We start from the raw sequence: 72,089 nt of genomic DNA, 5'->3' as shown, positions 1-72,089 counted from the left end.
ACAGTGGAACATAAAAAAATTTGGGTACCAAGATCACTTGATCTTTGAGCAAGGAGTGCATTCTCTGTGCCAAGCTACATACTAAATGAAAATCACTTCCTTTTTTGAAGAATTTGCTTAAGTCAAGAAGAATGGAGTTGATGGTGAACTTTCATTCTTCCTTGGACTTTAGGCATTTCAAGGTTAAAATAAAATCTTCATGAATTAGTCAAGCATACAAAGGACTCTTTGAAGAAATACAATTTGAAATCACACAAATGAATGCATATTTAAATGTTAACTAAGATGACTCTTGTAGACCCATAAATTCAGAAACCATACAAAAATATATTAGCATCTCTACCTATCTTGGCAGCTGGTGCATTATGCTTGAAGTTTTGTCGTTGCGCTAGATTCAATTCCGATCCTAGAGAATCACACCTGATGACTATAAAAAATTTAATTTCGGTACTAAGCATTTGGTACTCAAATTGTTATACCTATCTGATATAACAATTTGAGTGTTATTAGCTTATGAAAGAACCCAACTACCAATCTTGGTCAAAACACATTAAAATTGGACAATACTTTACTTGAGAATTAGTTCAAATTAAGCCGATCAAAATTGAATCCGTTCTTACCAAAAAACAATGAGCAAATATTTCCACAAATCATTAGGTATTTATTGATTTTCTAATCTAGGAGGAGAATTAGGCATCAAGAATCTTCCTTAGACTAGCTAGCTCAAAATTTTTGGCTCAAATTCGTCTAAATGCCTCTCCCTCTTTTCCTCTTCCTTCTCTCCCTTGGTTTTTCTCTCCTATCTCCCAAGATTTAGAATTCTTCTACTCTCTCCTTCCCTTGAGATCTCTTACGTTTATGTCTTGTCGTAGAAATCAACATGGTATCAGAGTAGGTTCTATGAGTTGATTTAGACAATCCACAGATATAATGTGATCATTTTCTAATCTATCATCTCTAGTAGTTTACATTCGTATTTTACCTATTTTTTCTCTTTTTTGTCCCAATACCCGTTGTTTTCTTGTCATTCACACCTCCATAATCAGCTTTTAATTTTTTAAAGTATATATAGGTGAAAAGATATTCAAGTCTAATTTCCAAAGCAAAATGAATTTTGGCAATTTTATTTTTCTAAAAAGAGAAATCGATATTTGAAGCAGCAAAGGTCAGATTGCAAGAGAGCTTCCACCAATAGCAAAAAACTTCTACTTGTGAGTCATCTTATGCCATCAAGAATGGAACTTTACAGGGAGAATTATATATCCAAAGAAATATCTATAATTAAATTTTCTTACTTATTCAGCCAATTCTCAATTTGAGTTTTCTATAGGGAGATATCAATCTTGGAAGAGTCAATGGTCATGCTGGCCATAGAAGAAAAAGTACTTAGTTCGATCAGATTACAAATTCCAAAAATATATTAGCTCATTTTTCTCAAAATAAGTATATTTTATGAATTAAATTTATACTTTGATGAAATATATTGAAGTCTATTTTGACAAGGAGAAAATTTCATGTCAATATGATCTATATTTAAGAAGATATTCACATTGCAGTCAGCAAGGGTCAAGATACAAAATGAAAAGAATCAAGATGTCATAAAAGATTCAAAAACGAATATTTTTATGCCAATATAGATATTAAATTTAAGATATTTGAATCTAGTTTCTTGATCAACAATTTTTTTTATAATTTTGAGCTATATTTTTTGAAATATTGATATCAGAAGTATCAAAGGCTGGTTCTACCTAAAATAATGCTTCAAGAGATAATAGGAGAGAAAATAGGGAAAAAAAATGATTTTTGGCAAAACTGACCTATGATACTTCTGATATCAATATTTCTAAAAATATAGCTCAAAATCACAAACGGTTTATTTATCAAGATACTTCACTCTAATATATTTAATTTTATATCTAAATTGACGTATAATTTTTCGTTCTTGAATCTCTTACAACCTCTTGATTCTCTTCATTTTGTATGTTTACCCTTGGTGATTGCAATGTGAATATCTCCTTAAATATAGATCAGATTGACATGAAATTTTCTCCTTACGAAACTAGACTTCAATATATTTCATCCAAGTATAACTTAACTTCATAAAATATACATATTTTGAAATAAAAAAAGATGATATATTTGGGGAATTTATAATCTAGCCGAATTGAGTACTTTTACTTCTATGGCCAACATGACCATTGACTCTTCCAAGATTGATATCTCCCTATAGAAAACTCAGATTGATAATTGGTTGAATATTAAAGAAAATAGACTAAAAATATTTCTCTGGATATAAGACGGTTGGAAAGTAGAAGTTTTCTCGTGTTGCTCGAACTTCTCTTGCAGTCTGACCTTTGCTGTTTCAAATATTATTTTTTTGGTATAAAACTCTGATTGCCAAAAATAATTCTACGTTGGAAAGTAGACTCAATTGTATTTCCTTTAATATATATTTTTCTATATGAAAATCTCTATATGGAGGTACGAACACTAAGAAAACAACGAGTATTGGAACTGAAAAGAAAAAAAAAGATCAATACAAACCTAAACTATTACATATAATAGATAAAAAAAGGATCACATCATCTCAGTGGGTTGACCAAGTCAACTCATAGAACCTACTTCGATACCATGCTGAATTTCTGGAAAAGAGAAAAACTTCATTGACTTGTTATAATTTTGAGTACATGAGCCCCTATTTACAGTAGAGGAAAGTAATAGAGTCCAATTACAATTAAAATACCCTAGTTTCAATTGCACCCAAGTCTAACACTTAAAGATATGTCCTAGCATAATTAAACAACTCAACATAAATAGAAGACTAACATAACTAAAACACCTTTAAATTGAGACTCTTCTATGATACCTCCTTCAATGAGACTTCTTATTGTGAGGGTCATGTAAGTGCCTTCCATATCTTCTCTTCAACAGACAAAGCAAATTTTTTGTAGTAGTCAGATAAGGAACCAAAAGAGACAATAGAGGCAAATGAGATAAAGGATAATGTGTACCTTTTCTGATGACCTTTCTGAGTGCAATAGAAAGGTGTAAATCACTAACCTCGGGATCCTTAGATGATTCAGAGTCATGGTCCAGTGTGGGAGAGGAATTTGGAACATGAGATGAAGTCTCCTTCTTGTGTCGATATACCTTTAAAGGTTTCTCAACAATGACACCCTATGAAGGTCGAATGGACTCATCAACTAGTATATGAATAATCAATCTAGGGTCTAGAGATATAGTAGAAACCAACTCTGGAAAGGGGGATTCAAAGAAGGAAACATTCTTGTAAAAGGTAACATTTACAGATACAAATATTTTCTTGGTGGATGGACAAAAACATATATATCCTTTATGTGTTCGAGAATACCTAAAAAGATACACTTAACAACTTGAGGAGAAAATTTATCCCTAGAAGGTCTAAAAATATGTGCAAAGCAAATACAACCAAACACTCGAGGGGATACAGGAAATAGAGGAACAATTTGTAAAAGGACTTGTATAGAATTTTTACCTTCGAGAACAAAAGAAGGCATCCTACTAATAAAAAAACACCACAGTGGGACTTAGGAACATTCATATGAATCATCATAGTCCAATAAACGTCGAGTAGATGCCAATTCTTACGCTCAACCACTCCATTTTGTTAAGGAGTAAATACACATGATGTTTGATGATTGATCCCTCGGCTTTGAGAAAAGATATGAAATTTTTTATTCATGAACTCTAGGCCATTATCAATATGCAAAACATGAATGGAAACAACAATGATTTTTTATTTCATTATTAAAAATTTTGAATACATCATGAATCTCAAATTTCTTCCTAAGGAAATAAATCCAAGTGCATCGACTAAAATCTTAAATAAACGAAATAAGGTGCCTATGACCAAACTAACTAGTCACAAGACAAAAGACCCCCAATGTTTGAAAGTAAAATCTCAAAAAGTTGATTGTACTTGTTGTATGAGACTGGAAACAAATTTTTATGATGTTTGCCCAATTGACACAACTCGCACTAAAAAGAAAGGGTGGAAGAAAATTCCAGGAAAACTTGAATCAGTTTTGCTGCAGATGGATGACCTAATCTCAGATGCCACTATAGAGGTTGGTCTGTTGATTGTAGTGTATGGATATTATCTAGTAGGTTGCTCTTATATAATATAATACATCTCTCTCCTGAACAAAATTAATCGTCTTCCTCACCACGAGATCTTGAAAGACACAATGAGTAGGGTAAAAAGTTAAAAAGAAATTCATAGACTTTGCTAGTTGACTTATAAACAACAAATTCAAGGGGAATTTAGGAACATGTAGTGTAAATTGAGGAGGCAGGAAGGATGCTAGAGTGATAGTACCCATTCCTTGAACTAAAGAAGTAGACCTATAAGAAAAATTGACATGCTTTTTATACAAAGACTCCTTTAAATCATAAAACAATGATGTTAAGCACCTAGCCAATACTACCCAAAAGACCGGTCTGCTAGGAGCGGTAGGCATAGGTACTTAACCCAGGACCATAACAGTACACCCTGCCTGCCCGAGTCGACAACCACGGCGGCCTTAACACAGCAACGAGAGCTGAGTTAGGATCCCATAATCCCTTATGGCCCAACGCCAGAGGCGTTCGGTCCTCCTACGCGGGCGGGGACTCGAACGTGGGATGTAGTACTTGCTCTGATACCAAATGTTAAGTACCTAGCCAATAATATCCAAAAGACCGGCCTGCTAGGAGCGGAAGACATAGGTACTTAACCCAGGACCATAACAAATGATGATATACGTGACTTATGTTTTATTTCCCTTGAATCAAGAACCTAAGATGGTGATGAACTGGCCCCAGTGGGAGTAAGAACATGAATAGAAGCCTGAGCCATAGATGCATAGGATGAAGCAATTGAAATCAGAGTCATACACTGTGCAATCTGCTGATGTTGTATTATTAATTGTTGCATTTCATCTGGGGCCCCCAATGTAAGAGAATTGACAACATTAGATGTACCACTACTACTATCATGGATAGAGTTAGCCCATGCATGTTTCTCGAATTTAATCCAATGTCAATTAGAATAATGGTTATTTCATCTAGAGTGAACAGTAGGAGTAGGAACTTCGAGAGGAATTCTAATAAGGGCAATGGTAGAGGGGAGTCAAGGAATGGTAGATGCAAGTGCAAATTCAGAAGGAATGTGGAATGCTAGAATTGTGGCAAGTCCGATCACATAAAGAAGAACTGCAGAGCACCGAAGAAGGATGAAAAAAAAAGTGATGCTGCAAATGCGGTGACTGAAGAAGTACAAGATACTTTACTCTTGTCGGTTGATAGCCCTATTGACTCTTGGGTGTTAGATTCAGGAGTTTCTTTTCACACAATTGTGAATCATGATATCATGGAGAATTATGTTGCTAGAGATCGCGGGAAAGTTGTTGATGGAGAACCTTTGGATATTGTTGGCATTGGTAATGTCAGTTTGAGGATGTCAAATGGGTCAGTGTGAAAAATTCACAAGGTGAAACATGTACCAAAACTTATGCGTAACCTGATCTCAGTAGGGCAGCTTGATGATGAAGGTCATAATATGACTTTAAATGGTGCTGCCCGAAAAGTCATCAAGGGAGCCATGGTTGTTGCCCAAGGAGTTTGTTAAGGAATAGTCCCACATGGATTAATGAGCACAAATATGTTGAGTTTATTAGTTGGAAAAGAAGTTTCGTAAGTTGACTAGTTATTTTGGGATGGGCCTTGGACCCAATTTCACATGGTATCATAGCTAAGGATTTAGGACTCCCACATTGAAATGATGCTTATGTTAAGTTGTAGAGCTTAATCCATGCCCTACATTGATTCAGTATGCGGATCGACCTTCGCGATAAGGTCGCAATGGGCATTGGAAGGGAGGCGAGAAGCCCCCTTCTCGGGGTTGTGGGGGCGGAGCCCTTGCTCGGTCCATGATACATTAACTACTATTTCATTAAGGGTAGTTTGGAAATTTTACTCTTGTATCGCAGTTGCCCTTGTTTCCTCTTTATATTTGGGGTACCGCTATTAGGGTTTTATCATCCGATGAGCATCAGTTGTGTTCAAGAGAGGTTAGAGAAAAAATCACTTGTAAGTGTGTGTGATTTCTCTTGTAAACTATTTCATCTTTATAGTGGATTACTGTAGCGGTGGAAGACAAGATGTAGTCTCACAAGATGTAGTCTCACCTTAACGCGAACCTGTATAAATCTTGTTTGTTCTCGTGCTTGCTTTTCCTTTCTTCCGCTATTATTATTATTATTATCGCTCTCATTAGTTTGGAATTAGGGTGTCTAATTCCTAACAACTTAAGTACCTTTGAAGGCTTCATGCAAGGTGCTTTTGAATGAAGAGATTCAACCATGGAAAGGTAAGTGATTTCTGGTTATATTTTTCCTTACATTCATACTATGTACCAAGCCCTTAATCTCTATATTACATCAAGAAACAAATGGCTTTCATATGAGAAGTTGTGAAAGCTAATACTTGGTGTTTAAAGGATATTACGACCTTGATCTTCTTGCACTCAAATATTGCAAGTTTGATAAAGATCGGTTGCCTACAAGGTTATGAAGACCTATTGATTATGAAGTTGATGGTTATATGATAGAAGAATGATTTATGCTACTCATATTCTCCAAACGTGTAGAAATTGTTTGAGGAATTTTGCCGAGCTCAAAGAGCAGTTGGTTTTTGGTGATTTATGATTTTTTGGAATTTCTAATTTCTTCTCCAACCCTTTAAGACTTATGAGAAAATTCACTGCCTAAAGGATTTCTGGAAATGAGTAAGGAATATGTGTCTTTTTAAGTGATAAATATGACACCTATCATATGGAAAAGTTAAGCCATGCTTGGGTTAAGAACCAGTCATGAGTTCTTGAGTTTTGAAGACCAAAAGGAAGATTTGAATTGGTATTGAATGAGTAATTGATCTACTTCAGTTAAGATACTTTTTTTGGTTTATTTGGAGCTTGATTTAGTGGCTAATGTAGTGGATAAGAACTTATCTTTATTTGAAAGTGGCTAGTATTTGAAAGAAGGTTGTTCAAATTTGATTAAGTGGATTATTTTTCAAATTTGAACAATAGATATTTTTGGCAAACATGAGCCTCCCAAGATTGGGGTTTAATTTTGAATACAAGTTCGAATTTTTTGGACTCTTAAGGTCTTTCTTGAGTTTAAAATTCAGATTGGGAGGAAGGTAGCCACCTTACTCAGGTTACCTCTTTTTTTTGGACAACATATTATTGCTTTTATTGCTTCTCAACCTTGATTATTGGATTATATCAATTCTACTTCAGTCCATATCAGGTCTTCAATATTGGATTATAGCAATGGAGTCATCTTAATTGGATTTTTAGTTTGATTGGATCTTCATCATATCCTCCTCTTGTTTGTGCTTTACTAAGCATTGGTTGACTTAAGATGACTGAAAGAAATACAAGTAGTAAGAGTAACATACTCAAAATTACTACTATTCCCTTAAGGGGATTATCCAATTATCTTAGTTGGTCTCAATCGGTAAGAAGGTTTCTTATTACTTGAGACCTCCTCGGTCACTTAACCAAGCCTTCTCCACCAATTGATGAAGAAAACCAATCCTATCTAAAGTGGGTTAAGGATGACAATTTGGTAATTAGTTGGCTTATTAATAGTATGGAAGTGCTTGTAGCTAATAATGTTGTCCAATTAGAATCGGCCAAACAGATTTGGGACACTTGTACTAAGTTATACTCTAGTACGGTTTCTTTATAAAAGTTATTTGATGTATTGCAAAACATGCTCAATACTAAGCAACGAGACAATATTTATGAAATTTTGGCTCGGTTTTGGGGTCTACTTCAAGAGTGGAAGATCACTCAACCATACTCCAAGATATTTTAGATCAAGAGAGGCAAAGGGAAGCTTTAGCGGCAACAATTTGTTTGAAAAATATCAAGCCATACCTTGAAGTTGCTAAGACACAACCTTCTAGCTCCTCCACAGTACCGTCCTTTGATGAAATAAGTGCCACATTGATGTGAAGCCCTGATCCATCTATTAACTCAAAAAGGATGCTTCATATGCTATGTATTCAGGTAATAGAGGTACATTATCCTCCAACCGAGGTTGCGACAGAAATTCTAGAGGAGGCTGAACAAGAGGTGGTAGAACCAGTCCTAGCTACTCTCGCACAGAGCCTCGAATATGCACTTATTATGGTGGTCAAAACCACCTTATGGAAAATTATTGGAAGCTTCATGGAAAACCGAAATGGGCCACGGCTACTCCAGCCTCTGTTACTAATGATAAACGGGAAGAAAAGGTTGAATCACAAACCTAAGATGACTAGTCATTTTGGGATAGGCATAAAACCAACCTTTACATGGTATAAGACCAGGTACTCATATGTGGGTCTCCACCCAAATTATCCACATGTAAGTGTCAGAGGTGGTTCCGGTCCACCTCTCTTGATTAGGTTGGCTTTCTGTACTTAAACGACTAGTCTTTTAGGTTGTATTGGCCAGCCTTTTGACATGGTATTAGAGCCGGTCCGGCACATCCCGCCTTCGAATCCCACGGGGAGCGGTAAGGGATGGGGTGGGTGTCAGAGGTGGTTCCGGTCCACCTCTTGAGTAGGTTGGTTTTTCGCACTTAAACAACTAGTCGTTTAGGTTGTATTGGCCAGCCTCTTGACATGGTATCAGAGTTGGGCACCATGTTCCGCGTTCGAATCCCGGGTGAAGCGGGAGGGAACGAGAATGGTGGGTGTCAGAACTTGGTGGTTCCGGTCCACCTGGGTTAGGTTCCGTCTGCCCTTGGTCCACCTGGGTTAGGTACTTGGCTTTCTGCACTTAACAGACCAGTCTTTTGGGTTGTATTGGCTAGGCGTTTGATATGGTATCTGAGTTGGGCACTACGTTCCGTGTTCGAATCCCGGCGGAAGCGGTAGGGAACGGGAACGAGAATGGGTACAGGAACGGTGGGTGTCAGTGCTAGGTGGTTTGGTCCACCTGGGTTAGTCCCACATGGATTAGTGAGAACAAATATCTTGAGTTTATTAGTTGGAAAAGAGGTTTTCTAAGTTGACTAGTCATTTTGGGATGGGTCATGGACCCAACTTCACAAAGTTAAAACTAGAACTTTGTACATCACTTCCAATTGCAGAGACACAGTTTCAGTTGTTGATGTTGTTACTTATTTTTATTTGTGGCATTATAGGCTCGGTCACATGAGTGAGAAGGGAATGAAAGTGCTTCAATCCAAAGGGAGACTACCATGGTTAAAAACTGTAAATAACAGTTTGTGTGAATGTTGTATTTTCGGCAAGCATAAAAGGGTTAGCTTTTCTAAGGCTGGAAAGAAGCAAAAGACAGAAAAATTGAAGTTGGTTCACACAGATGTGTGGGGGCCTTTAACTGTTACCTTCCTTGGTGGTTCTAACTACTATTTGATATTTATTGATGATGCAAGTAGAAAGGTATGGCTTTATTTCCTGAAAATAAAATTTGATGTCTTTCATACCTTCAAGAGATGGAGAGCAATGGTAGGGAATGAGACAGATTTGAAGGTAAAGTGTCTGCAGTCAGATAATAGGGGAGAATACATAGATGATGATTTTAAGCGGTATTGTGTTGATAATGGAATCAAGATGAAGAAGACCATTCCTAAAAGACCTCAACAGAATGGTGTGACTGAGACAATGAACAAAACTTTGAACGAACATGAGATTATATGCGGGATTGCCAAAGATGTTATAGTTTGAGGCTATTAGCATTGCTGTTTATTTGATTAACAGAGGTCCCTCAATACTATTGGATTATAAAATACCAGAAGAGGTCTAGGGAGGCAAAGAAGTAAACCTTTCTTTCTTGAAAGTGTTTGGTTGTGTTTCTTATATTCACATTGATTTTGCTATTAGAAGTAAACTCTGTGGTAAATCTAACACATGTTTCTTTATTGGCTATGGTGGTACCGAGTTTGGTTATCGCTTCTAGGATGACCAAAGTCGTAAGGTTATCAGGAGCAAGGATTTGATCTTCAATGAAGGTGCCTTGTATAAAGACAGGTTGAGAACAAAGTCTAGGAGCACAAGTAATGAGGCCAAGAAGTCTGAAGTAATTCAGTTGAGAGATCTTCTAGTTATTGAGATGGATAATATTGCTGAGAAAGACCAAGAAAACATACCCCAAGAATTAAATCAGAACATTCTTATGACTAAACTCAGGAGATCTGCTAGAACTAGCAAACCACCAAAGAGGTACTCTCTTGCCCTGAATTATATTATGTTGACTGATAAAGGTGAACCAGAGAGTTATGAGGAAGCTGTGCAAACTGATGAATCAACCAAGTGGAGTTGGCCATGCGGGGTGAGATGGATTCACTATTATCCAATCAGACATGGCAGTTGACCGAGTTACCAAAAGGGAAGAAGGCCTTGCATAATAAATGGGTGTACCGAATAAAAGATGAACATGATGGCAACAATTGGTACAAGGCAATCTGTACAAGGTAGGATTGGTTGTAAAGCTCTTTCATAAAAAAAAAAGGCATTGACTAAACTAAGATTTTTTTTCCAGTAGTGAAATTGACTACTATTAGAACAATGTTTGGACTAGTGGCAAATGAAGACTTGCACGTAGAGAAGTTGGATGTAAAGACAACCTTTCTTTATGGTGATTTGGAGGAAAAAATTTACATGATGCAACAACACAAAGCACAAGGAAAGGAGAAAATGGTGTGCAAACTTCAAAAGAGCCTGTATGGTCTTAAATGGGGTTTATGACAATGGTATAAGAAGTTTGACATCTTTATGAGTAATAATGGTTTCTTGCGGTGTCACGTGAATCATTGTTGTTATGTGAAGAAGCTTGATGACTCCTACTTCATTCTACTGCTATATGTAGATGATATGTTGATGACATGTTGAAAGTAGGTGCTTGAAAACAAAAAATAGATAAGTTGAAAAGGGAGTTGTCCAAGAAGTTTGCAATGAAGGATTTGGGTGCTGCAAAACAAATCATTGAGTTGAGGATTACTAGGGACATTGATGTCTTGAAACAGTCACAAGAAGAATATGTGAAGAAAGTGTTGAGCATATTCAGCATGAATGATGCAAAACCAGTGAGTACTCCTTTGGCCAGTCATTTTAAGGTATCTAAGGAGCAGTCACCTTCTACAGAGCAGGAGCGAGCCTACATGGCCAATGTGCCTTATACTTCTACTATTAGCAGTCTCATGTATGTGATGGTATACATTAGACCGGACATAGCTCATGCAATGGGACTTGTGAGTAGATATATGAGTAATCCAAGTAAACAATATTGGGAAGTAGCGAAGTAGATTTTCAGATATTTGAGAGGCACTGCGAACTCAACCTTATGTTTCAGAAAGTCGGACTTAGGATTACAGGGTTATGAAGAGGTTGACGTGGCTGGAGACATTGATAGCAGGAAGAGTGCCACTGGATATGTATACACATTGGGAGGTACAACAGTTAGTTGGGTCTCTAAGTTGCTGAAGATAATTGCTCTTTCCACTACTGAGGCAGAATATGTCGCCATGACTACAGCCAAACAAAGAGATGGTATAGTTGTAGTCATTCTTGGAAGAATTTGGTCTCAAGCATGGGAAGAATGTGTTGTATTGTCACAATTTGAGTGTTATTCATTTAGCAAAGAACCCTGTTTATCATGCCAGAATAAAGCACATACAGGTGCGTTATCATTGCATTAGATCGGCTCTGAGGATAGAGTATTAGTACTTGAGAAGATTCATGGGAGTCAGAATCCAGCTGATATGTTGACAAAGACTGTTACGATTGAGAAACTGAAGTTGTGTACAACTTCAGTTGGACTTCTCTCTGAGGATTAAGAAGTTGTTGCCGCTGTAGAGGAAATATTGATGATAGATTAGTCTCCAAGGGTGAGATTGTTAAGTAGTGGAGCCTAATCAATGCCTTATGCTGAGTCGATATGCGGATCGACCTTGACGGTAAGGTCGTCGTGGGGGTTAGAAGGGGGGAAGAGAGTTTGGGTGACGAACTTGTATAAATCTTATGTTTTTCGTGTTTGATTATTTTTTCTTCTACGATTATTGTTGTTGTCGTTATTATTGAATTAGGGCATCTAATTCCTAACAAGTACTTGAATTTTCTTGCCAAACTGGGTTAATACAAAGCATGAAAGGCCAAATCCACGATATATTGACTACTATCTCATTAAGGATAATTTGGGGATTTCACACTTGTAATCTGGTTTCCTTAATTTTCTCTTTATATTTGGGGGCATCGTTGTTAGGGTTTTATCACAGAGAAGGATCTTGAGTTGCGACCTGAGAGAGGTTAGAGAAAAACACCTGTGAGTGTGTGCGATTTCTCTTGTAAACTATTTTTATCTTCATAGTGGATTACTGCAGCGACGAAAGATATGACATAGTCTCACCTTGAGGCAAACCTGTATAAATTTAATTTGTTCTTGTGCTTATTTTTTTCCTTCTTCCAAGATTATTATTATTGCTCTCATTAGTTTGGAATTAGGGTATCTAATTTCTAACAATAAATGTATTTAGATGATAATATTTTTAAAACTACTTCTGTTATTCTATATTAGAATCAATCTATTGTACTTTTGCCACGCCTATATACCAATACAAGAAATTTTCACTTCTACTTGTTTTAGATTTAGATGGTTTGAAAATTGCTTGCCTTCAAGGGTTTATCCTTTCCGAATAAAGTAAGTAACGTATATACTGGAAATTTTTGGTTAAAAAGGAAACAGTTTCCCCCTTGATTCTAACTGCCACTGACAACAACAGGATCAGATAAGAAGCAACAGTTTTGACCTTCTCTGTGTGGATATTCTGTTTATGTTTTTCAATTGGCCCAAACGGTCTCTGCAATCTGGTTTGGCAGTGAAGTCAAAAATTTTACCCACAAACGCTCTGTGCCTGTTTGCAAGGACAATCCATATAATAAAACTACTGATCAGGGTACCGAAGACAAGATTCCCAAATTAATCCAGTAACAAATGAATTTACAAAGAAGATATTAACAATGCAAGTCTGCGTTGATTCTAGGGCAGCTTCTGCATGCCAAACCCAAAGAAATGTTCTAACTCTGATAAATAAAACCAACTATATTCGTAAGGTTGAAGGGAGAGAGATGCCATCAAAGATACAATCCCCCTTTTGTTTCTATTCCTCTTTTCTAATCGATTTCATTGAATACGTCTGCATATAAAGTAACACAGTTCTGTGTGTGTAGGATGATTAGGGGTGTCACCCATCTTCGGCCCACCCTTTCTCAAAAAAAGAAAAAACTGATTTTCTGAACTAGAACCTTTATACCACTCATTTTCAGACCTTGACTTTAGAAGTCCTCCTTTTTGAGGTTACAAGAAGAAAGATGGATGTGACCATTAAAGGAATCGCCATTGCCACTCCAACGACCTTCCAAGGAGAGTTACCTAGCTCAGTCATGTAGCTTTTCTGCCTTCTTTCCCTCGATTCCCCCTGCAACAAAATGCATCTAAGAAGTGTATCTAAACCATGTTGGATCAAAAAAATCTCGTTTGCACTGTCCAAACACTGGCAGAGGCAATAATAATTTTTATAATAACGTGTAAAGCAAACATACTTTCCAAATCATGGTCCTTTTCACAACAAGCAGAACTTGTCATGCATCATCAATACTAAAAACAAAAAACAGCGTATCTTGGCTCACCAAGTTGATACATGATAATAACAATCATGATACAACTATCAGAGCCCTGCCACAGCTATGTTAGTTTCAGTTGTTTGAATGTTTGACTAGCTCAGCTAAAAACAGAGACAGCCCCTATTTTACCAGGTTTAGACCTCCAAGTAGTACATACTAGAAAATTTAGTATTGACTGGTGAGTCTTGTTGATACATCAAATTGGATTTGTAATCTCTGAAGTGTGCGACCAGATAAATCACAAGTTATTAAAAAAATTGCTTTAGAAGAAACAAAATCTAACTGTTAAGAAACAAGCAAAAGAGTATTTTGGTAATTTTATACTGCTGGAGTTCTTATATTTTTACATCATCTTTGTTCAGCACAATGAACCCGTGCTTGGAAAATTCCACTAATTAAGCTCTATTAGTTGAAATTTACTTAAAAGAAATTCCGACTCTCTTTACACAACATGTAGCTCAAATACACGATTTATAACACAATCTCCCCAAGAGATTGGCTAGATTCTAGCTCTAGTTAGGTTCTTTCTATCTAGATTCAATCAGGTTCTAGATGAACCTATCTCAAAACAAAAATACAAAAGAAAGTTAAAACTTACACCCCTTTTCAATTGGAGAGAAACCTTTTCCTTTGAGAGATCTAAGCCTCTAGCCTTTGTAGCACAGATATTGGAGCTTGTCTAATGTGTATGCAATGGAGAGAATATGAGAAAAAAGAATAGGATTTTTCCAAAGTTTGGCTCACTCTAAAAAAATGTGCTTTAGGAAGATTTACAAAGGATAAATGCTTGTGAATATACCAATAAAGGCTCATTAACTTCTCAATAGGAGGTTTGGTGGGGTATTTATAAGTTCCCTAAGCTAAACTAGCTTTTTTTGCCCTTTTGCAAAAAGTTGAGTTTACATTGATTGACCGGTATGAAGTGGATGATTGACCAATCGAGTGTAACGGCTATTTTTCTATCAAAATATGACTTATTAATCAATGGTATGATCGATCAATATCTTCCCGTTGGGTCTGACATTTTAAGTTGATTGATCAATGTACATGGTATAATCGATAAATCAGAATTCCCCCTGGCAGTGCATTGCAAGTATGATCGATCAATGATTTTCCTATAATCAATCATACTTTATGTCCCTAACTAGCAAAGTTTTGTATGATTGATCAGTCTCAGGTTGATTGATCAATCAACAAAAATTTATTTTACCTGGATAGTATTGATCAATCAATCCAAATCGGTTGATCGATCATGCTTTATAGCACAAAATGGCCACGTTCTAGATGATCGATCAATCGACCTAGGTAGATCGATCATGCTTTATTTTTTTGGCATGTGACTTCTAGTTGATCGATCATTGGCAAATGTTGATCAATCCTTCCATTGTCAGTTCATCTTATAGACTTTTAAAACATGAGAACGAATAATCCTAAGTATGAAATGTCTGTATGTATTTATGAAAACATGTTTGAATGCAGAATGTCCTGGAACTCTAAGTTTGCATTGTACCTCAAGTTTTGGAAGGAGTTGACAACAGTACATAGACCGAGTTTTTAACATTTCTTAGTGATTCCTAAAACTCAAGTTTTCAATTTTTCTTAATCTTCTAAGGGTGCTTCTTCAAGAGTTCTTGACTTTCCATGATGCTTGAGATATTTGAGAAGCTTGTATCGATTTAATGCTTTAAACCTTGAAATTGATGTTTCTTGAAGGAAAAGTATTTGAAATACTAGATTTGCAATTGTCAGCTCTATGAAGTTTTGTTATCATCAAAATAAAAAAGGGAGGCAACACTTGGTCAACACTTGGAAGTAAAATACCAATTCATGTATTAGAGCCTTCTACACCACTAATTTCACTATCTCCTCGTGTCTTTGGTTGTCTGTTTTTCTCATGTCTTTGGCCCTTCTAGAAACAAGTCACCACCAAAGGTTAAACGTTTTTTTTTGGGGTATTCTTGTACATAGAAAGAATATAAATGCTTTTGTCCATCCACTAAAAAGACATTTGTATCAGCAGATGTGACATTTTTTTAAGAATACTCCATTCTTTACCTCATTCTCAATTGAGTATGTTCTCCTTGCCACAAGTCCTGCATTAGATGCTCCTACTCCTGTCGAGGATGTTCCTGGTCCTTTTGGTGCTTCTCTTGAGAAACCACTGCAAGTATATCAAAGTAGACAAGGGACTCCAACAAAATCAGCTCCTTCACTCACATCAGACCATGACCCTCCTTCGTTTTGTGATCCTGAGGTAAGTGATCTTCATCTTCCTATTGCTCTTCAAGGGTGTTCGTAAAGGTACTTGATATCCTCTATCAAACTTTGTGTCCTTTGACTCTCTATCTGACAAATACAAACAGTTTGCTTTGTCACAATCTTCTTGCACTATTCCTTCCTCTGTGCATGATGCCCTTTTGTCCCCTCTATGGAAGTAAGCTATGGATGTTGAGATGGAAGCACTGTTGGATAGAGGCACATGGCAGTTATGTTAGATACCCCCCCGATACTATAGTTGTTGGGTGTAGATGGGTTTACATGGTGAAACATAAGGAAGATGGGTCAGTTGAGCGTTACAAAGCCTGACTCGTAGCCAAGGGCTACACATAGACTTATGGTATTGATGTCTTCGAGACTTTCTCTCCTATAGCTCGAATGTCATCTATCCAAATTTTGATTTCTATAGTAGTTAATCAAGGGTAGAAGCTATGTCAACTGGACATTAAGAACACTTTCTTGTTTGTCGATCTCGACAAAGAGGTGTATATAGAGCAACCTCCTAGGTATGTTGCTCAGGGGGAGATTGGCAAGGTGTTTACACTCAACAAAGCCCTCGAGTGTGGTTTGAGAAGTTTAGCTAGGTAATTATGACTATCGGTTTTTCTAGAAGTCACTATAACCACTCTCTTTTTGTCTTGAAAAAGTCTTCTGGAATTGTGGTGTTACGTGTCTATGTAGATGACTTCATCTTATCTGGTTGTTGCCGGTATTGAGGAGGTGAAGACATATTTGGGAAAACATTTTCAAATTAAAGACCTGTGTTCTTTAAGATAATTTTTGGGCATTGAAGTGGCTTATATTGACACAGAAAATATGTCAAAGATATGTTGAAAGAATATGGGTTGTTGGGTGCCAAACCTATTGATACTCCTATGGAGACGGGACATGATCTCCATGATGGCCAAAGTGATGAAGTTAATGATAAGACTGTTTATAGTAGGTTAGTGGGTAAACTTATTTATGCTACTATGACTCATCCGTACATATCATTTACTATCAGTTTTGTAAGCCAGTTTATGGTTTGTCCTCAGAAGAATCATTTGGAGGCAATACAGAATTCTCAAATAATCACCTGGAAAGGGTTTGTTCTTCAAACCTTATGATCATTTGAAGATTAAAGCATTTTTTTATGAAGAGTATATAGGCTCCAAGCTTAACAGGAAAGCTACCATAGGCTATTATGTCTTTTTGGGAGGAAACTTGATAAGCTAGAAGAGCAAGAAGCAGAATGTTGTAGTTAGATCAAGTGTTGAAGCTAAGTTTCGAACCATGGCTCATATTGTCAATAAGCTAATGTGGATAAAGTTTGTAGTTAGAGAACTGAGGTTGCACAAGGATGAGCCCATGACTATGTACTACAATAATCAGACAACTATCTTCATTGCTGTGAATCCTGTATTCCATGAGAGCATTAAACATATTGAAGTGGACTATCACTTCATTCAAGATGTTGTCATGAAGAAAGAAGTTGTTAATCTATATGTTCGGTGTAGAGAGCAAATTGGAGATGTCTTTACCAAAGCACTTGGTAAAAGAGAATTTGGAGTTCTGCAACAAGCTGGATATTATGGATATATATACTCCAGCTTGAGAGGGAGTGTTAAGAAATGAGTACAAGGGTATTTTGGTAATTTTAACAGCTGGAGTTCTTATATTTTTACATCATCTTGTTCAGCACAATGAATTGTATTTATGGTTTAATTTTCATGTATTTTGAGTATGTATTGTAGGAGATATAAGGTGTTAACTGAGTTTTAAGTGTAGAGGGGCATTCTTGTAAATTGGACCATTTTCACTTAATAAAAAGACTAGAGGTCAAGAACAGCCCCCAAGGTGACTGAAATTGATGTCTCTCACAAATTCCTTCTCTCCTTGCCTTTCTCTCTTCTCAATTTCTCTGTTCCTCCTATTCAATTTCAATATTTTCACTAACTTAACAAGAAAAATAATAACAGCAATCAATCACATCATTCTCTTTCCGAACATAGTAATTTCTAAAAATGAAAAGTAAATTTTAAATAAGTTATCTGGGAAGAATAAAAACAAATTACTTTTTTTCCTGAGAATTATAGGTAAAGAAAAGGTGTTCACGTTTGAAGATGCAGTATTTTTGCTTGAGTGACCATGTCCCAGTCTTGTGAATTGGTCCATTTATAGGCGGCTTTAACATATTTGAAGATCTATCAATTTGCAGTCCATTAAAGGTATAATTCCAAATTTTCATCTTGTCAGTAAATTTCTGCGCTCCACCTCAGTCAAAATCACATTAAATTTTATATACTGCATTTAAGGAAAACAAAGCCTAGAGGTTAGACAAGGACTAACTTGAACCAACTTTCGCTGAAGATGTTTCTGCTGCTGTACAAAAATATCTTGGGCATGCTTGTAAAGCTCCACATCAAGGCTGTTTAGGGAGAGAATTTTCTCAAGAACAGTCTCAGTAATTGCACGTCGTACCTGTCAAAGTATCCAAGGTACAACACTTATCAAGTATGGTAACATTATCCAGAAGGACAGAACTCTTCACTCCAAGTAAAAGTTTTACCTCTTTTGAAAAATTTGCAGGAGAGATTCTCTTCAAAGAAGTAGTACGACGGTTTGCTTGAGCTTTTCTCAGACTTGATATACAAACTTCATAAGCTTCCATCAACTTCACTACTGTCATCTGTCAAGGACGACACTGAAAATGTAACAAAAAATGTGGGGGATTCTTGAAAGATAAGAAATTCCAGTTAAAAACAACAATGATCTTACATTTTCATCTGTGGATGATGCATTTTTTGGTGAAGGAATGTCATTTGCCTCTTGATTGTTGATGCTACTCTATCATCAAGCATGGAAGTAAGCAAAATGTCAACTGTGTTTTTTTGTTTTTTTTTCTTTTTGAGAAAAATGAGAATACATACTGCTGAACTTACCTGCCTAAAGTTTCCAGTGTCAGGCTCAGGAACTGGAAAGGATGAGTTTGCTTCTGCAGCGAAACTAATTGATGTAAGAAATATAATATATCTTCAAGAAGATGCAACGTTGTGCTTTCATTCCTAACCATGAGCCATCACACACCATGGATGCATTAGACTAGAGAAGGCGTTACCTGATTTGTTACTAGAAGCTATCTCAGTAAAAGAGATTATGGTCTCCTGCAAGGAAAGAACTTGGGTTGCAACCATATTTGCAAACATGGAAGCAGATTCCTCATGGTCCTCAGTGAGTCCAACATATAACATATCATCCAGTCGCTTCTACAAGAATTTACATTCTTTGAGGTGTGTAGACAACATGTCACTAATTTTCTGAAGGTTATATAGAGTCTTTGAATCATTGATTCCTTAAAAAAGATAAAGGACGTACCTTTGCAACAAGAAGTACATGCTTCCCAAGCTTAGGGTATTTCCTTACACAATAACGAACTTCGTGAGATTCATTTAGGCAAGAGTTGTTAGTCAAGCCTGCTACCTGTTAAAGTCAACCAATGAGTGCAGGCAATTGTCAAAAAAAAATTATAAGGAGATTCAAAAACTAAACTGTTTCACATTTCTGGAATCATTCCAGAGAAGAGTTGTCAAGTCAAAACTAAGAAAGAGCAAGAGGCAAATCAGAATCAGAAGAAGTTTTTAAATGGACTTAAAAAGGAACATATAGATTCAAAAAAATACATAATATTCCAGAAAAAGCTGATAATGATCTTTCATCCTACTACAATCACCAAACAAAGAGTTCTTACAATTACAAAAAGGAGATCTATTTACCTGAAAAGTAGCTCCATTGTGAATGATATCATGAGCAATAGGATCGTTGATGAATACATGTAATGGCATAACAATGTCCTCCATGTTGTATGAATCATTTAGGTTGCTTATGTCTCTAATACTTTTATGCTTCCTAGCATCCCTCTGTCCAACAAATAAAACAATCCCATAGGAGACTATAAGTGGAGGACAATATTCCTCACTAACAGAGAATGAAATAAAAAAAGATCAAGAAGAAACCGTGACAACATATTTATATTTCAAACAATAAAAAAATAAAAATACTACCTAATATGCAAACAGGAATAGGCATAAGAAGGCAGTCAAGAGAAGAATAAGTAACATAAAGCACTCTACAGTAATATAAAAAGATGCATACCCGAGAAAAAAGGTCCTCTCTCATCCAAGGAACCAAATACTTCCAGGGCCAAATATCCAAAGTACTTACTCCCCGAGATTTAGAGCGGAAATGTTTGGTCATTTGAGTACCTGATGTTAAGTTTGGGCGGACTAAAAACCTGGCTGCAACCTCTACAGAAAATTCGTATGTGCTAAAAACACGATCAACAGGGTTTCTTAATATTGTGACAGCTGAAGTTTTCTGCTTGGGCAGTTTAGTCATCATGCTGTAGTCATCGTGAGTAACCATTAACCGGCAGTTGGGCTTGCTGCAAAGGATCCAATACAACCACTTAAAGGTTTATTTGGCACAGTTTAGACTGGCAACAATAAGTAATGTAAGAAATTGCAGAGGTAGATTCTCCTAAGGTATCTTTTAAGATTGAGTTGGACTTCATCCCAAAATGACCAGCCACTTAGAAGGCCTACTGCTCAACCTTATAAACCAACAATCTTTTCTTAACATTTATCTATGAGAGACTATTCCCACTAACACTCACCATCATGTCCAAGTGTAAAGGAATAATTAGCTTGAGACTGGACAACACAAACAAGGTGCAAATTCAACATGGCACAAACTGGCCCTAGGTCCAGACAGATATCCTGCCTAATACTATGTTAAGATTGAGCTGATTTCCATCCCAAATTGACTAACCACTGACAAGGCCTATTGTTCGATCTTATCAACCAACGATTTTTCTTAACATTTATCTATGAGGGACTATTCCCACCAACAATATCCAACTTATGACGAAATTGATCTATCACCTATGCAGATAACATCGTTCAAAGATAAACTTATTTGAGAGATGCAACAGCACTATAGAGCTTAAGTGAAGGGCATAATGAAGAGCTCCTACAAATTCAACAGCCTAAAAATTTGTACTGGTTGAATGTCATCAACTGGCAAGCTTTGATTAAAGGCCTATATCATGCCACCAGACTCTGTCCCTCCTGGAAGCATGTCAAAACAGACAACATGGCTATACTTAAAAATAGCTCCTTTATTTAAACTGTTGGTATAGTTTTTAGATATTTCAGAAAATTGGATATAATTTGGCTGTAGATAGGAGTAAAATTTTTTGCTCCAATGGTATATTTGCTTCTGAGTTGGTTGAGATCAAATCTTATAAGTGCTCATAGAAAAAGAAATACTGGAAATATATCCAACATGGATGTGATAGAGAATAACAGCTAATCAGGTATTGACATCTTTCCAAGTGAACATTTTGGTTCATTTCAGTATAACTGGAGATGGCAGTTACCCTTGTAACATGAACTCCCTTATGATCAGAACCAAGGTCAACCCCTTGAAGGACATTTAACGGTCAGAGATGTCCAAAAGAGCAAAGAATACCTTGGATCAAAGCGGAGCTTGTCATATGAACGGGGGCATTCCTGATCACTAGTGTAAAGTTTTCTAAGGAAGCTGTCAAAACCAGAATGAAACTGTCAATAACCTGACAAAAGAACAAAACAAAATTAATAACTGAAAAGCAAAAACTTTACCAGTGGAAATAGGTACGTCCCCCAGTTCTAGGGATATGAATAAAGAACAATAAATCACGAAGTGTTAATTTGTCTCCTGTGGGTCCATCGGCAAGGGCATTGTTGACCCAATTCATCACAGTGTTCTCACAGTATTCAAAACCATTTTGAGATTGAACTATGACTGGAAATGCACAGACTGGCAGCACCAACAATGTTGAGATCTGTCAGTGCATGCATTGGCTTTTAAGCGGATGAGCGAATTCACTAATGAATATGCCTTTAGCCAGATCAGAACACAACATATAATTCCAATTCATTCAGATTTGAAATGTAACAGTTGACTTTTTCATCTCAAGAACAGAAAAATAGACTTATGAAAATGTCAGAGATAAATTTTCAGGGAAAATAATGCCAGTTCTTGGTTGATATTTGTCACCATAATTTTTTTACTTGCTGGAAGGTTAATTTTAAATTAAACACCTCATAGTGCATAGCAATTTCTGGGATGACACTGGCAGAAACCTATTGGTACCTTTAGGAGAAGAAAAAGAGAAATTGAACAGTTGCAAAGGTACAGCAGAAAGAAAGAAATGACAAGATAGTTTTTGCCTCAAGCTTTTCCGGAACCAAAGAAAACACTTGACAATCATGGAGATAAAAAAAAGAAAGCAAAAGGCAACCTCTCCTCCATAAATCCACAAAATGAGAAAGAGCAGGAATCTAATCATACATACCCACTATCAGAAACAACTGCAAACCACAAAGCTTAAAGCTAGAAACCATCCTTGCCTTTTCCATCAAGCTACTGCAAGGAAATAAGAAGAAAAAAAAAAAAAAAAAAAACTACTCTCTTAGACAAAACCGAGGAAGAAAGTACAAACCAGAAATGATGCAAAATAACAGGGAAACAAAAAAATAGTAACAGGGACCAAAATGATGCAAAATAACAAGGAAAGCTAGCGGTTTTAAACGTCGTGCAAAAAAAATCATCGAATTATTCATTTAACAGAAAAAAAAATTAGGACGACTGAATAAAACCTTAATATGCTGAAAAGAAAAATACCTCCACTAACCCAGAACTAAAACCCTTTTTTTATATCGGCAGCAACGTTGCAACTCCTGATTAAAAACCAAATGCTATAGAATCAACATAAAAGATAAGAAGGGAACAAACTGATCCGACATCAAGACAGTACAGATTCTGAATGAAGGTAACTGAAAATACCTGCCTTGTGACCCTAACAATTTATATATGAGGTTTCCAACTCAGACATGCAACAATTAACACTCAAAATAGCCTAGTAAGACAAACAGAAACCACAAAATGAAAACAAAAAGTTGTCCACGAAAGCTTCAAACAAATAAATAAATGTACAAGGAAAAAATAGTAACAGCAAGCAAAAAAAATCCAAAAGTATCGGTTTACCCTTACAAAAGTAAACAAACTCGTTAAGAGGAAACTCTAATATCCCTGAGCAAACATCACTAAAAATATAGCGTTTCACCATAAGCTCATTTACCAACACAAAAGAATAGCATGGAACCCGCTGAAATTTCAACCGAAACAGAAGGACAGCAAAACTCAAATAGCCCCACTCTCAAAGACAATAAAAAGCAATGCGACAGAGCATTGCGCGAACGGAAAACGAAAAGCGAAGAGGAGTATTGGCGTGCCTGTCAAGGAATTCGAGATGTCGTGTTCATAAATTCGCGAGGGATGTCCGAATTGCAGCAGACAAACTCGCAATCCATGGGACCACACATGCTGCCATTCGAACCTTCTCTTCAACGCTAGGAAATCCTTCTAGAGAGGAGGATACGTTGAAAGAATTCGTATTCTCCTCTCTCATCATCACCTCAGGGGCCGTTCCCGTTCGACGTCGATCCACCGAAGGAAAGGCTTCGAAGATACATGGAAAACGATGCAGAAAAGGAACGTAAACGCGGGAACCCGGTAAGCGTGCGCCTCGAGTGGTGAAGTACATGTTCTGTGGCGGGCAAAAATGATCTGGCGGAGATTTAAATAAACCAACGCCGGGTTTTCAAAAGCTGACCTGTCACCCACGAGAAAAAGGTAGATGTCTGGGAGTTAATATTGGCCGTCCGATCAAAGAAATTCCGGGATCTTCGCGTAAGGCACTTTGCTGGCCGAGGTGCGCCCAATTATTTTACTCAATCATCCATCTATTGTGGAGCCCACGACAGTGTAGTGTGAAGCGGCGGGGGTTAGAACTAGCATTTAAAGCGCTATCGGTGCAGTCCCTAAGATCTACGAGACTAAACATCTCACATGACCTGTTTACAAATGTTTTCTTAAGGATCTACGAGACTAAATGGCAATTGTGGATTTATTGTTGCAATACTGCACCATTATCCCATTTTGATAGATTTCAACCTTAAACCCTATATTCCAGGCTAAAAGTGACATTATCTAATCTTTGGCACCACATTAAATGAATAGGGCCACATTCTATAAGTCCATTACTTTGTAATACTAGGTAGATCAACAAAGAAGTGTGTGCTATGACTTTATAAAGCCACTTATCAGGGAATCTCACATAAAATGACTAGCCTAACATTAGGTGGGCAACTACTTAGTTTTGTAGTAGTCCTACAATGAATTAAATGGGCATGAAATCTCTCGAAACAATGTAACATTGCAATATCGAACATGCCCGTTACAATGTAACATTGAAAATCTACTTTAATTTTGAGTTTGAGGTATATAGTTAGGCTAAATTCATTTTTAGTTACACTAGATTCATTTTCAAAGACGTTGAATTTGTTATTCTGCATATTTCATGTTGAACAACATATGTGATCCCCTGATATGTTTTTCTTTTATGCCAATAACTTATTTGTTGTTTCAGTGTTTCATAATTGTTTACCTTGATTAAATGGGAATGTCTTTGCTTATCCCTCTTTATGGCCGATATGCCATCAAATAATTTGTTTTGTTAAATAACTTTCTAAAAAATAAAAAATATCTCATTATTCTCTCTCTCTCTCTCTCTCTCTCTCTCTCTCTCTCTAAAAACATACATGGTAGCTCTACAATAAGATTCCCAAGGTCAAGGTCAAGAAAATTTGTGTCCATCCCAAAGCGGTGTGAGTTTTCTCCTCACCCTATCTTTGCTCCATGGGGGGAAGGGCCAGCATAGGGACATTCAATAGGTTTGTAGTGTCAAACCCATCAATGCTATTTACATTCAATAGGTTGGGTAATCCTATGTAATGGGAGATGTCAAGTTATGGAAACCTAACCCTACTCTTACTTTCACAATTGGCTTGATTAGTCTTACATCAAATGTACAATTGCTTTATAGCCAGAAGGAACCTAGTCGAACAAGAGTACACTCTTCTAATCATGTTTCCTTTTTTCTTTTCCTTTATTCCCTTTTCATTTCCTTCATTTGTTTTATTTATAAGCTAATAAGTCTTCCTTAGATAGTTCCAATATTTTTATAGAAATTTGTGTGTTCTAGGTTGCCAAATCCTGGAGCTAATAAAGTTAATAACATGTTCAAGTTGGGACAATTGTTTTTCATGAACAACTTATACTCTTCATATAGAGGTATATTACATTTTTATAGTATTATAATCTTAACTTATATTTGAGTATATATCCTTCCATTTGTTATGCCTTGTTAAAATAGTATTCACGGTTATCCCAAAATGATAAGTTAAAGCTAATAAGCCTCTTCCTAAGTAATTGTTTACTAAGAATTAGGGCTACACTTTTGTTAGAAGATGTAATTTGTGTTTACTTAGATTTATAGGAAAGTTTTTTTTATAGAATCTTATTTATCAAGGGTGTAATGGGAGCAGGGTTATTAGTGTCTTTTATTATTATTTTAAATTATAAATAGAAGAAAAGATCCAAGGGTATAGGAGAAGAAAGGAATTAGTGTTTAATTTTTTTCGTATCTCTCTCTCTCTCTCTCAGAAGAAGAAGAAGAAGAAGAAGAAGAAGAAGAAGAATGTTATGGGCCATAGTGACCCCCTGGTCCTGGGTTAAATACCTATGCCTTCTGCTCCTGATAGGCCGGTATTTTGGGTAGTATTGGCTAGGTGCTTAACATTTGGTATCAGAGCTTTGGCTAGGTCGCGAGTTCAATTCCCGGCAATGGCGCAGAGGCTGGATTTAAATGCTGTAGGTCCAGGGAAAACACCAGGTAACGGAACCCGGGTTGGGTCAGTGTCGCTGCGTCATGCGCAAAGGCTGGATTAAAATACAGGTAGGGTCAGGGGAAACACCAGGTAACGGAACCCGGGTCGGGCCTGTGTCGTTGCGCCGCCGTGGTCGTCGGTTTGTGAAGGGGGATGTGGTGTTATGGACCACAATGACCCCCTGGTTCTGGGTTAAGTACCTATGCCTTCCGCTCCTAACAGGCCGGTCTTTTGGGTAGTATTGGCTAGGTGCTTAACAAAGAAGAAGTTCTATCCTTAAGTTCGTATCCTTGCACCCATTTTTCTTTACAGTTTGCACCATAATACTAGAAGATTTCTTTGAGTCTAGTTTTGAAAGAAAAAAATTCTTAAAAAAAAGAGTTTTCTACTTAGAGAAAAAAACATTTGAAGCATCAAAGATCAAGTTGTAGGAAGTTTTCATTCGATAGCAGAAATCTTCAATTTACAGGATAATTTGAGACATAAAAAACAAGAATTTATATAAAAAATTAGATGTCAAAGTAAATATTTGTGAGTCTATTTTTTAACCTATCAAATTGTTTCTTAATCCTAGTTTTCTAGAGAGAGATATCAATATTAGAAGAGTCAATGGTCATTTCGAACTATCAATTAACCTCACCTAAGAAGAAAGAATACTCAATTCAACTAGATTCCAGAGTCCAAAATTTATTAGATTATTTCTCTAAAATAAGTATATTTCATTAAAAATATTATACTTTAATGAAATATATTCAAGTTTAGTTTCAGAATGAACAACTTTTCTCTGAATCTGATATGTTTGTAAGGAGATATTCTCATTGGAGTTGGCAAAGGTTAAGCTACAGAAGGAAGTAAATTTAGTGGTCATAAAATATTTAAAGACTATTTTTTTATATAAAATTTAGTATCAGAGTAAAGCTCTATGAGTTTAGTTTCTTTATTAACAAATAACTCATAATTTTGAGTTATATTTAGGAAGATATATATATTTGAAGCTCCAAAGGTAATGACTGGCAAAAATAATTTTTTTCCTATTTTTTCTCCTATTACTTCTCCATGGACATTTTGATTTCTAGGGACAACTCATAAACACAAGAGATCTCAAGAGAAGGAGAGATGAGAGTCACTCTAGCTCTTGGGAGAGAGGAGAAAGTAAACCAAGGGAGAGAAAGAAGAGGACAAGAGAGAGGAATTTGAGTCACGAGGAAGAGGCTTGAATGCACCATCCCATATATTTATAGTTGTGTGAAGGTGTTTATAATGACTACAATGCCCTTAGGGCTAGATGCTTCAAAAGGAAAAAGACATAAGAGCACATACACCAACTTACATAATTACAACTCTATGTCATCTCTACGAAAGTTCTCTTTATTTACTAGCCAAGCCACCCCCCCACGTGTGTGTCTCTTAATAGTCCCTCTTAAGCTTGTGTTTGTAACTTCGCTTTGCAAATAATCTTGGTCAAGAAACTCGTGTGCTTGAAAAAGAAATTCCAATCTTGTGTGGTTTGAAAAGAAATTTTGATTGCCTTGCTTTGATTCATCTTCTTCTTGTTCTCATCTTGCTTGTAATCTTCATCTTGTTCTCATCTTGCCTCCCCCTTAGATATTCTAGCCACAAAAAACTTGATTACTACAACACATAAAATTCTTCACTGTTGGTTGCCTCTTTCTTGTACTTATTGTATTTCTCCTCCTCAAGATGATGATCTCTTTGTTCTTTACCGAGAGATCCAACTTACACAACATAATGGTGAGAGAAGAAAAATCACTTTTAGCTATACGACAAAACTCCATACGCCAATCAAAATGGTCATAGTCTAAAACACGCTCCGCTCAATTTCCAAGGCGGAAAAAATCCAACTTTAGGGCACAACAAAGAGACTACTATCTTTTGAAAGGTAACTCAAACACAAATCACCTCTTGGGTGAAAATAAAATACTTGACTCAAGTTGAATGTTGGGCATAATCCTATAATTTTTAGGTAGTGGGTCTATAGGCATTGTTTTGAAGTGATTTTAAAAACACAAGTTGAAGGAGGTACTTTGAGAAATTAAGGGTGTGAATAAAAAGATAGCATCTTTCATTCTTCAAAAAGGAGGTGCACAATGCAACTATTTATACTTCCAAGTAAGAAGGTGCTTTTAGACCAATAGATGGATAAAAAGTGACCAGATTCTACTCAAGAGGGAGGAAACAAATAATTCCTCTATGAGCATGATGATTAAGGAAACTTAAAAAAAAAAATAAGAAAGTTTTGAGATGGAACATAATTATGGAAACTTTTTAAAAATAGACTTCTCATATAAGACAATTATTTTTTAACACAACTTGACCAATTAATAAATGAAATATTCAATAGATAAATCTGGAATAAGGGAGATTTAGGACAGTTATTTGGAATCTAGAATTAGGAAACAAAAATTTTTAAATAAAAAATTTTAGACTTTGTCAAAAAGGGAACAAAATTCATAATGGGAAAGGCTTCTCTTAAGAAAACTAATGTAATATGAGATCAAACAAAAGAAACTTTTAAGGAAGGAAAGATACTCAAGCTGGTAAAATTTTGACTAAAATTTTAAAACAAATAGGAAACTCAACCAACATTAGCAACTCAAAAAGTGAACCAAAAAATTCAGCTAAAATTCAGATGTTTGCATGTAACAAGATACCAACATAACCTTTGATTCTCCCAATGTAGATTTCTCTATCTAGAAAGATCAGATTGAGAAACGTTTTATTGGGATAGAAATTAGGCTCACATAGCTTTCTTTTGAGATATAATTTCCAATACAAATCCTTAGTAATGTTAGTACAAACTGTTCAGAAACTTGAGACATCTTGCTGCTATATGAGACTTTCTATTGCTTGACCTTTGCTGCTTCAAATGTTGATTTCTCTTTCTATAAAAATCTGATTTCAATGATTCTTTTTTAATTTAAAACTAGACTAAAATATTTTTCCAACGGTAGATAGTTTGATATAGGATAAATACTTTAAGAGAGTGAAAAATACAACTAAAAATAAGGAACTAGGAAAGAAGACTAAGAAAAAAAGAAACTCTCTTTTTTCTTTTATTCTTCTTCTTCTTCTTCTTCTTCTTGTTCCTTCGTTTCTTCTCCATCTTCTTCTCTTTTTCATCTCATATCTTTGCCCACTTGGATACCATATTGATTTATAGGGACAACTGATTAAAATAAGATATTTCAAGAGAAGGAGAGAAAATAAACTAATGGAGAGGAAGAAGAGGAAAATAGAGATAGGTGAATGAACGAATTTGAACCAAAAGGAAGAGGTTTGAGTGCTCCACCCCACACCTTGAGGTTGTATTTATAGCTGTGTGAAGATGTTTACAATGACTACAATGACCTTAGGGCTACATGCTGCAAAAGGAAAAAGACATAAGAGGACATACACCAACTTGCATAATTATATCTCTATGCCATCTCTATAGAAGTTCTCCTTATTTACTACTCATGTCACCCCTACACACATGGGTGCCTCTTAACATGACATGAATTGAGTTTTCTTTTATTTTAGAATCTTAGTTTTTTAGACAATTTTCTCTTCTAATTAGAGAGTTTTGGTCAAACTTGTTGAATTTCTAAAAAAGAGAAATACTTTACTAACTTGTTGTAATTTGAATACAATGAGTCTCTATTTATAATGGAGGGAACAAGTAGAATCCAATTACAATAAACTACCCTTATCCCAGTTACACCCAAATTTAAATACTAAAATATAAATCCTGGAACAATTGAATAATTGAACATAAATAGAAGACTAACACAACTAAAACACCTTTAACTGAGACTTTTTTGTGAGACCTCCTCCTATGAGACTCCTTTAAGACTCCACCATATTAATTTTGTCTTTATGAGACTTCTTACTATGGGAGTCATGTAAGACTTTTATATATCTGCTCTTCTACGCTCCCCCTCATACTGGAGTTTATAAGTTTAGCTTGCAGTGAAACGGATTTTTGGTCTTCAATTTTCTTTTGCTGAGAAAGATTCTTCGTAGATGCAAAAACTTCATCTTTATGCAAAAAACTTCAACTTTTGTGCTCCTCCTTTCTTGAATATTTTGGTCACATAAAAATTACCACAAGATGTGAAAAAAATACCTCTTTCTAGTACTTCTTCTTCTACTTTTCTCCCTCAAGCTAGGGGATAAAAAGGGCATAGAGACCCAGCTTGGAAGAAACATAATATGGGAGAAGAAAATTACCCATAGTTGTACGCCAAAGCTCCATACACCAGTAAAAAATGGTCATAATTTAAAACACTCTGCTCAATTTTAAAGGCAAAAAAACAACGAACTTTAGGGCACAACAAAGAGATTACTAACTTTTAAAGGTAGCTCAAACACAAATTACCTCTTTGGTGAAGAAAAAAATAACTTGACTCAAGCTAAATATTGGGCACACTCCTAGGCATTGAACTAAAGTGATAATAAAAACACAAGATAATAAACTGAAGAAATACTAGAGGAAAACAACTTTGACCAGAAGGAGGCAACTATGCAACACTCATACTTCCATTTTTATTTTTATTTTATTTTTTAAAACTATGGGAGACTATTGTTAGAATATGGGCTCAAGCCAACACAACCAAGGAGAAGGTCCACATGTCCAAGAAAGGTGGCATGATGGTAAATAAGAAGTCATCTTATAAAGATGACACAAGGATGTTATTAGCCATGAAGAACATGTCTAATTGGCTTGGCTTGAGGTAGAGCATCAAGCTCTCTCCTCTTCTCTCAATTTGTCCAAGCATTCTATGTTGTCTCTCACCCTCCATTTTCTCTCTTCTCTAGCCTAGCTCTTGCTCTTGCTCTCCTCTCTCTTCTTTTCTTTTCTTCTTCTCTTCTCCTTCTTCCCTTTCTGACTACCTTGATCGAGGTTCATATCATGGGATCATAAAATCTACATGGTATCAGAACATAGAATTTAGGATCCCCTTGTTGAAGTGATGCTCAAGCTTTTTTGGCAATCAAAGTCTCATGCAAGTCACTCATGAAGCAAGGAATCATCGACCTAAGGGGAAGATAATTTTTTCTCTATATTCATCCTTTACACTCTTTTAAAACAAAATTGTTGAGACCTTTATCTATGTTTTTTGAGTCAAGAGATTATGATTTTCATATAGATATCATGAAGTTATTCCTTGGTATCATTTTATGTGATTGGAAAATTGTTAGAAGACTAAGTTGGTATTTGTATGAGACTAAGCACAATCTCCTATGGTTAAAGGACTGATTTTTTGTCTAAAAATATCTGCGTTAAATCCGATTTATGCTATTCTTATCAATCTTCTCAAATCAAGCATGAAAAAAAAGTAATTAGTGATTTTTTTGTTTTGAGATTTGGTCTCCTTTATTTCCCTCTCACGTTGGGAATAATAGAAGATTTACTTCCCAAAGAATTCAAGGAAAAAGGCAAGAAAAGTTGTTTTTGATTACTAAGCTTGGCGCCATTCAAGGAAGGAAAATTCCTCTTTTAGAACTTCTTTGGCCAACCAAGAATTTTGTGAGACTTTATTGGTGATTTGGAAAGATTACAAGAATTTAATTTGATAATTTTATATCCTTGAGTATTAAAGCAAGGAAAAATGGATTTTTTGGTAAGTGGTGTCATAATACAAGGGAAAGTTCCCTTATTTATATTTGGAAGTGGTTGATGTTATGAAAGATCTTCTAAAGATCATGATTTTGTGGATAATTTGATTATCACTTTTTGATTAAGAAAGTCATGATTTTTTGGCCAGCCAAGAGTTTCCTTCATTAAGTGCATGATTAATTGACTAAAGTCAATAACTGAATTCAAGTTGAAATTTGAAGTTTGGGCTCGAATTCTTCCTTGAACCGAGTTGCGTCAAGTTGACACTTACTTGGGCTCTTTGATTTGGTTTGGCTATGCTTGGAAATTACTTTCTTCCTTCATCCTTTACAATTTTTACATCCCTCCCATGGTTGAAGAACATATTGGAAGTAAGAACGATGTTCTTAATATTACCACCATACCCTTAAGAGAGTTATCTAATTACCTGAGCTGGTCAAAATCGATTAGGAGATTCCTTTGTTGGAAGATGGGCCCAAGCCCATAAGATAGGGACCCACCATGATCACACGAGATGGTGGGACCCATCATGATCACGTGAGGAGTCTTACATAATAAGAAGTCTAACAGAGCTAAAATTATTATGGAAGCAGGTCTCACAAAAGAGTTTTAATTTAAAGGTGTTTTACTCATATTAATCTTCTATTTATATTAGGTTATTTAATTATACTAGGACTTATCTTTAACTGTTAGAGTTTGGGTGTCATTGGGACAAAGGTAGTTTAATTGTAATTGGACTTTACTACCTTCCTCTATTATAAATAAAGGTTCATGTACTCTGATTACAATAAGTCAATGAAGTATTTCTCTTTTCCATAAATTCAACATGGTATTAGAGCAGGTTATGTGGGTTGACTCGGTCAACACACAAAGGTAATGTGATCCTTTCTAATCTATTATCTCTAGCAGTTTAAGTTCGTATTTATATTTTTCAGTCCCTATACCTGTTGTTTTCTTTAAGTTTTTTTGTCTACACTGTCCTCTTAATATTGCATATTATGTATTGATGGAGTTTTATTATGAGAATGTTGCTACTGATTAATCACTCTGTTATTGTATCTCAGTGATCTTTTGGAAATCTTCTGCCGAGTTATCTTTCTGGCCATTATTCCCGACATTACTCATTGCCTTGTTGTACGTCATCTTGAAAATCATCCGAGATTGCCTATCCGGGATCTTACTACTATCTTCTGAAGAGTTACTGTTGTTAATCTGGGAAGATTCTATTGCTTAATTTAGGTCCAGCTGTTTGTGACTCGTTGCCAACTCTGGTTTATTGCTGCCATCAAGCTTTGGAGCGGCGTTTGTTAGTCTGCGTATCATTGTTCCAACACACGGATCCTTAGTTCCAGAAAACTCAGCCAAAAACATGTTGGTGGGATTAATTCTAGTCTGAAGACCGGCATTACACTGCTACAGAAAATTTCCATTCCGGGCCCAAAATTACATCTTCTACTGGCATCACTGATTCTCTTCTGATCTTCCACGAAATTATCTCACACCTGCATTGTTGTTCAGTATTGTTTGGGAGCCAGCGTGGTATTTCCAGCGAGTTCATAATACAAAAAATATATATTTTGGACCAGCTGTTGTTTCCTGTTCAAGAAAGTATTCTAACTCATCTTCATTTCCAGCTTGGTTGTTGTTTCTGGACGAAGACGTTGTCCCGCTATGTTTGGCGTCGAGGAGGAAGACGATGATTTTTCAGAATTAAATATGCCTTGCCGTTATGCTGAGGTTCCGATCTACTGAGGAAAATCAGCCAGAAATCTCTCTGTGATAGATATTTTCTTGAGCCATCGGTTCTCAGCTTCAATTGGGAAGTTTCTATTTTTGTTGTTGTCTCTACTACTGCTGCATAATTCTGCTATCTTTGAAAACTCCCGTAATGTTCTATCAATCCGCAATTGATCTTGGTTGATACTTTGGGAGGATGAAGGTGTTGGCTGATTGAACCTGTCGTGTTGTTGTTTCTAGACTGTGAATTGGCATCTCTACTACGTGGGGAAGACGACACTGTTGTCGAATATCAAGTTTCTTAAGTTAGGAAACTTGATTTAGTGGAGCTCTGGGTCGAGCGCCTGCAGAGCAACCTGGATCGGGACGAGTTAACCCAGCAACCTGAGGCTACTTACTGGTTATGTTCATGATTGAGTCAACTTGGACCAACTCGGATCAAGTCAAATCGGCAGGGTTAAATCAACCCGGTCAACTAGGCCCACTTATTTTCTTCCTCGGTTATACGTGTTCGGGTTCTGAGTTCTATACATATTTCTTCCACAACTCGGCTATATTGGTCTACTATTTGACTTGGCACGACTCGATTATTTTTCTCCGGCTAGATTATTATTTTGAGGTATTCACAACATATTCCTTGGTCAACATATTATTTGGTGTAGATACTCACATCAAATTATTTCATGGGTCCTTTTACAAGGATTTTTATTATTTTGGTTCATGTTATATGGGCTCATGCCCATTTTTACTATAGGTATTGTATCTCTTTGGATGAGACATTATTATTGAATAAGTGGTGGCCTCAGCATTCTATCTTCCTCTTTACCCATTACCTATTTGTTATTTGACAACCTTACTCCTACCATCCTTTATTTGATTCTCACATACCTCTTTGGGCCAACCTTTTGCGTGTTGTTTCGGTAGGAAGTTTAAGTCCATACATATATACATATGGGTGTTTTGAGTCCATTGAGACTTTATATATATATATATATATATATATATACACACACACATGTGGGTCTTTTATTGTCGTCTTGAGAATAACAGGCATTACCCACTTGTCACCCATTTCTACCTATGAAGGAGCTTATTACTACATCTATGTTAGTCGTTACTCCCCCCCCACCCCACCCCTTAATTGGCATTTATTACTCCTACCACTTAAGAGTCGTTGTTCCGTGGAGGGACACGGTGATGGAGGAGTTTTACTATTCTTCTGAGCACTGCTTATAGACTCACTACTTGCGAAAGATAAGAGTGCCACTACCTGCGAATGATAGGAGTGTGCCATACATCTAGCATGAGTTATGACTGGAGTATGGAGTGATTTTGCTCTCACTTATATTATGCTAGCTAGGCCTCATGGAAGAGAGCATCGGTGTGAGGGGGAGTGTTGGAAGATATGGATGACTGCCATTTTATACGAGAAGATCTTATACATCATTTGTAGCAAGCTAGAAGTTTATGATGTTCTCTCACTCCAGTTTGAGGGGGAGTGTTGAAAGAAGGGCCTAAGCCCACACGACCAAGGAAGGCTAACATATCCAAGTGTGTTGGAAGATGGGCCCAAGCCTATAAGATATGGACCCACCATCATCACACGAACTGGTGGGACCCATCATGATCACTTCAGGAGTTTTACACAATAAGAAGTCTAACAGAGCCAAAAATATTATGGAAGCAGGTCTCACAGAAGAGTTTCAGTTTAAAAGTGTTTTAGTCATGTTAGTCTTCTATTTATAATAGGTTATTTAATTATGCTAGGACTTATCTTTAAGTGTTAGAGTTTGGGTGTAATTGGGATAAAGGTAGTTTAATTGTAATTGGATTCTACTACCTTCCTCTATTATAAATAGAGGTTCATGTAGTCTGATTATAATAAGTCAATGAAGTATTTCTCTTTTCCATAAATTCAACATCCTTATTACACGAGACCTATTAGGTCAACCAAGCTAGGACCACCTATTGATGAAGAAGATATGAATTACAATAAGTGGTTGAAAAATGATACCTTGGTGGTTAGTTGGATTATAAATAGCATGGAGGAGCAAGTAGCTAATAATGTAATCCATCTAGAAATGGCTAAACAAATCTAGGATACATGTCTCAAGCTATACTCAAGCACTGATAGTCTCCAAAAGTTATATGATGTTTTACAAAACATGTTCAATACCAAAAAAAGAGACAACTTAAATGAGTACTTGGCAAGATTCAGAGGTCTAATTTTAGAGTGGAAGCTAGCTCAGTCTTACTCCGCTGATTTCTCCATTCAAGACAAATAGAGGGAGGTCTTAGCAACCACTCTTTGTCTAGGAAACATCAAGCCTTACCTTTAGGGACCCTTCAGTGTCTCGAATATTTCTAGAGTTAAGTACTTTATCACATTTATTGATGATTTTACGCGAGTCACATGGATATTCTTCTTTAAAGATAGATCTGAAATTTTATCCATTTTTAAGTCCTTTCATGCTATGGTGGCCACTCAATTTAGCAAGAAAATAAAAGTATTTTGCTCTGATAATGCCAAAGAATATCTCTTTAGTGACCTTGACTTATTTTTGTCAATAAAATGACTTTATTCATCAGACATCTTGTGTCTACACCTAGGGGTGGCATTGAGCCAAGCCGAGCCTGAACTTGCCTATGCTCGAGCCGAGTTTGATTTAAATATTTTGAACTCAAGCACTAGCCCAATAATTTTAACCGAGTTCGAGCTCCAACATACATTTAAGTTTTCAAAAAATACATGTCAAATAAATTGTATATAAAATTATGCATACATTTTACATAAAATTGTGCATATATTTTACTTAAAATTGGGCATGATCTCTACATAAAATTGGGCTTGACCTCTACTTAAAATTGGGTATAACCTATGTACATAATACCTGCATAAAATTATCTATACACTTCATAAACACTGCATAATATTATGAATAAACTTTATACAATAATCAAACACAAAAAATTAAATGAAATATCAATATCAATTTACGATCACCCAAATAAAAATTATAAATCCAGTATAAATTTATAAACTATAGCTCTTTCTTTTCATGCTATAAAACAATATACTAAGTCCCCCAAATGAGAAAAATCTCCACCTATGACAAAAACTAAAAAATAAAACTTATTATTGTCAGATAAAAAAAATACTCTTCCACTACTAGTTACTTAATGTAGTTAAAAATATTAAAATTACCATGATGAGAAAAACATGAAAAATCATGTAACTAGTAGCATTATCTCCACAATCTTCTTCTCAGGTTGCAATCATAAAAAAAAATTTAATCAATTAAACTAAAAAATATCATAATAAACAATTATTCAAAAGAAATTCACCTTTTGATTTTTCTTGACACTGTAAAGAGCCCGAACCAATCACTACGACAAATCAAGGCTTGAATTGTATTTGGTGCCAAGGAAGAATGATATGAGTTTATTACTCTACCACCAACACTAAAGGTAGACTTTGAAGCTACTGTGGATATGGGAATTATAAGGATGTCTGTTGCCATCTTAGATAATACTCAAAATTTTATATGATTCACTTTCCACTATTCTAAAACATCAAAATCATATTGTGAAGTTTCCTCACAAATATACACCTTCAAGATAATTTTCCAATTCTGACTTTGGTGAATTAACTACTTCCACTTGTTTCACATAAGTCATTAACTTTGACCAACATGAACTTGATGAAGAATATGACCTATGGCTTGTAAAAACACCCATAGGACTAGTACTTGAAGCATCGCTTTATTTATAATATCCACATTATATAAGGATACATATTCATTGTAAATCTCATATAAGGCGCGTCTTCCTCCTCAGAATATATCTCTAGAAAACACATTTTGATCAACCTTAATTTGACCATTGGATCCAAAGCTGAAGCGACGACCATCAACAAATTGCATTCACCTCAGTACTTCTCAAATTTCTCTTTCATTCTATTAACCATTGTCCTAATGAAAACATTTTCATTTGTAGAATGAAAATTCAGAACTTTTTTTACCCTATATACCTCACTAAGGTACAACTTAGATGTAGGGTAGTCACTCCCAAAAATTATATTAGTAACTACTTTAAAAACTTGTAGAATCTCACACACCATTTTAACCTTTTCCCATTCGTCAAGACTTGGCAAACAATCATAAGTTGGTTCTCTAACTTGAAATCTAGGGAATGCATCTTTGATTTTTAATGCAAAAGATAACATGTCATAAGAGGAGTTCCAATGAGTTGGACAATCAATAACCAACCTCTTTTCACCTAGTTCTAGTTGTTGTACAATTTCAAAAAAAAATGTGAAGTCTAGCCTCAAACAGGTTTATGAATTTAACCCTCTCACACACATTCTCAATGATATTCTTAATCTGAACAAGACCATCTTGGACTAATAAGTTCAAAATATGAGCACAACAACGTACATGAAATAACTTCCCACCACAAACCAATTTATTTTTTCTTGAAAAATTTTCTTTCAAAACTCTCAGACAAATATTAATATATGCAGCATTATCAACTGAGATACTAAATTCTTTATTTTCGATTTCCCAATCTTTCAAACACTTGTAAATAGCATATGATATGTCAACACCACGAGGAGGAGGAGGAACATGTACAAAACTCAAGACTCGTTTTTGTAGCTTCCAATCACTGTCAATAAAATATCTAGTAATAACCATGTATTCAATCTTTTGATTCTGGGACTTCCAAATATTTGTAGTAAGACTAATCTTGTTAATCTCTTTTAATAAAAATTTTAATTTCTTTTTCTCTGCCTCGTACACCTCCATACACTCCTTCTTAATGGTCTTACGAGATACTTTTTCATAATTCACATTTGCCATCTTCATTGCAAAATTAAATCCCTCTTCTTCTACTATCATGAATGGAGGCTCATGCATATGAATCCAATTAGCAATGAGTACTCTCATTTTAGCTTGATCATATTTGCCTCCAAAATCCATAGACCCCACTGGTTGAAACTTTTTTTTTTTCTCATTGCCACTTTTCTACCAAGACATTGTTTAAAATGTCAAGTCATATGTGTAGTCACTCCACTACTAATAACACTCAAATTGGTTTTATAATGAACACATTGAGCCTTTTTTGTACTATTAAGTGAGACTTTTTTGAATTCCAACTACACATGAGACCTTTTTTGTCTTTTTGAACTGTGGGTAGAGTCACCTTCATCCTCATTTAGGGAATCTTCATCTAGGGTCACTTCTGTTACATTAATAGTTCTAGTGGGATACGACTCTAGTGGAGTTGAGTCACTATCTATGGCCACACTAGAACTAGTGTTAATTATTGATGTCAATTGAGGAGGAGGTGTTGACATTCTTACTTCTACCAAAAAAAATTACAAATTAAAAATATAAAGAAAAAAAAAATGCAAACCAAACAACATTAGTAGTTCCATGCAAACTGGGTTTAAGCCCCAATTGAACCGAATAGATACAAAAAATCGATCAGTACTGAAAACTGCTAGTTATTTTTCCTAGTTTAAATTCCTAAGTGCACACTATCCTAAATTTTGATTCTTGAGAAAGCCCATGTACAAACCTTATGCTAAGTTTGTGGCCGTCTGGAGAAAACCCATACAAATACCAATAGGCAACAGAGAAGTGTCCCACTAGAGGAGATTTGTCGGAAAGAAATTGGCAACGGAACCTTTTTAAACATGTTGGTGGTATAGAGGATGAAAGTGGGTCATAATCTATAACAATTGAAAATTTTATGATGAAGGTTGAATCCAACTGTTTTGAGGTTGGGGTGTGATTGACATGACATGGTGAACAGATATGACATCTACTTATATGTATCAGAAATACTGTGCTAATATGTAACTTACATAGAGCTTGTTGATTTATGAACTTTAGGTCCCTCTATGTTGCTAAAGGATTCTGCATAAGGGGGTAAACATGAAGCAGAATGGCGACTCATAAAATATTTGAGACTTTCTAATAGAGACTTTACAAAAAAACAAACTACTTAATTGAGGACTTTCACAAAAAAAATCTTCTTCATAAGATTTTCTGTCTTGTTTCTTGTTCTTTTTTTTTTTCATGAAGCAGAAAAAAAGTAAGATAATGATAGAAACATAAGGAGAAAGAAAGAGAATAATGTGTGGGAAATTAACAAAGCTAGTTATCTCCATAATCTCATCTCTCACAAATTAAAGACCTACAACAGATCTCCCTCTTGAGCAAGTTTGAGTACATAATAAACTGGTTGAACCTTCTTGTATCCCACCAACTGTTAATTTCAAAAAATAAATATGAAGGAAAAAACTCCAATATGGCAGAAAGTGGCAAACTATAAAAGTCAATTTCAAGAGTTAACATGAAAAAGGTGGAAGAAACACATGCAAGGCATTTCTATAGCAAATTATTTCTTCCAAATAGATGAAAAGGAATACTGATAGACACAATCCACTCTTAGGTAATAGTGCAGTGCATGCCATTAAGGCAATGCTAAAATATGTTGGAAGATGGGCTCCAACCCACATGACCAAAGAAGGCCCACATATCTAATAATGTTGTAAGATAGGTCACACAACCAAGGAAGACCCACATATCTAAGGTAGAGAATGTATTGAAAGATGGGCCCAAACCCACATGACCAAGGAAGGCCCAGATACCTAAGAGTGGTGTAAGATGGGCCCAAGCCCATAAGAAGTGGGACTCATTGTGATAACCACGAGATGACATCCTTAACACATAAGTTGGAAGATCAAGTAGGACCCACAAAGATAGCCACGAGCTGGCATCTTTATCATGATCATGTGTCACAGAAGAGTTTCAGTTTAAAGGAGTTTTAGTCAGGTTAATCTTCTATTTATTGTGGGTTATTTAATTATGATAGGACTTATCTTTAAGTGTTAGAGTTTGGATGTAATTGGGACAGATGTAGTTTTATTGTAATTGGACTCTATTATAAATAGAGGTTCATGTACTATGATTATAATAAGTCAAAGTAATTTTCTTTTCCATAAATTCAACAAAATATATGCTACTTTTATAAACTCGCGAAGAGGAAATATATAAACATGGAAGACAAAACAATGAGAATAAAATAAAAGATATATCTAATCTTACCATGAGAAGACTCAACATCTAGAATGTGTGGGAAATTAACAAAGAAGGAAAAAGTGGAACGGAAGAGGGAAGAAGATGTTAACTGGCTATGAAATCTAATCTTACCATGAGAAGACTCAACATCTAGAATGTGTGGGAAATTAACAAAGAAGGAAAAAGTGGAACGGAAGAGGGAAGAAGAGGTTAACTGGCTATTTCATAACAAAAATATATTTTTCTCATTACCAATAAAACTGATAGAAGGGAGAGTTTCTTTTGTGAAGTAAGGAATAAAACTGACACCAGAAATAAAAGGAAAATTTGGACAGAAGGGAGAGTTTCTTACCGAAACCTTGATGGGATCTTCGCTTCAAACAATACGATTCCAGAAAATGGAGCTTTCCGAACCTTTTAATTTGCGGGGAAGAGGCGAAGGAAACACGTAGAGTACAAAATCTAAGGAGCGAGAGGTGGTGAGTTAAAACATTAATACAAAACACTTAAAACGCAAAATACAACATAATGGTAAGAGCTAAAAACATAAAAATCAACTGGAGGGGAGAATGCGATTACATTTGTGAAATGAGTAGGAAGGAGCTCCTAAAATAGCATCAGCATGAGGCGTTTGTCCAATCGAAGATAAATAATGGAATACAGAAGATTAACATGAAAAAAAATCAGTGTTAGGTCAACACCGAAAAAAAAAACCCAGAAGATTAAGAATAAAACAACTTACCTCTTTCCGTCACTTCAGTCGGTGAGGAAGAAGTTTGGAGGAAGAAATCGAAGAGGAAGAAGATCAGAGAGGAAGAAATCAAAGAGGAAAAAATCGGAGACTGAGACTGAGAGTAAGAAATCAGAGACTGAGATTTAGAGTAAGAAATTGAAGAGGAAGAGTGGAGAATAAGAAGACGAAATCCCCCATTTTTGCTGAATTGCCGCCTGAAGAACGCTATTCTATGTTCCCCTAATTCCCACTGAGAGAACGAAAGCGCTAGAGACAAAGTTGAAAGTCGACCTCCCATTCCTGCTCTCACCTCCTGACTCCTTGAATCCCAAGCCCTCGTTAAGTTAACGAGTTGGCTCACGAGCTTTCGAACCAAACCATGGTTTGGTCAAGCTCAGTTCGTTAACTTAAATGAGCCTTATCTGGATCTCGAACTTGGTTTGAGATCTAGATAAATTGAATCGAATTGACCCGAAACCAAGCCGCTCGCAAACCGGCTCGGTTCAATGCCACCCCTATCTACACCCCTCAACATAACAGTGTAGTAGAATGGAAGAACTGACTAGAGGTAACCCATTGTTTACTATACAACATGAAAGTAACATACTTCTATAGGCCACATGCCATACTTACTATGTGCTTTCTTAGTAATAGGCTACCCTCATCATCATCAGGTCATAAATCCCCATACTCTTTAATATTTCTAAATGATGAACCATTCACTTCCTTTAATAGTCTTTAGGTGTACATGTTTTATTCATGTTACATCACCTCACAAAATTAAACTTGACCCAATATCTATCGTGTATCTTCTTGGGATACTCTCGCACAAAAAAGGGCTATGTTTATTATAATCCTAGTCTTTGAAGTTTACTTGTGTCTAGATGTGTGACCTTCTTTGAAGACAGTTCCTACTACTCCGCCGAAAATGCTCATCTCTCACGTTAAGTTGTGGAGCCTAATCAACGCCCTATGCTTAGTCAGTATGTAGATCGACCTTTGCGGTAAGGTTGTTGTGGGGGTTGGAAGGGGGCGGGAAGCCCCCTCCCCGGGGTGTTGGGTGAAGCCCCCACTCGTTCCACGATATATTAATTGTTGTTTCATTAAGGGTAGTTAGGAAATTTTACTCTTACGGATGCCCTAATTTTCTCGTTATAATGGAGGAGTGCCGCTATTAGGGTTTGATCATCACCGAGATGGAGCTGGAGTTGTAGCCTAAGAGAGGTTAGAGAAAACACCTGTAAGTGTATGCAATTTATCTTATAAACTATTTCATCTTTATAGTGGATTACAGTAGCGGCGGAAGACAGGACATACTCTCACCTTGAGGTATAAATCTTGTTGTATTTTGTGCTTATTTTTCCTTTCTTCTATACAATTATTATTATTGCTCTTGTTAGTTTGGAATTAGGGCGTCTAATTCCTAACATCTCATATGTACAAGTCTTTCATCGACTGATTGTGCCTCGTGTTGTGGATACTCTTCAACCCCCTAAAGCATTGGTTGATAACACACCTGTGGAGTTTACAAATCCCATCAAGGTAAGTCCATCTACATCTATTCTTGTTCTGTTTGAACCACAATATAATACTCAGCCTTAAGAAAAGAACTAGAAACTTGTACTAGGCCCTTACTTCTCACCCAATATCCAATTTTGTATCTCACAATCGTTTGTCCTCGTCATGTTGTCAATTTCTTGCATCTATCTCTTCCATCTTTGTACCATAGCCCTACAGGAGGCTTTGAGGGATCCAAGATGGAAGGCGGCAATGGAAGAAGACATGCAACCACTACATGAGAATCAGAAATGGACTATAGTTCCCCTTCCTTCAAGCAAGAAACCCATGGGCTGTAAGTGGGTTTATACTGTTAAACATAACCTGGATGGATTGGTTACTTGCCTTAAGGCACGCCTCGTTGCCAAAGGCTATGCTCAGTGCTATGGAATCAATTATGAAGAAACATTCTCTTTGGTGGCCAAAATGAACTTGATCATGCTGCTAATTCCTCTTGGCCAGTATATCAAATCGATGTAAAAAATACTTTCTTGAATAGGGATATTAAAGAATAAATATATATGCAACAACCACCTGGATTTGTAGTTGAGGAGGAGTCAGTATGCAGATTGAGGAAATCTCTATATGGTCTGAAACAGTCTCCTCTTGCATGGTTCGATAAATTTAGTCAAGCACTAATACAGGATGAATTTCATTTATGCTCAGTAGATCACTCTGTATTTATTAAAGATATCCCCAAAGGGAAAGTACTTCTGGCAGTCTATGTAGATAATATTGGCTTAACCGATAGTGATTTAGATGACATTCAAGAGGACAAAAAGAAGATATGTGAAGAGTTCAAAACAGAAAATTTTGGACTACTTAAATACTTTCTAGGTATTGAGGTGTTATAGTCCAAGCATGAGATTATACTATCACAAAGAAAATAAGTCATTGGTCTACTTGAGGAGACATGAATGATGGGAGTAGACCAGTAGATACCCCTATGAATTTAAATACCAAGCTATTTGTAGGATTTGGAGAAGATGTAGATATCGGAAAATATCAAAGACTTGTGATAAAACTTATTTACCTCACTGTAACAAGACCGGATATATCATATGTAGTATGTGTGGTACGTCAATACATGCACAAACCACAACTCACTCATTGGCACGCTTTTTATGATATTTGAAAGGAACTCTAGGAAGAGGGTTTCTCTATAAAAAAACATGGTGACTTCAACATAGAAGGGTTCCTGGATGCAGACAAGGCCGGATCCCCAGATGATAGAAAGTCCACTTCTATGTATTGTACAATGGTTGGAGGAAACTTGGTTACATGGAGAAACAAGAAACAAAATGTAGTTGCAAGTTCCAATGTAGAAGCAGAATAGAGAGCCATGTCCAACACAGTCTCTGAGCTTCTATGGCTCAAATTCCTTCTTATTGAATTGGGATAAAGGAGCTTCGTTGTATCTATATTGTGATAATCAAGCGGCTATCCATTTCACTTCGAACATGGTCTTCCATGAAAGAACAAAACACATTGAGGTGGACAACCATTTTATACGAGAAAAATTCTAAACTGGCATATTATCCCTCATACATATCTCATCACAAGGAAAAGTTGCAAACATCCTCACAAAGCCATTCACTCACAAGATCCTATCCACCATTTGTAGCAAGCTGGGCCTTTATGATATTTTCTCATCCCCACTTGAAGGGGAGTGTTAGAAGATGGGCTCAAGCCCACATGACCAAGGAGAAGTTTGACATGTCCAAGAGAGGTAGCATGATGGTAAATAAGAAGTCATCTCATAAAAATAGCACAAGGATGTAATTTGCCAAGAATAACATGTCTACTCGAGTCTTTTCTAATGTAAATCATATAGCCCTAAGGGCATTATAGATATTTTAACATCCTCTCAAAAATTAAAAATAGAGGCCCTTGGACTGGTGTAGAGCATCAAACTCTCTCCTCTTCTTGCAATTCGTCCAAGAATTCTCTCTTGCCTCTCTCTCCATTTTCTCTCTTCTCTATTCGAGTTCTTGCTCTTTCTCTCCACTTCTCTTCTTCTATTCTTTTCTTCTTTTCTTCTTTTCTTCTCCCTCTTCCCTCTCTCACTACCTTGATCGAGGTTCATATGATGGGATCCTAAATTCTACAACTATAATGGTAGAACTTAATAAATTTGACCTAGTATAACTTTTTTGTGGTGACCACAATTTTTCGGAGTTAACGATACGGAAGATACACAACCAAGTAACAAAAAAGAAAAACTTGAAAGCAACATCTAAGCAAGATATACCTTGAATGAGCACATCCTAGAGTGATTAAGTATGACAAAAAATATTTGATTAGAAGATAAATTTAGCTAAAATAATTGGATTTTAGGAGAAAAGGAAACTCCATTCACATCAATGCATGGAGAGATAATAAGAGACAAAATAGAAAAAAATGAGAGATTTTCGGTAGAACTGGCCTTTGGTACTTCTGATATCGTTATCTCCAAAATTATAGCTCAGAATCACAAAAAATTATTTATCAAGAAACTAGAATCAAAGAGATTTGAATTGATACCTAATTTGACATAAAAAGTTTCATTCCTAAATCTTTTATGACCTTTTGATTTTCTTAATTCTGTAGCTTGACGATTGCTGACTCCAATACAAATATCTCCTTAAATATAGAATAGATTGACATGAAATTTTCTCCTTTTGAAACTAGAATTTGATACCTTTCATCCAAGAATAATTTTTTTCATGAAATATACTTATTTTCAAAGGAAGATTTTGATAGATTTTGGATTTTTTAATCTTGCGGAATTGAGTACTCTTTTTTCTTTGGTCAGCATGACCATTGATTCTTTTGAGATCAATATATCCCTCTAGAAAACTCAGATTGAGAATTGGTTGGATAGTTAAAAAAAATATACTTATAGATATTTTTTTGTATAGAATTCTCCATATAAAGTCTCATTCTTGATGTCATAAAACTGCTTGAAAGTTGAAGCTTTTGATTATTATTCGAGCCTCTTTTGTAGTCTGACCTTTGCTGTTTCAAATCTCAATTTATCTTTTTAGAAAACTCTGATTGCCAATATTATTTTTGAATTAGAAATTAGAATTGAATATGTTTCCATCCATATATAATTTCTAATATAAAAAATTTAAGTATGGAGGTGAGAACACCAAGAAAATAACTGGTATTGGGACATGAAATAAAGAAAAAGATAGAGTATGAACCTAACTACTAGAGATGATAGATCAGAAAAGGATCACATTATCTTTGTGAGTTGATTGAGTCAACTTAGAACCCGCTCTGATACCATGTCAAATTTTTTGAAAAGAGAAATATGTTACTATCTTTAAGTAATTTGAGTACAATGAGCCTCTATTTATAATAGTAGAAACAAGTAGAATTTAATTACAATTAAACTACCTTTATACCAGTTACACCCAAAGTTAGGCACTAAAAGATAAGTCCTAGAACAAGTGAATAACTAAACATAAATAGAAGACTAACATAACTAAAATACCTTTAATTGAGACTGAGACCTCATCCTCTGAGACTCGTATAAGACTCCACCATATTAATTCTGGCATTGTGAGACTTCTTACTATGAGAGTCATGCAAGACTCTTCCATGTCTGCTCTTCAAAAAAATTTAATCACTCTATGTTGTCATCTTTTATCCTCTATTTTCTTCCCATATGCATTAGTTTCTTTAAGTCTATGTAAATGTGAACTTCTTATTTAGGAAAGTTTCACATGTCTTATTGTAACTAGAGTTTCATATTTTCTTCCTCATGACTCATTTGCTTAGCTCTTGCCTAGTTTGTGTTGCTGTTTGGTGAATGGCTAGTGTGTTGTTATGTTTTGTTTATTCTAGTGTTGGAGTCCTTGAAAAAATAAAAAAATTGAGAGAGTATTGTTCAATCAATTAAATCCATTGATGTCCTGTTATGATGCATTCAATACTTTTTCTCCCTGATGTCAAGATTGGTCACCTCTTAGGATCTATTTATAGAAGAACATTATCCAAGTTTCTATTCAATGTAGGCTATGAAACTTCTAGTAGTACTTCCTCGATTTGCTTTGGTTTTTATCTCTTTAGAGCAATACCCACACACACATAATTCATGACAACATTTTGTGACATGCCTTTTATAAAGAATTGAAGGATGTACACGTATTTCCAGTACTTAGGAGTCGTACTAACTCAAGTTGATGAGCATGACCTTCTTCCTTGGCTTTGTTTTTGTCACTGGAAGAGGTTGTGGCAAGTTAAGAAATCAATGAGTTGAGTTCTTGTGTCAGTGCTTAATATTTGTCAATCCACTTGTTTGTTCAAGTATGCAATTTGTTATCTAACTAGGTGTAACAGTTTTTCTCTCATATATGTTATTGTCAAGTTGGGTCTCATGGATCTACAACTTGAGGGGAAGAGGTAGAAGGAGTATAGAGAAAGGAGGTACTTGGAAGAGTTATGATGTAGTGTCCCAAAAGGTAGTATTTTTTTTTATCATAGTTGGTGACTATTGTCAAGTTTTCTTAAGAAATCCAAGAGGAGATTGGAAGATGCAGATTTTGAGAACTAGTCTAGTGCAAGCTGAACATTTGAGAGCTCATTGTTTCATTGAACACATTGAAGACCCAAATATAGAAAATTTTGGCATTTCTCTTTTATTTTTAGATATGTTAAGTAGCAAAATGAAGTCGTAAACTTCAGTTTGAGGGGGAGCTTTAGAAGACAAAACTTGTATTTACTTAAATTTCTAGGAAAGTATTTTCTTATAGAATTTTATTTTCAAGGGTGTAAGGGGATCATGTGCATTAGTGTCTTTCATCATTGTTTTATGTTATAAATAGTAGAGAAGAGGAATCCTAAGTGATCCTCTTCCCATTTTCAAGGGTGTAAGGGGATCATGTGCATTATTGTCTTTCATCATTGTTTTATGTTATAAATAGTAGAGAAGAGGGAACCCTAAGTGATCCTCTTCCCACAACTTAACATGAATTACTTTTTCCAACTCTTTCTCTCTCTCTCTCTCTCTCTCTCTCTCTCTCTCTCTCTCTCTCTCTCTCTCTCTCTCTCCTCCCATATTTCTTATTTTTTCTTGGAATATCATGAAATTCACAACTTTAATTTTATTTTGTTTTTTAGAAAATATATTTAAGTTGGGAGTAGATTAGTTATTTAAATTATTATAAGAAGTTTTTTTTATTGATCTTCTTATATAACCAACTCCGACAATAAGCTTATAGAGGGATTAGGATTGATTTTACCTAACTTCTCTATCTTTAACGTGAATGCAGATTTTTAGGAGTTGGTCATTCCTCTCTCCAAGCTCTATCCCTCTTAGTTCGACCTTCTTGTGGCTCCTATACACTACAATTTTGGGTGGAAGCTCACATATAGGTAGTTACTTTGATACAATAATATTATTGGGTTTAAGTCTATCTTAAAATGGATAGGTGAACTCACCTTTTTCACTACATCAACCTTCAAGAATTTTTTAACATAACTCTTTGACGAATAATCAACTAAATAATTAGAGTAGATATGTTGTTGGATAGACAACAATGTAAAACCATGAGAAGCAAGTATTGCATCATTATGTGATAATTATGGTTCTTTAAGCCTAATATTTGTGGGGGATCTACTTTCACACATCGGGATATATTAGAAGCATCCCATCCAAAAACTTAATCTTGAAAAACAAGACACATAACCATTTTTTCTCTTGTTGAGACATCATATATGATAAAGGATAAATGTAAGCTAAATCATCGTCTCTTCAAAAATATAGTTCCTTTCTTATTTTGAAGTCTTCTAGGTTCGACCTAGCTTTCATGGAGTCCTTCATTTTAGCATTTATGTTCAAAATTGGGCCCATAATGTTATCCAAATGTTTTTCTTAATATGCATGACATCCAAATTGTGCTTCAATCTCAATGGTTGATTAAATTACCAAACTTTGTAAGTGCTCAAATCAAGAATGTTAAGTATTTACTTATGATTTTCATCAAAGATTTGACATATTTTACAAACAAACAAAAAACCCATTTATGAACTTAACGATTCTATTTTAGAATATTAGAGTTTCATTTTCAAAGCAACTCTCTACCTCATTCTCTAGATAAGTATGCTCCAATGACTTCCCCATACAAAGCATTCCTATTCCTTGAAATTATCTTTGAAGGTTGATTTGGGGGTTAGAAGGTAAATCCATCATGTTTCTCTAAAGATAAGTATACTAGAGCTCTTACTTTGTAATCTTTAATTTGTCTTAATTTAGTGATCTCTTTTACTATCAAATCATTTTACATTGTCCAACAAGTCTATTTGAGCTTCGATTTTAGATTTTAGTTTTTGATTGAGCTGTTCTATGTAAGCAACATAAAACTTATTTTCAAATCCTTGGTTGTTTTAGCTCTTAATTTATGTTGGAAATGATTTGCATTAGTCCAACAATACTCTTGAGCCTTGATAACTTTACACAAAAACATATGTTCTGTTATTCCTATTGATTTGTGTTTTGTTATAAGCTATATAGGGAAGTTTTTGCAATTGTCTTTCAGTGTCACCTCTAATTAGATGAATCAAGAGAGGTTGATGTTTTAGGTAACCACCAAATTTCCTATCCCTTCACCACTTATCCTCCGTAAGTAGAAAATGCCAATGACCCATATAATATTCTCTTCATCAATGTTTTAACCTCACAAATGTGTTTGACTCATAAAATCAGACATACAATTTTTTTTAGTACTCCAACCAAAAGGTAATTTGTAAGCCTAAAAGTCAAATATGGTTCAAAGAAGTACAATGTGCATTATAAAAACCTCTCCTGTAAATACATCAAAAGTCTATACACCCTTTTCTCACAACTCTTTCAACTCATCTACCAGTGGGCACAAATATAAATCAATTTTGTTACCTGAAGACTTCGACCTAGAAATTAGCTAATTCATCATAAAATAATAATCTTTCATACACTTCTACGAGGCCAAATTATAAAACATCAATATCACCAACTTTATATTGTAAGACATACTCATATTACCAAAGGGGTATCACTTCAAAGCCTAGACTTATTCCTTAAATCCTAAGCAAACTCTGAGTTCTCTTTGTCAAATTCATGCCAAAGTTCTGAATCTATTGGATTCCTCAACATATTTTTTTCATACACTTGCATCTCAACATGCTACCTTAAGTCCTTCATTTTTTCTTTCAATGTAAATAGTCGTTGAAATCATGACATAAACAAAAAATAGCACAAAATATTGTGGTGCATCGACTTTTTTTTATTGTTTGATTTTATATACCTTGACTCACTACATTCTGGGTATTTGTCTTTCTTCTCATATTCCTCTCAGAACAAGACAAAATCATTCTTACAGACATGTGTCTTCCAAAACAGCTCACGCCATAGAGTTCTAGCCATGTACTAGTCGCAAGGCAATGACTCGCCCGAAGGAAATGTTTCTTTTATCATATGGGGTATATTATCCATTACCTTATTTCTCATAATGCATGTCATATGCATATAAAGTAGACAAATAAGAAACTTTAACAACCAGGGTACGACTCTCTATTATTATCCGTGAACAAGTGAATAAACTTGCCAAACCCACATGTTCCAAATCCCAAATCTTCGGTATAACTACTAAGCCATAGTTGACTGTCATTGGTGAAGGTCTGTTCCACTTGTACAGAGATAAGATTATGGATTTAATCATGCATACCCCTATTAAGTTGTGGAGCCTAACTAATGCCTTACGTTGAGTTGGTACGCAGATCGACCTTCCAAACAATTCAATAACTTCCCATTGATGTATAAGTCGTTATCTATTTGGCATACTTTTCGAAAAACCTTATTAGTGCACATCTTTACAAGGACAACACATCTTGTTATTTGAATCTACCATAGATTTTTTGTATGCCATTTGAATGAAAGCCTCTATATGTTTCTTATATTCTTCACTCAAGGTCCTGTTTCGAATAATCTTCATCCAATTATTGTCCATTTTCTGTTTAACACCAATATGTTTCACACACAAATTAGCCCTCAGTAGCAACTTTTCTATATGAGATATGACCTGTCTTTGAAATCCCTAATTTGAGATGGAAGAGGTCCCCAACTATGACTTCCATATCACATTCAACTTTATTTTTACTTGAATTCATAACTCCTCCTTAGTGATTCAAGACTCAATATTGTTTATTACTGTATAATTATAATTTAAGACACTTATTCAAATTCCGTTAGCATCCCCCTGCATCCTTCATGTTACACCTATATAAGTTGTTTAAGTACATACATTATACTCTATCGCCAAAGCACAATGCATACTAGTCAACGAAATATATACTATAATACTCGAGAAAATTAGGGATATGTATCCAAAATACATTAACAAATATCTCAAACTTGAACAATAACAAACAAATTCTTGAGTCATGATTGGCCCAATAGGACAATTCAAGAGTTGAACAAGTATATTTAGCACATGCATTATCTTAATAAGAATGAACATCCCAAACATTGCACAAATCTAAAATATATGTTACAATCTCTTAAATGAGTAGTTGCATTTCAATCAAATGATTTAAATTAATAACACTAACAAAAAATTATTAGACGATGAAGAACAGAAAACCCATACCTATTTGAATATGGTGAGATTAAGGACATGATCAAATAACCCTATCTTTTTAAACAAACATGACTCTCTAACCCTCCTAACTTCTTAGTGGTTTTAGCTAAAGTTCAGCCAAATAATCTATCTTTTATGTATAATATTATAAATTATTACTTATTTTAATTATGATTTTTCAATTATATGTTCTTATTATGCATAACATTAATTTTGTATTACATTGGACATTAGATATATATTAAAGATGATAATTATTTTCATGTTATTTTTAACATTAGTTTGGTGTTATGTGTTCATTAGTTACATACTCAATTTTGGAATATTACTCTTACCATTAGTTGCATTTTTGGCTAAGTATTATTTTCATATAATGTTCCATCTTAATTTCATATTATGTTTGTCCTTAGGTCCAGATTTTGTCCATGTTTCTTTCATGTTAGACTCAGTTTGTGTTTCTATTATGTTCATATTATGTTAATCATAGTTTTCTATTATGCTCATGTTTAGTCTAATTATGTTTGTGTTATTGTGTATATTTAGTTTAGTAACTTAAAGTCCTATCACTCTACCCTTGTCCCCACCCAAAACTCAAACTCAAAAAATAAAAATAAAATAAATTTTCAACATATAATATTAAAACAAAGTTCATGTGATGGTCTCATCATACTCTCCCTCTTTAATTGTTGTTAGAAGCTTTTTTCAAATTAAAATTTTTAAAATTTGTTAGTAGAATTATTATCTCTAATAAAAATAAATTCATTTTTAGAGCATTTGTTGGGGATAAATCGATTTCTTTGTCTAATCATTTAAAAAATTTCTAAGTTAAACTCCCATATATGAAACTTCTTAGTGAGCTCCGCGTAAATATGTTTGTCTCAAACCATAAGCTTACTCTTCTAAATAAAAAATAAAAATCTAGTCACACAAGTTCACAAGAGATTTTTTGTGAGGTTCCTGAGTAATCCTTACTTGTATACCCTACTCAAGGTTCTATTAAGAAACTCCATCGGATTTATAATAATGTTCTCACAAACACATAAAAAGTACACAAAACATTTCTCTAATTACAATTGATTCACCAAGAACTTAGCCCCCAAAGGTTCTTTTTCCATAAGAGTCTTCAAAAAATCCTGCATATTTTCATTGCACATGCTTACCAAACACTTGAGTATAAAAGAATTACAAAAAAAAGTTCAAATAGTGGAACTTATATATTTTTGAAGATAAGAGAACAAATCATGATATATGCAAGGTTTGGAGTGAGGATGTCAAAAAATATAATGCCGAAACTTTGTTGAATGATTTGCAAGTTTTGGCATGTGAGATTTGTGATTCCTTTTTGTTGTATAAAAAGTTCTTTGAAAAAGGTTTTTAAGTCATTTGGGAAAAGTAGAGGGTAACCTGAGTATTGGACATAGAGGACCCTCACTCACAACAAAGATCCCTAAAACAAGTCATCAATGATAACTAGAGTCAACTTTGGTTATTGTAGTAAGAAAACTCTATTTAGAGTTGACTACAAGTAACTAGATAGCATAAACAACAAAAATAGGGTAACCTGAGTTAACTCTTGTTTCTAGAGTTAACTCTATCCTTGCTAATGTGCAATTATGTGAATTTTCAAAACTTGCCCTCACATGTCTTGAGTTTAACTACTTAGTTTTAAATAGTCAAAACCTAAGTCCACTAGTTTTTCTCTCATTAATCTTTACAAAGCATACTTATCTAGTATTGGAAATAAAAACATACTTTGACTCACTCACAACATATAAAAAATCAAGTATCGATGTTCTCTTGGTTGTCTTCTTCTCAGCAACCACATTTTTTTTCTTCGCTACTTCATCTTTCAAACTTCAATATTCATTTGAGACTTGTTTTTCTACTCTTAAACTTGCATGTGACCAATTCATAGAGTTGATAGAAGGTTTTACCTAAATGTGTTTTATCAAACCATTAGTAACACCACAAGTAACTATTTTATTATCATCAAACTTGGGTTAATAATATCCACCCCATAGTTTTGAGTATAACCCTTTTCCAATCAATATTTTAGCTTTATAATATTCAACGAATCTAATTTTATTTATACGTGATCATTAAATTCCAAAGACAACCAACCATCTAGACATAGGCAGGAGTAGGAGTGGCTTCGAACCGAGTTGGCTCGTGAGCGGCTCGAGTTCGGCTCGGTGCCGGCTCTGGTCGATTTGTTATCTATTGAGCTCTAGCCGAGCTTGAGTTTTAAAATCTGCTCGTTTAGGTAAACGAGCCGAGCTCGACCAAAGCCAGGTTTGGTTCGTCGGCTCGCAAGCCGACTCGAGGTGAGTCGGGATCGGTATCGGGTTGGAAGTGGGAGCGAGAGCGAGGGGGGAAATTTTTTCCTCCCCTCGTCACCGCCGAGCCCCTCCCATCGGCTGTTGTTACCGCCTCTACCGTCATTGACAGCTGCTTGCCGGCTGCCTCTGTGGCCGTCCGTTCGATTTCTTCCTCTCCTCGCCGTCGCCTCTGTTTCTGTTGTCACCGCCGTCGTAGCCGTCATCCCCGACGACAGGTCCTCCTCGGCATTGTAACTCCCTTCCCTCCACGTCATCTCGACAGAAAACCTGAACTAGTAAGTTCAGGGGAGAAATTAGGGGAGAAATAATCTCCCCCTCCCCTGCGTGAAGATGATTTCGCACGTGCGAGATCATAAAGTAAAAAAAAAAAAATCCTTAAACTCTCCTTCCTCATAGCTCTTGAAAAAAATTAAACATACATTTTATAGAAATAAGTTTCTATGATATCTCATGGTTTTTTTAAACATTTTTCTAATTGAAAATTCTTATTAAAAATCATATAATTTTATAAGTAAGATTTTCCTACCAAGATGGGGTAGAAAACTGTATAGAAAATTTTTGAATAAGTATATAACGGTTGATGCTGTAATACTTTTAGCATGAAGCAATTTTCATTGCAATTTTGTGTTTGACATTTTTTTTTATTAAAAATTTATCGATAAGTATAATAATATATTAGATTGATTATTAATTTTTATTTATTTCCCTAGAAGAGGAAATAAAAGGTCTATTTAACTTTCCTAAGAAAATTTTAAAATATTTCTTGTAATTTTCTAATAAGTCACTAATAGTAATAGGATTTTATTTAAAGGTTTTTTTGGGAATATGTATTAGAGGAAAATATTTTTAGTTTTTCATAGAATATAAATTTTCATCTAGGGGCACTAAGGAGGCCATAGTAAATTTATGGCCAGATTCAAAAATTACAAAACAAGCTAGACAACAATTGGACTAAAAAAGATTAATATTGGTGCATTTTAATCCATTTTTGAAATTCAATCCTGAATCTCCCCTATCATTATTTTTTTTAAATGTATGCAAAATTTTATATATAGTTTATTCGAAGCCACCCCTACATGCAAGATCATAAGCAAGGAAAAAAAAAACTCTTTGTCCCTTCCTCATGGCTCTTGAAGAAATTGAAAAGATATTTTAGTAAAAATACGTTTTTAGAGACTATTAGTGGTTTTTTCAATAAATGTTGAAAAGAAATTTTTAGTAGAAATATAGGGAAAATTAGTGCCTCATGTTTTTTGAAAATATTTTTCTAATTATAAATTCTTGTTAAAAAATCATATAATTTTCTAAGTAAGATTTTCTTGCCAAGATGGGCAGGAAAACCGTATAGAAAATTTTTGAATAAGTATTTGACAGTTGATGATATAATCCTTTTAGCATGAGGCAATTTTCATAGCAATTTTGTGTTTGACATTTTATTTGATTAAAAATTTATCGATAAGTATAATAATATATTATATTAATTATTATTTATTATTTATTTCCTTAGAAAAGGTAATAAGAGGTCCATTTAACTTTGCTAAGAAAAATTTAAAATATTTCTTGTAATTTTCTAGTGATTCTCTAATAGTAATAGGATTTTATTTAAAAGATTTATAGTTTTTATTTGGGTGATTGTAAATTGATAGTGATATTTCATTTAATTTTGTTGTGTTTGATTATTGTATGGAGTTTATTCATAATGTTATGCATTATATGGAGTGTTTAGACTATTTTATGAAGTGTATAAACAATTTCATGGAGTGTTTATAGAGTGTTTATGCAGGTATTATGTATATAGATTATGCCCAATTTTAAGTAGAGGTCATGCCGAATTTTATATAAGTATTATATACATAGATTATGCTCAATTTTAAATAGAGGTTATACCCAATCTTATACATGTATTATATATATTAGTTATGCCCAATTTTATGTAAAATATATGCATAATTTTATATACAATTTATTTTATATATATTTTTTGAAAAGTTTTAAATGTATGTTGAAGCTCGAGCTCCGCTCGAACTCGGTTAAAATTTATGGGCTCGAGCTCGATAACAATTTTAGGCTCGAGACGAGGTTTGACTCGAAGTTCAGCTCGAAATATTTAAATCAAGCTCGACTCGAACGAAAGCAGGTTCGGGCTCAACTCGGCTCGATGCCACCCCTAGGCAGGAGGATGACACAACAAAAACCAGCCAAGTTTGAAAAGATTGTTAATTCTACATCTCAGCATCCATGGTATGTTTCCATTCAAGGTGATCGAAATCCTCTTGATATGACTTATGAAGTACTACACATGATAATGTTGACCTAAATAATTTAGAAGAGGAAGTTAAGTTATCAAACAACACAAAATTAGAGAGATGATGACGAGCGAATGATCTTTCCCTTTCTAGAGAGCTATAAAAATAGTTATAGATTTGTTTGATATTATTTTCTTCGTCTATCATTGATATACTTGCAAAGATTTTTTCTATTTTGAGAATCTACCTCAAACAATTAATTAACTAGAATAGGGAAGGGAACAACATAGGGAATTTACTCAATTGGAATAAAACTAGTATGAGAAAAGTAAGGGATAGTAACTAAAAACGTTACATGGGTATACTAATAAATCTTCTATGTTGGAGGTCCAAATATTTGTTATCCCTTTGGAAGACGCTAGTATCTCAATAGAAAACACTAATTGAGTGAAGTGAATTTATTTGATAGGGCCTAAAATTATGAATAAAATAAGTATATCCAAATGCTTATAGAGGAATAAGAAATAGAGGATTATCAAGTTGGAACACTTGAATAGGAATTCAACCATGCAAGATAAAGAAAGGCATGTGAGTTATCAAGTGGCATGTCATGTAAATTTCATCACATCAAATTGTGTTGGGCACTTTCACATGAAAGAGAAGAATTAGAGTAACATTCAGAATATTTTTATCCATACTCTCAACTAGCTACTTTAACATGATGTAGAGCATAAGTACATGAATTGTTATACAAAATGCCATGAGTTGTATTAAAGTCATCAAATTGGCACTTAAATACTCTTTAGCATTATCAGATTACATCTAAATGTAATTGAACTCTAGTTTCTTAATAATTTTTTTTTATACATTCAAGATTTCTCTTCAACATAAAAAAACTACAAGAATCACTTGAAGTCATAAAAAAAATAACACTAAAAACAAATAACCAAACTGACTAGTGACTTGTCCTAGGCCCCAGACATTAAAGTGAATACACTCTTTTGACATCTTTCCAATGGACAAGTTTCACTATTAAAAGACATTGCCTAGCTCAATTAAGGAAAGAGTTGCCTCAATGTCTATAGCAACGATTGCTAGATATTGAGAAGTCATTAGTACAATGCTCTCAATTCTTGACCTAACACACCATCCAAATACTATAACCCCTTTTTATGTCATCCATTAATCGTCTTCCTTGTGGAGGTCCTAAAACATAGATAGGAAGAAGAAGAAAAAACACCTAACAATTAAGTGGTTTAAAAGTAATAAATTGGTATGAAATATAATAACATAAAGATAAACTATTTAACAACACCTTGACCACATGTAGAAGTTTCGAATCTAGCAGCATAAGTAATAGATCTTTTTGACCCATTGATAGATAAAGAAGCAAAGAATGGGCGTTATAATCATATGTGATTAACCCTGATTTTAATGATCTAGTTTTCTAAAGGAGAGATTTTTTAGTAGCACAAATACGTGGATGGACCACTTAGCACAAGTAGATGAGGTAAATGTAGGCTACAACAGTTCTTTAAAGTTGGATCCAAGGACAAATGAAGCTATACCAACAGAACAGAGCAATCTGATTCCACTTCGACGACTGCAAATTAGTCGTTGTTGTTCTGGTGCAAAGAACTTGCGAAAAGCACATGAAAGAGAGATACACGGCAATACTCAATACTGCTGCATTACAAAGAATGGTATTTAATTGGAGAGACGCTATATACATACTAAATGCCATCAGAAGAACCTCGATGGGTGCTACTCGCTCGCTGAATTTCTATTTTGATCCGAATGAAAGAATGATTCCCACTAATCTGTGTAACACAATCCACAAGTCTTCTCCACATGAAATGTCTCCAGGGCCTCCAACTTTAAGGATCCAACGATCAATACGGTTTAACTAACACAGATTTTGAGGCATCTAACTGGTTGAGCCGGCAAGTTCCTAAAAGCGCCTCGGGGAGCTCCTCCTCGGTGTTGGCCTGCTTGAGATCAGGTAGTAGGTATAAGGGTATTCATTATAAAGCAAAATGACCAGCAGTAATTGAACAGCTGAAAATTTCCTACTCCAACAAAGCAAGTAGTGAAGCACCCATTTTTCAAGTGAAATGTTTATTCTAAGAGGTGACACGATCAATGAAAGATTAACTATTTAGTGCTTCAAGGAAGAGCACTCTGACCTGTAACAGAAATGCCATTTCAATGACCAGATTATTTAGGTAACCAAGAACAAGACTGATCACACCTCTTGCAACTGTTGAAGACCCAACATCGACATCAATCTGAACATTTCAAAACAAAACTCAAAAGTTTAAGTGGCTTGAGTGAGACAAAAACACAACAAAAGCCAAATTGTATTTGTGGTTTTTCTAATTTTATTTATTTGTTTATTTACATTGTATTATATGTGGCTTTGTGACACACCTCCAAATAGTTTGACCCTTGGAAATAGTTCAAATCTAGTGCTTGACCCACCAGACAAGCTTTCTTGCCAACACTTTGTTTCACTATCCAGGAACCCTGCAACCACAAGTGACGAGCAGAAGTATATGCAAGGCTAGCCTTGAGAATTTTTTTACCAGATCAACCTTCATACAAGTGAATAATCTCACCGTAGAAATGTATGGTATGAGCTTGAACCTTGAATTTCTGTATGCATCATCTCCTTTAATGAAGCTATGGAGTAAGGGAATGTCTTCCACAGGGGAATCCAAAATGTAGTACAGGACTAGGTTATGAGTTGTAGACCCTGGAACCTGATGTAGGATAATAAATATGGATGAAACGCTAGAAATAAATCAAAAGAACTTTGCAGTGACAAAGTCAATTCCAACTCCCCACCAGACACTGTTAGAAGTGGAGATAACTCGGCCAAAAACACAGTTGACCAGGAGAATTGCTAAACATTGATCATTTTTGCCCAAAAGTAAACTAGTTTACTGCATTACACAGAATGCTCCTAGCCATCTTATGCAATAGCTAACATGTAGACAGCACCATTATCAGTGAAGAGATAAAAAATTCAAATTCATCTTGTCGTAAGTCAAAAATCCAGTGGATAAGATCCAACATAGGAAATACAGTGTCGAAAACAGCAATGTCATTACCTATGTTTCAAGTTCAATCAGATTAAGTGCTTTTTCACTTTTGAATAGTCAAGGCAGACTTTTTTAAACCTTGACACCTTTTATGTGAGATTCAAGTCTACTTTTCACTTTATCCAACTATTATACATGTATATGAAAACAGAATTTTTTTTTTTTAACAAAACAGTCACCTAAGTCACCTGTATGTTGACAATAAAGAAAAACTCATGGCCACCCTGCTCGGCATATTTCTGCCAGAAAAAATCAATTTTGTTAATTCAGAAAGATATATTGCAAAAAATAAGAAGCACCGAGACCTTTTGTCACCAAAGAACAAAGGATGCTAAATAATCCACCTGAACTATGCTCCCATGACGACCACCAAGGTCATCTTCTCGCTTATCTGATCTTAGCCAATCTGCAGCGACCATTTGGAACAAGGTGCCAGTTGCCTTGACCTAGCAAATTGTCAAGTTAAAAAGTGGTCACAATCCTATTCTAACTAATATAAACAGATTATACAGTGTTTCAGTTGGACTTTTTAGTTGGAAATGCTTAACTCCAATAGTACAACCATGGCAGACCATTCACATATATTCTCACTCAAAATGCTCAATCCCCTCCTAAAGGACGATAACAAATTTGCATTTAAGAGCTGTAGAGATGTAACCCCAGATGTGTTTTTGAACCGTTCATTTACTTACAAAGACAATTGCAAAGGGAAAATATCTGAAATTAAGAGTGTCATGAGTAACAGGAGTACCTTCTGATGATCATGTAAATAATTCTTTCCTCGAATAAGAAATGTGGATGGGTCAGTCTCTGCCCAACTGCAGGGCAAAGTACAAGTTTGATCCTTTGGGAGAGTTGTACCATAGCTGCAACACATGCTATCTTCTCTTGCCATCCCCTGTAAGTCCATGTAGCCTCTCTTTTGAACTGCACAAATTTAAAACTTTCAGGAGCTGGGGGATTGAAAATGTGTTCCAGAGCTATCTTCTTAACATCCAGATTTGAATAAAAATATGACTCACCAGCTAGTTCGTGTAACTTCTTCACAAAACTTGCTGCTGTAGATAGCTTGCCATGGTGCAAATCCTGTGCCTAATTTGATGCAAAATAAGGAAAAAGCAGATGAGGAACTAAATAAATCGGACAAAATGACTTTTATTCAAGCAAAATGAAAATAAAATACAAAAATTATCTGATAACCACAAGAATGACACCCAGTGTACATATACAGATACATGTTTTGTGTCAAGCGAAATTAAGTATCGGATAATCAATATGGGCAATTTAGGCCTCTCTCATGGATTGCCCTGAGACGATCTACTATAAAAGAATCCTTTCATTCAGACAAGCAGGTTCACCATTGTTACCGGAAGTAGGACAATCACCCCCATTGTTTTCCAACTGTGCTGTAAATTGCATGCATGGAAAAATAAGGACAGATATTTTGGGGCATGCCAATCCATTTGTCGACCCATCAGGCTAATGTTTATAATGGAGGCACTCTAGCTTCATTGTTTTTTTAACCAAAGAGGCAATTTATCCCTAAGCAAATCCAACAGATTGAGATGGAAAACCACCTGGGAGTGCATCTCTAGTCCTGAATTAGAAGTCCATGAGTTCTCTGGTGTCTCAGATTCTGATTCTTCTGGAACATCAAAGAATTCATCCATGGTGTCATTGAGCTGAAGAAAAGAGCCAGCCAAGTTTGAGATCCTATTGGGTGAACTTTGCCTCTGTTCATCTGTTAGGTTCTGGTTGTCGATATTCTCCTCCTGTACTTCAACCTTAATATGCTCTCTCTCACCTTGAGACAATCCAATTTCTCTTGTCAATTCATATGAATTGAATGTGGAGTGTATACAGGATCCCATTTTGGCTCTGAACAATTCCCTTATTGCTGAGAATTAATGAAAACAACAATAAAAAAGTTGGAATCTGCTTTATGCTTGAAATTTTTAACCTTCAAGCATAATTCATAGTAACATGACCATGTATCAAGAGCAGAAAGTTAATTACCAGCCACTCTCCCAAGCATTCTGATGGTTACAGATTTTGCTGATGAGGTGAATAGGTAAGATTTCCAAAATCTCCAGTCCATTGCTAGCATATGTTTTACAACTGATTGCTTTCCCTGGTTCACAGGAGATATTACATAGCCTCCACCTGAAAGAAAAACAAAGGACCAAAGCTAGGAAATGATCAACATTTTAAGTTTAAAAGAGACAAATAAATGCTTTCCCATTTCGAAGCATACATTACTTTTAAGGCAGGCCCGAATGTAGCCTCTCTGAGGCAGGCAATTTCTGTGGAAAACAGAATGGTACAGAATTACTGCAAGAAAAGAAAAACTCAAGTTCAGACACGGCTATGGCACTTTAAAGTATATCAAAAAGTTCTGAATAATATTGCTACCATAAGTTCCATCGTCTTCTCTACGCCAATAACGCCGCAGAAGTAAATCTCTCCGCTTCATTCCCCTGCAAATTAATCACTGGTTTGAGTGTACAACCAAAGGGCCTTTTCATATATCTGTCACTGCCATGTCTTAATGATGTAAGGTGATATCTTAATGTTTTTGACAGCTTTCCACACAAATACCAATTAAACTTGAACAAGTATCACAACATAGAATCTCATGGGCAAAGGCCAAACTACTAAAAAATATGCACATAAAGACAAATTGACACAGGGAGATTGCCAGCTGCACACAATTTGAAGAGAGTGAACATATCAGAAGGACATTTCAAAATTTGTGATGCTTGAAATCAGGCACAGAACTTCATATATCTAATATACATACTCTTTGAAATGTTGTTTTCCTTCTCAAAAACTAATTTAGAAAAAGAAAAATGGGTGTAGAAGCCGCAGTTTCCTATGTAGACAGACTGCAACAAAGCAGGTCCTTAAATATATGAATCACCCCCATGAAAAGAATCAAATGTATCGTAATACAAGGGCCCCTTTGTAGGACCTGGCCCATATAGCCTCATTTAGAAAGTTTATTAAAATAAAAAAGTTGAAAAGATCTAGAACTGACCAGGGTAACCAATCACTGTTCAATTGCTTATGAATAATGTCTGTATGACCATCAAGGTGTTCTATCACACGACCTCGATAAAAACAGAAATCCCATCTGCATGAGGAGGATAAACTAAAAAGGGCTTATAATATAAAGAAAACATATATAAACCTTAAACACAACCACTCTTACTCTGATCTGGATAAACCTAGAGACATGAGTGTCTGGAAAATGGTTTCAGAAGTTGCATCCACCACTCCTACTGCCATTACTGCTGGATGATCATCCCAATTCTGAAGACAGGAGTATGAACATCCATAAGTAATTTATCAATTACTCAAAATATGGTATTGAGAGATGGTTAATACCTTCCCCTGGAAATCACTATCTTTTGTCTCTTTAAATAGCCGCAAACCTGCATGGACTTCGAAAACACTGAGTTTAGGTACATGGAGAAAGTGAGAAGAAAAGAAGCAAGACAGTTGCTGCTTACCATTTTGACAGCCAAATATTGTCCAAGAGGAAGGTGCAATAACATCAGATGTCATTGGATCTGAGCGAGTTGATAAACAATGTGTCCAATCTTGGAATTCTGTAAAAGACGAAGAAGTTTAAATTAAAAAAAACCTAATAATTGTTGAGGAAAAGAAACCTTTCGAACTTCTAAAAATGAACCTATCTGATCAAATACAATTTCAAAAGAGAGGGAATAAGAACAAATTCATGATAACTTCACCTGCATATTTCATATGATCTGTTCCTCTCCGCTGGCTTAATCTGTCAAAACAATTGTTTATATATAAAATAGGCAAAAATCGCTGTAATTCAAGTACATAATAAATTTCCTAGAGGAATAATGGTGACAAGAGTGTGGTCCATGAACTGATAGAAGTGACTGTTCATTTGTGCTATAGCCTATTTGATGCAACTGCATGAAATAAAAGAATCACAAAAGAAAAACTGAAAACAAGTTCCTGATCATCTTACCTTAAAGATTCTTGTTTCCTTTTACTACAAGCCACTGTGCTGGTTATTTGTTCTGTGCATTCCTGCACTTGGGAGAAAACTTGTTAACTGTAAGTATGTAGTTTGAATTTCTTTCCACCCAAATAAAATCATAAGTTTGATCACCAGATAATCTCCAAGGTGGGTTAGCAAATGAATTAGGTAAGGACCTTTGACAGAGCTTCCTTAAATGAACAGATCCAGCTTGCTGCTTCTTCTGAACTTGTAGCACCCAACTGCAACAATAGAATCCCATACTTTTTAAAACAAGACATAACATATAAAGTGGATGAAATAATACAATGGAAATGCATCAAAGTTTGATTGAAAGAGAATAAACCTTAAGGCGATCATCATGATTCAAAACATTATACAGTGTGAACATATAGAATACCTATAAGTCAACGACAAAACTGCATTATGCTTAAGGCAAGATTAAATGTTATAAATCAGATTTGCCTCAAAAGGAATTCTAACAGTTGTTGTACCTTCCTGTGAATATTCACTCGTCCATTTTCTGTGATACGGATGCAGGAATCGATAACTGCACTTCTTGAAGGATCCTGAAAATATAATATTCATTTTGGTGACAGAAACATATTGGTTCATACTAGATTTTAACAGACGACTTGAAGAAAAGAAGAGAAATAAGTGCACCAACTCGAGTCGCAACAAAAAGGGTCGAAATGAATTTTTATTCGCGGAACAAGCTCACGTTTGAATGGAAAAAATGGAAGAACTCGAAACTTCATTGTCTATCAACCTTTCCTTAAACAGGGGTCGAAAACAACAACATCGGACGAGTGTCACACCTGAACAAACGAAAAAGTAATTCCGCTGGAAATGGTGTTATAAGCGTGAGGAAATACCACACAGTCATTTTTACGTGCTAGAGTTTGAGCTTCGAAGAAAGGATACAGGTGACTCAAGATCCTATTGTATCTGACATAGAACAGCATGACAACAAAAGGAACGATATGACCATGAAATACGCTGAGCCATAAGAGATAAGACCCACCCCTTTCTAGCCCATGAGAAGGACAGTAAATCCAAATCGAATACATGTTTCCTCTCAAAGCTTGATAGATGTCAAGCTAGCAGGTCAATAGTCTCAGATGCTTCATTCACGTCAACCTTGCCTCAAACGAAGCAGGTACAGCCATCGTCCCTAACCAGTCTAGAAAGTACGCAGAGAAGTTATTTAATACGAAAACAGGCATTGCAGGATTCCCATTTTTCCGTCGCTGTCTGCCAAAGCAGAGGTACAACGGCGGTAGAAATATAATGGAAAGTCCAAACAAGCTATCTGAACCAGAATATCCAGGGCCTTCCATCGTCAGAAAGAACGATGAAACACTGACGACTCAAAAGCTCAAGCTCAAATACCTTGTTCTTGTAGGTCGCCATCTCCTTGAAGCTATTCAGATAGTTCCCTTCCAGAACAAAAAATCGCTTCCGCGAGCACTGCAGCCCAATCCGATTGGAACGAATGACATATAGCCAACCTTCCATTTTACCTTCCTTCTGCGACATACCCATTTGAGGCGCTCCCCTTGTACAAAGTTTTTTTACATCAAAGATTCATACCGTCGAACGTTGAACTTCTGCAGCATTGAGTAGAAGCCAATGATATGTATATAATGGCCCAGAAAAAGGAAGGAATGATGATGTATGATCCTCTGATCCCAAGTAAGGGAATCAGAGAATCATAGACAGAATCCCCTCTGATTTTTGGTTGGGAATACCGGAGAAATCTTACTCTGTTTTCTCCTCTCTCCCTCTCCCTCTCCCTCTCCCTCCTTTTCCTGTGTCAGTAACAGAATTTGTGTTATATAAGCCAAAAGGACGTCAGAAACGTATGGTGTCGAATGACCAAAAGTGCCCTTGGCTTTTCTAATCAGTTTTTGGAAAAAACAGGACAACATAGCAGTTCGTTTTCTAGATAAAAATTAGTAAATGCTTTATGGCCTCCCTAACTAGAGTTCCAGGTTCACAACTGCGATTAGAAATATAACAAAAGGAAGTTAATATCACACACCCTTGAAATACATTCCAACCAACGCTGAGTGATCATCACCATAATCCATTATTGTTAAATTTTTCTTAAAATTTAAACCATTTGTCTCTTCTTGACTAAAATAACCTTCGAAGTGATCTAACAGGTTCCTTTGAAATGAAAGTTAGATCACTTTCTGTTCATCTTTGCTTGGAAGTGGTACAAGGAACCGAATAATTAAATAACAGGCCGTGTCTTTTAGGTATCCTTATTCTTTAACATTCGATAATCTTTCAATGGATTTCTTAAATTGCTTGTTTTAAAACAATAATCTAATTTACACCAGTAGGATGGATCAAGTGATGTGGATCTTCTAAATATGAGTAAAACCAAAGAAAATGTTTCTTATAATAGTTTGTATCAGTTGCTTACAATAGTTTGCATCAATTGCTATTGAAGTATATGACTCATACTTAAGGTTTAGGGGGTATTTTTGTATAGGGGTATTTTTGTACTATACTTGTAAGTCTAGGGTTAGTATAAATACGCATTATGTAACCCTAATTGAAATTAGTGAATTTACCAGTGTCATTCGCTTTGGAACGTAGGCACGCCGCCGAACCACGTTAAACCTTGTGTGTTTTTCGTTTCTTGTAGAATCACATCGTTGAATTGTCGTATAGCTTGTAATAACCTCATGTTTTACAACAATTGGTATCAGAGCTTCAGGTTACCGATCCTGGAGAATTTATCATCACGTATGGCAGCGTTTGGTAGTTTTTCCGTTCTTTGTTCTCATTGATGAGAAGCCCAAGGCTGCGTTTCGCTTTGGAGAGCTTCCAGGAAGAACCAGTTCGGCAACAAGGAGGGAGAGATTTATAGTCTCGGAGTTCGGCAACAACGTAAGGGGAGATTTAAAGTCTTGGAGTTCGGTGACGACATAGGGAGATTCCTCGTTCGGTGACGACGTGTCAGGAGGAGTTTCTATTTTCTGGAAATAGAGGAGGTCGTATGGTGGAAACCCTCCCCATCGCACGGTTGACGATTTTGTCAAGACCCCTCAACATTGTTCGACGATACCCCACGCCGAGGAGTTTCCGTGACCACCGCCACTGTCGGGGTCGACGAAAATCTCGTGTCACGGGGCTACTGTGAAATCACTAAAGAGAAAAGCCCGTCATCTGAGAAGAATTTTGTTTTTTGAAAAGGCTAACGTCTCTGACGCCTTACGGGATTTTCTAACGATGAGGTTGTGACGCTTCTGGCGCATCCCTCAAGGGTTGTAGGTGCATTGGTGCGTACGTTGTGCACACCCCCACCAGGTCTTCTTTTGTGTAGACGCCGAGGCTTCTCACGCCGTACTTGAAATCTAGATTTTTCGCACGAAACACCCAAGTTAGGCTATGATGACTGGAGTTTTTTCTGCCTAATTTGACATGATGAAATTTGACAAAATCGGGAATTTTGGATTATGGCAGAGGAGGGTGAAAGACCTGTTAGTGTAGCAGGGCATGTTGAAGGCGCTATACGGAACATAATTGGCAGGAATGGATGACAGGGATTGGAAAGAAATGGAAGCGAAGGGTGTGGCGGCTATTAGGCTTTGTCTGGCTGATGACATGATGTTTCACATCATGGATGAGGAATCACAGGCGGAAGTTTGGTTAAAACTAGAAAGTCGGTATATGTCCAACTCGTTGACGAACAAGCTCTATCTGATGCAAAAACTATATGCTCTTAAGATGTCAGAGGGTTCGAATCTGAGCAAGCATATCAACATTTTCAATCAGCTCATTAGTGGTTTGAGACGGGTTGATGTGAAGTTTGAAGACGAAGACAAGGCGCTAATGTTACTGAATTCTCCTTTGTATGAAAATTTGGTTATAACTCTGATGTGGGAAAAGAAACTCTTGAATTGGAGGATATCACAAGTGCTCTATAAGCCTTCCATCAGAGGAAGAAAACCAGTGATGAGACTTTACAAGTTGAAGGACTTGTGGTGAAGAGTAACCAGGAACGTGGAATAAACAAGTCTCGGAGTGGATCGAGTAACAACAAATCTCGGTCTAAATCTAGGAAGAGAAAGGACATAACGTGTTTTAAGTGCGGGAAAAAGGGCACACAAAATGGGATTATCCAGAGAAAAAGAAAGGGAATGCAGAGAACAAGGAGGGTCAATCAAAGTCTGTGAATATAGTAGAAGAAGTTGACTCAGGCAGTGGTGACGGGGATATACTTTCTGTTTCATCCAATTCATATCATCTCAAAGATTCTTGGATTCTGGATTTAGCATGCTCTTATCACATGACACCCAATAAAAATTGGTTTCACACCTATAGGTTAGTAAATTTGGTTCTGTTTTGATGGGTAATAATGCTTCATGCAAAGTAGTTGATATAGGGAATATAAAAATTAAAATGTTTGATGGTGTGGTTAGAATGTTATGTGATGTTAGACATATACCGCATTTAAGAAAGAATCTGATTTCATTGGGCACTTTAGATTGTAATGGGTATAGTTACAAGTCTGCAAGTGGAATAATGAAAGTGAGTAAAGGTGTCTTAACAGTGATAAAGATGTACAAATTATCTGGAAATATCTATACACCACAAAGTACCACAATTGTAGGTGGAGTGGCAACTGTAGAGACTGAGTTAGACTATACAGTCTTGTGACATATGTGGTTAGGTCACATGGGTGTGCGTGGGATGATGGAGCTTTATAAGAGAAATCTATTGAAAGGTGTCAATGTCAGAGTGGTTCCATCCACTCTTGTTAGAGTTTGTGGTTTGAGTTAGGTACTTGGCTTTCCGCACCTTAAACGGCTAGTCTTTTTAGATTGTATCGGCTAGGTATCTAACTCAGAACTCCGAAGTGAAGCGAGTTTAGGCAAGAGTAATTCTAGGATGAGTGACCTCCTGGGAAGTACTCTTGCCTAGGACTTTGACATGGTATCAGAGCTAGGCATGCCACGGCCCGCGTTCGTATCCCGTGAGATCTTCAGGCGTTCAATTGTGTTTATTTTGTGCATTTAACTGATCATGAACGACATAAACTTACAGCTCAATCCGTTGTGTGTGCATTTCTTGGGTATGCCAGTTCTCAAAAAGGCTATGTTTGCTATGATCCTCAGGCTCGTCGAGTCCGTGTTTCTCGGAATGTGGTTTTCTTTGAAAACCAATATTTCTTTCCCTCTCAAGTTACACTTCCGTCTACCTTTTTATCTAGTTTGTCGAGCTTTGATGAGCCTCCACCCACTGCCTCACTGCCCTCTCCTCCTTCTGACCTAGCGCTTGCTCTTGATCCTCCCTCTGCTCCTACTCCCCTCAATCTTCGCAGATCCACATGTAGTTCTCACCCTCCTGACCGGTATGGTTTTCCATCTCCTGTATCTCTAGTAGCTACTTTGTCTTCTATTTCCATTCATTTTGGCTATAAACAGGCTATGGCACATGAGTGTTGGCAAAAGGCAATGCAAACTGAACTACAAGCGCTAGAGGAGAATCACACCTAGGACATTGTGGCTTGCCCTCCTACTATTCGGCCTCTTGGAAGTAAGTATGTCTTCTCTATCAAGCTGCGTTCAGATGGATTGTTAGATCGGTACAAAGCCCGCCTTGTGGCCCTAGGGAACAGATAGGAATATGGGATTGATTATGAGGAAACTTTTGCCCCAGTTGCCAAGATGACCACAGTCCATACTATCTTAGCCATTGCAGCTTCTCAATCTTGGCCATTGTATCATATGGATGTGAAAAATTTCTTTCTCCACGATGATCTGCAGGAAGACGTCTATATGAAGTTTCCCTCGGGTATGTCTACATCCTCTCCTGATCATGTCTGCAAGCTACGACGTCCTTTGTATGGGCTTAAACAAGCCCCCTGGGCTTGGTTTGAGAAATTTCGTAGCACACTTATCCTCCACCGGTTTACCCAGAGTCAATATGATTCATCTCTCTTTTATCATAAGTTTGTTGCGGGCATAGTCATTCTCTTGGTTTATGTGGATGACATCATCATTACTGACACTGACTCTGGACTGATTACCAAGCTTCAGAAGGTGTTGCATGCCACTTTTCATATGAAGAATCTTGGACACCTCACATACTTCTTAGGGCTAGAGGTCCATCACACACTCAAAGGTATTTTCTTAAACCAACATAAGTATATACAAGATCTTATCACACTCGCTGGGTTGGAGGACACATCTTCGGTGGCTACCCCTATGGAGGTCAATGTCAAATATCAGAAAGATGAAGGGATTCTCCTTGATGATCCGACTATCTATCGAAGACTGGTCGGGAGTCTTATTTACATGACTACTACTCGCCCGAACATTTCCTATGCTGTTCATAAGGTCAATCAGTTTATGGCATCTCCTCGACACCTTCATCTTGCGGCAGTTCAACGCATTATCCGTTATCTGCGCGGCTCCCCTGCTTGTGGTTTATTCTTTCCTACCGGCTTCGCGCTACATCTGGTTGCCTACAGTGATGCTGATTGGGCAGGGTGCCCCGATACCCGTCGCTCAACTACAGGCGGGTGTATGTTTTTAGGCGATACACTGATTTCTTGAAAATGTAAGAAACAAGATCGAGTATCCAAGTCATCTACCGTGGCCGAGTATCGTGCTATGTCTACTGCGTGTTCTGAAGTTATTTGGCTCCATGGTCTTCTTGCTGAGCTCCAATTTCCTCAGCCCTCATCTACACCGCTTCATGCAGATAATACAAGTGTTATACAGATTGCAGCCAATCCGGTTTTTCATGAGCGTACCAAGTATATTGAGGTTGACTATCACTCCATCCGCGACACTTTGGAGCGCCGGCTAATATCTATTTCGTAAATTTCTTCGAATCTTCAAGTGGCCGATGTCTTCACCAAAGCATTGTCTCAATCCCGACATAATTTTTTAGTTGGTAAATTGTTGCTGGTTGACTCACCATCATTAATTTGAGGGGGGATGTTATGATATGTTAAAATGTATATTAAATGTAATTTATTTTCATAATTGTTGTATAATTTGGGATATGTACATAGGGTTATTTGATTAGGCTTAACGGGGGGGTTGTCTTGGGCCCATGAGGCATTTTGTAACAGGAAAACCTAAAGCTTAAATACCTAATGAAAGGGGAAAAATCCCAACGGAAACATTTTGATTATCTTTCGTCTGTTTGTTTTCGCCTGTGAAACCAGAGAGCTCAACGCTCTCTCTTGTGGGTGTTTGGACTGTTCCGTCAGTCCCTTGAGTTTGATTTGTCATGGTATCAGAGCTAGGCACGCTACGGCTCGCGTTCATATTCGGTGAGAAGCGACTCCAGAATGGGCGGGCTGGGTGTCAGAGTGGTTCCGTCCACTCTTGTTAGAGTTTGTGGTTTGAGTTAGGTACTTGGTTTTCCGCACCTTAAACGGCTAGGTATCTGACTCAAAACTCCGAAGTAAACCGAGCTTGGGTAAGAGTAATTCTAGGATGGGTGACCTCCTGGGAGGTACTCTTGCCTAGGACTTTGACAGTCAAAACATGCAAGCTTGATTTCTACAAGTTTTGTGTTATTGGGAAACAGAATAAGGTGTAGTTCAAGGTAGCCACATACAAGACAAAGGGAATTTTTGACTATGTTTATTCAGATATTTTGGGGCCAGTAAGAGTAGCATCACAAGGAGGACACATATATTTTGTGACTTTTATTGATGACTACTCACGAAAGGTTTGGCTGTATTGCATGCAGCACAAGTCAGAAACGTTTGCCAAGTTCAAGTTGTGGAAAGGTGAAGTAGAAAACCAGACATGGAGGAAGATTAAATGCCTCATATAAAAAAATGGTATTGAGTACATAGATTCAAAGTTCAAGGAGTTGTTTGAGCAGCATGGGATTAAGAGACACTTCACATTACACAAGACACGACAACAGAACAGTGTGGCGAAAAGGAACAGAAATATAGCTGAAAGAGCTTGATGTCTCAGGTTGAATGCAGGGTTTGCAAAGAACTTTTGTACAGAAACAATGAATATGGCATGTTTCTTAATTAACAGATCATCTAGAGCAGCATTAGCTGAAAGAGCTTGATGTCTCAGGTTGAATGCAGGGTTTGCAAAGAACTTTTGTACAGAAACAATGAATATGACATGTTTCTTGATTAACAGATCACCTAGAGCAGCATTAGATGGGAATGTATTAGAGGAGGTGTGGACAGGCAGTGAGGTAGACTACTCCGGCTTGAGAGTGTTTGGATGTCCAGCCTATGTACATGTTTCTAGTGAGGAGAGGTCGAAGCTTGATGCAAAGTCTAGACAGTGTATCTTTCTGGGCTATCAGAAAGGGGTGAAAGGTTTCAAACTCTGGGATCCAAAGGTAAACAAGGTGGTGATTAGTAGAGATGTGGTTTTTGATGAAAAAGTCATATTGTAGCGTACTCAAGAAGAAGAGAAACAATTGCCAGAAAATTACAGCACCAATGATCATGTGGTGCAGGTGGAGCTAGAGAACCATGGTAGAGAAGAGGATTCCCAGCATGCAGAAAGTTCTAGCTCAGGCGATCAGCAACATCATAGTATAGCCACAAACATACCCAAACGCATTATCAAGCTACCTACCAAGTATGGTTTTGAAGATTTGATTTCTTATGCACTTATTACTAGTAGTGGGGATGCTACTACTTTTCAGGAGGCAGTACAAAGCCAAGAGAAAAGTAGATGGATGGGTGCTATGATGGAGGAGATGGAGTCTCTGCATAATAACCTGACATGGGAGTTGGTGGAGCTTCCCGAGGGGAAGAGAGTGATAGGGTGCAAATGGGTGTATAAGAAGAAAGAAGCAGTATCAGAAAAAGAGGGGGAAAAAATTCAAGGCTCGTTTAGTAGAAAAGGGTTACTCACAGAGGAAAGAGGTTGACTATGATGAAGTCTTCTCCCCTATGATCAAACACACCTCCATCAGGGCAGTTTTGGCATTAATAGCACATTCAGACATGCAGTTGGAGTAGATGCATGTAAAGACAACTTTCCTTCATGGTGACTTAGAGGAATAGATTTACATGGTGCAACCAGAAGGGCTTAGTCACCCTGGACAGGAACATTTGGTCTATAATTTGAAGAAATCACTTTATGTGTTGAAGCAGTCTTTGAAGTAGTGGTACAAGCGATTTGACTCTTCCATGATCCAGATTGGCTACAAAAGATGTGAGTATGATTGTTGTGTTTATGTGAAAAGCCTTGATGATGAATCTTCAATTTTTT

The 72,089-nt window shown here is 36.0% G+C and overlaps 2 protein-coding genes across 2 annotated transcripts; both read right to left on the bottom strand.

Annotated features, from left to right (window-relative positions):
- Positions 1 to 13,027: 13,027 nt before the first annotated feature.
- On the bottom strand, positions 13,028 to 53,736 carry LOC137963308 (protein-tyrosine sulfotransferase-like). The gene is made up of 12 exons (XM_068810444.1): positions 53,571 to 53,736; positions 21,654 to 21,831; positions 21,502 to 21,573; positions 20,125 to 20,413; positions 19,746 to 19,889; positions 19,348 to 19,452; positions 19,091 to 19,238; positions 18,915 to 18,967; positions 18,751 to 18,819; positions 18,542 to 18,661; positions 18,322 to 18,453; positions 13,028 to 13,511 (listed from the first exon to the last, which is right to left on the bottom strand). Exons 1-12 carry the CDS (start codon positions 53,734 to 53,736, stop codon positions 13,356 to 13,358), a joined length of 1,632 nt encoding a protein of 543 aa, XP_068666545.1. The 3' UTR covers positions 13,028 to 13,355.
- A 3,507-nt stretch (positions 53,737 to 57,243) lies between these two features.
- On the bottom strand, positions 57,244 to 64,537 carry LOC137962812 (protein ENHANCED DISEASE RESISTANCE 2-like). Its single transcript, XM_068809893.1, has 22 exons — positions 64,243 to 64,537; positions 63,345 to 63,419; positions 63,197 to 63,250; positions 63,027 to 63,092; positions 62,839 to 62,900; positions 62,588 to 62,628; positions 62,345 to 62,443; positions 62,220 to 62,266; positions 62,044 to 62,144; positions 61,870 to 61,965; positions 61,245 to 61,309; positions 61,092 to 61,163; positions 60,849 to 60,995; positions 60,410 to 60,729; positions 59,855 to 59,924; positions 59,584 to 59,759; positions 59,177 to 59,278; positions 59,021 to 59,071; positions 58,347 to 58,490; positions 58,159 to 58,254; positions 57,915 to 58,016; positions 57,244 to 57,716 (listed from the first exon to the last, which is right to left on the bottom strand). The coding sequence occupies exons 1-22, from the start codon at positions 64,393 to 64,395 to the stop codon at positions 57,621 to 57,623; spliced, it is 2,235 nt and encodes a 744-aa protein (XP_068665994.1). The 5' UTR covers positions 64,396 to 64,537; the 3' UTR covers positions 57,244 to 57,620.
- Positions 64,538 to 72,089: the final 7,552 nt, after the last annotated feature.

Source organism: Aristolochia californica, unplaced genomic scaffold, assembly GCF_029961685.1.
Source record: "Aristolochia californica isolate CCGP_79_NKW_82.1479 unplaced genomic scaffold, dmAriCali1.0.hap1 SCAF_4, whole genome shotgun sequence".
Taxonomy (NCBI): domain Eukaryota; kingdom Viridiplantae; phylum Streptophyta; class Magnoliopsida; order Piperales; family Aristolochiaceae; genus Aristolochia; species Aristolochia californica.
Note: the sequence above shows the minus strand (reverse complement) of the source record. Positions and strands in the feature narration are given on the sequence as shown.

Coding starts and splice junctions, on each gene's coding strand:
- LOC137962812 (XM_068809893.1), bottom strand. CDS start 64,395: ATGGGTATGTCGCAGAAGGAAGGTAAAATGGAAGGTTGGCTATATGTC. Junction 62,145..62,219: donor ATAGTGATTTCCAGGGGAAG/GTATTAACCATC, acceptor TCCTGTCTTCAG/AATTGGGATGATCATCCAGC. Junction 58,491..59,020: donor TCTTTATTGTCAACATACAG/GTGACTTAGGTG, acceptor ATCCTACATCAG/GTTCCAGGGTCTACAACTCA.
- LOC137963308 (XM_068810444.1), bottom strand. CDS start 53,736: ATGACGTGGAGGGAAGGGAGTTACAATGCCGAGGAGGACCTGTCGTCG. Junction 21,574..21,653: donor GGACGTACCTATTTCCACTG/GTAAAGTTTTTG, acceptor TGGTTTTGACAG/CTTCCTTAGAAAACTTTACA. Junction 18,454..18,541: donor CTGCAAATTTTTCAAAAGAG/GTAAAACTTTTA, acceptor ATACTTTGACAG/GTACGACGTGCAATTACTGA.